At 46.3% G+C, this 72,089-nt stretch overlaps 1 protein-coding gene across 2 annotated transcripts; it reads right to left on the reverse strand.

Moving 5' to 3' along the window:
* Positions 1–18,110: 18,110 nt before the first annotated feature.
* Positions 18,111–23,182, reverse strand: LOC136508793 (disease resistance protein RGA5-like). Of its 2 annotated transcripts, none has more exons than XM_066503567.1 (4): positions 22,925–23,182; positions 20,769–21,678; positions 18,637–20,676; positions 18,111–18,289 (listed from the first exon to the last, which is right to left on the reverse strand). In XM_066503567.1, the coding sequence occupies exons 2-4, from the start codon at positions 21,587–21,589 to the stop codon at positions 18,238–18,240; spliced, it is 2,913 nt and encodes a 970-aa protein (XP_066359664.1). In that variant the 5' UTR covers positions 21,590–21,678; positions 22,925–23,182; the 3' UTR covers positions 18,111–18,237. The 2 variants fall into 2 exon arrangements, with proteins under 2 accessions (XP_066359664.1, XP_066359663.1); XM_066503566.1 differs by having other exon boundaries at positions 22,876–23,182.
* Between the last annotated feature and the right edge of the window lie 48,907 nt (positions 23,183–72,089).

Raw genomic sequence — 72,089 nt, forward strand, 5'->3', positions numbered from 1 at the left:
TAGGTTCTTGAGGAGCAACGTGGATGTGTTCGCATGGAAACTTGCTGACATGCCCGGTGTACCTTGGAACTTGATCGAGCACTCCTTGAATGTCAACGGCAAGGCCAAACCTATCAAGCAGAAGCTACGACGGTTCACTCGCGACAAAAAGGAGGCGATTAGGGTAGAAGTTACACGGCTTTTGGCAGCCGGATTTATCAAAGAAGTGTATCATCCGGAATGGTTAGCCAACCCGGTTCTTGTACGCAAAAAGAATAATGAATGGAGAATGTGTGTTGATTACACTAATCTCAACAAACACTGCCCTAAGGACCCCTTTGGCTTACCTCGCATAGACGAGGTCGTAGATTCAACCGCCGGTTACGAGCTGCTTTCCTTTCTCGATTGCTACTCTGGTTATCACTAGATCGCTCTCAAAAAGGATGACCATATCAAGACATCTTTTATCACGCCCTTCGGCGCCTACTGCAACACGACCATGTCGTTCAGGCTCAAGAACGCTGGGGCTACCTACCAACATGCTATACAAGCTTGCCTCAAAGATGAGATAAAAGATGACCTCATTGAGGCTTATGTTGATGATATAGTTGTCAAAACCAAGGAAGCACATACCCTTGTTGACAACCTGGAACGCACCTTTGCAGCCCTTAACACATTCCAGTGGAAGTTAAACCCAAAGAAGTGCATCTTTGGTGTTCCTTCTGGCATACTACTTGGCAACGTCGTCAGTCACGATGGCATACGCCCTAACCCGAAGAAAGTCAAAGCTGTCTTGGACATGAAGCCACCCAAAAAGGTGAAGGATGTTCAGAAGCTTACTAGATGTATGGCCGCCCTCAGCCGTTTCATATCAAGATTAGGCGAAAAAGGATTACCGTTCTTTAAACTACTCAAAGCATCTGAAAAGTTTGAGTGGTCGGAGGAAGCAGACGCTGCCTTCACACAGCTGAAATAATACCTTACGTCACCTCTGGTCCTCACTACTCCAAGAGAAGACGAAACACTCTTGGTTTACATTGCGGCTACTAATCGAGTGGTCTCCATGGCCATGGTGGTCGAGCGCGATGAGCCCGGCCACGTCTACAAGGTACAGTGGCCAATCTATTTCATCAGTGAGGTACTCAATGATTCCAAGACCAGGTACCCACAGATTTAGAAGTTGATCTATGCCATACTGATAACATCCCAAAAGTTGAAACACTACTTCGATAGATATCATGTGGTGGTCATGACTGAGTACCCGCTGCGAGACATCATTAGCAACAAGGATGCGAACGGGCGCATCGTTAAATGGGCAATGGAGCTATGCCCCTTCTCCTTGGAATTTGCAAGCCATACTACAATCAAGTCTTAGGGACTCGTCGACTTCATCGTCGAGTGGACAGACTTAAGCATGCCTGCCTCTCTGGGATCCGATGAGTATTGGACGATGTACTTCGATGGCTCTCTCAACATTGACGGTGCAGGAGCAGGAGTCCTTTTCGTTTCACCATCCAAGGAGCAGCTCCGGTATATTCTTAGGATTTGTTTCCTAGCATCTAATAATGCCGCCGAGTATGAAGCATGCCTACATGGTCTGCGCATTGTGGTTGAGCTTGGCGTTAAACGTCTCTATGTCTACAGAGACTCGGCTCTGGTCATCAACCAACTTAATAAGGACTGGGACACGACCAACGAAAAGATGGATGCATATTGCAAGTCTATCAGAAAGCTAGAAGGCAGGTTCTATGGCATCGAGTACATACACGTGGTCTAGGACAAGAATCAAGCAGCGGATGCGCTGTCCAAGTTAGGATCATCCCGAGCCAAAATCCCACATGGCATATTCGTCCAAGACCTGCTCATGCCTTCCATCGAAGAGGAAGATTCCATGGCAGACAAGCCTCCAGACCAGCAATTGGTGGCTACGGTTTCGACGTTGAGCACCACCGAGCCACCTCTGACCACTCATGCTCCCGACTGGAGAATACCTTTCATCAAATACCTAACAGATGGCAGCGGTTACACTGATCGGACAGAAAACGAGCGCCTGATGCATCGCAGTAAGTAATACCTGCTCGTCGATGGCAAGCTATGGCGCAAGAACGCAAAGGAGGAAATCTTGATGAAATGTATAACCTAGGAGGATGGCGAACATCTCCTGGACCAAATCCACTCTGGCTCCTGCGGCAACCACGCGGCATCAAGAATGCTGGTCGGTAAGGCTTTTTGAGCAGGGTTCTATTGGCCGTCAGCAGTAGCCAACACAGAGAAGCTAGTCCGCCACTGTGAGGGTTGTCAGTTCTTCGCCAAGAGAATCCACGTACCAGCACATGAGATCCAGACAATACTAGCCTCCTAGCCCTTCGCATGCTAGGGACTGGATATGATCGGGCCCTTCAAATCGGCTCCAGGGAAATTTACATGTGTCTTTGTGCTGATCGACAAATTTTCTAAGTGGATAGAATACATGCCTTTGGTACATGCATCCTCAGAAAAGGCTGTCACGTTCCTCGACCAGGTCATCCACCGTTTCGGCATACCCAACAGTATCATCACTGATCTGGGTACTCAGTTCACCGGGAACACTTTATGGGACTTCTGCGAAGAAAGGAGCATAGTAATAAAATATGTCTCGGTGGTGCACCCTAGAGCTAATGGACAAGTTGAGCGAGCAAATGGCATGATCTTGGACGCATTGAAGAAGAGGATGTATCGAGAAAATGACAAAGCTCCCAGAAGATGGCTCAAAGAGTTACCAGCCGTGGTCTGGGGCCTCAGAACTCAGCCCAGTCGTAACACCAGCGTCTCACCATACTTTATGGTTTATGACGCTGAGGCAGTCCTCCTAGCAGATATAGCTTTAGATCAGCACGGGTAGAGAATTTCGACTGAAGGCAAGGTCAATGAAGTATGGGAGCTAGAAGTGAATAGCGTAGAAGAGAAGCGCCTCGATTCTTGTGTACTGTACTGGCCAAATACCTTGCTATTTTGCACTAGGTACTACAACAAGAACATTAAAGAGCGGTTCTTTGTGGTCGAGGGACCTGGTCCTGAAGTGGAAGACGAACTAGGCTGGCGTCCATAAACTCGCAACCCCATGGGAGGGGCCCTTCATGATCAAGGAAGTCACACGACCAACATCTTATAGGTTAGCTCACCTAGACGGTACGGACGTACCAAACTCATGGCACATCGACAAGCTTAGACATGTTTCTATGCTTAACTACTGAGATATGTACTCCTCTTGTACTTTCGATTTACTTCAATAAAGCTATTATGATTCCTCCGACAACTCTACTATGTCACTTTGAAATTTTATGGTTATTCTAACTTAGCTAGTAAAGGTCCGACCACCACTCCTTCTATGGTTTTCGGAGCAGGCCCTGTCTTCGGTTCCTCTCAACATGTGCATGTGATCCGCTCTCTATGTTACGGGTGATCGGCAGGTCCCCCTTGGTTTGACTTGTCCTGTGTCTACGTGTGCACAGGTCACGCACCTCACACTCCGACCACATGGCAAACTAGGGCCGCACAAACTTTTTGGGATGATGTGTCGAGCAAAATGGTACAACTAAACAGAACTGTTAACATGTTCTCACTTAGTTACACCAACATGAGTTTGCAAGCTTAAATATGTTTATACAAAGCAAACAAGCTTATGATGATATACAGTTATGTTATTACAAGCTTGCCTGAAGAGGTCCAAGTTTACAATAACACAACTATGTCCTCCTTCTATAGCTCTAAGCCTATTACATTAGCTGGTCGGGGCATGCGGCACCTACTACTCGCTGCTTCTGATATCCTACTCGAGTCTCGAGGACTCTTGTGCTGGTCGAGCTGAAGGGGATGGCCCCACCGATACCTGGCTGGTCGAGACTACAATCTTCATCGGTTGGCTTGCAACTGATGGCATTCCTAGCTGACTTGTCGATGGCGTACCCTGTACATGTGCTATCCCGCCTCTGCACAGGTTAATGTTGCCAATTATCTTTAATGACAGGTCCTAGCTAGGGCCATCCTGAAGTTCCTCAGCCTTGTCTGGGTCTACCTCCTTTGGGTATCCACCCTCCAGGCGCTTGAGATCGATCAGGGGGTAGTGGGCACGCACCATGCTTAGCACATGTGCACCTGTGTACTCACCCACCTCCTTCACGAACTCTTGGAACCATCCCCATGCTTTTCTACATCTCTCGACCAGCCCGAGCTGGGGCATCCTTGGCTCTTCCTCTATGAGCGCCGGGTCGATAAGGTCGAGGACGGGCAAAATGCCAATTGCCACTTCCTAGCACCGGTTCTTCCATGTGTCCCAATCCTCGGTGGTCTCTAGGCATCGTGCCTTCCAGCCATCATGCTCTTTCATCACGGCTTCTAGATGTTTCTTGGCATTGACTTTTAAAACTACAAACCGTACAAGACATCAAAATGTAATGGCATGACAAGGTAAGGTGGGCAACAGAATGAGAAAGGTGGTATGGAATACTCACTTTTCAGTTCCTCCTTCATCTTGGTTGTGTGGTCCTGAAGTTGAGACTAGTTGCATGCCAGTTTTTTGTTGTCCTCCTTCAGCTGACCACACTCGGCGGTCACACGGCTATTCTCCTCTTGGAGGTGGGTTACTTCGGCTTCTAAACCTACACTACAGCTGTCACTACCAACAATGCAACAACACGTGTCATGCAATTGCTATGATAAAATGAAAACTTACTTGTTTTTTCCTGCTCTTTATTACTGAGCTGACTGACCAGGTTCTGGTTCTGTGCCTCTTGCTCCATCCTCTCCTAGTTGGCGGCTTCAAGTTGGCGGCGCAAGCGTTCCACTTCGGCCGCCAGTTCTCTATTGTTGGCCGTAATTCTTTCAATCTGGTCGAAGCGCCCCTTTCGGTACTTTGCGGTCTTCATCAAGTCCTACATATAAACAAGCCAAGTCAGACAGTTCGACTACATATTAGAGTCAAGTGGTCAAGCCAAACATACTTGGACTTATGTCACCAGATGTTTTGCCGCTCGTTCAACTTTCAGGGTCGCTTCGACCTCTGGGATTTCCTTATGCATGACCCACTCGTTGTTCCGCCAGCGCAACACATATACATGTTGTCGCCTGTCTTGGGGACGGCCCAGGACCTCTTCTACTTCATCCTCTTTGGCCTCTTGTCTAGGAGGTGGTGATGGTCTGGAGTCTGTACTCTCTGCGACCACTATGGCCTTCCCATGAGCCATAGCATCTGCAAGCATGCTTTGTGCCACCTCCAGCTGCTGCTCCTTGGCTTGGTCTAGTCCCCTTGGCGCCAAAGTGTCCCCCTCAGCAAGGTTAGTGCTCGGAGCACTTGTACTTGGCTCGGCTCTCTTCTCGACCAACTGCTTGGGGACTATCGTCTGGCCACTCGTCTGCTAAGGTGCCGGTGGATTTTCTTCCATAGGTTCCTCCACGGCTGGCTGCTGGGTAGTTTTTTCTGCCATTGCTGGCGAAGTCATGCCGCACCCAGCTAGCTGGTCGGGATTTTTGGTGGACACCGACCTAATGTATCAGAGAAAAGTTCAGAAGACAGTATTATTCAATACAAATTATAAGCTTACATCAAGGTTACAGATACTTATAGCTTGGAAGCACGAAATGACGTGGCAAAGGAGCGTCTCTTCGACCGCGCCTGCTCCACGTGCTCGGTGGTTTCCACCGGGTCTTTTTCCATGCCCGGTACTGGTGCCGGGGTTTGCTCCTCGACACTTCCTCCGCTTGTCCTCTATGTTGTAGTGGTTGGTGATGCGATCACTGCTGGCATAGAGGAGCCACCCTACTCTGTCGCCTCCATTTGTCTCCTCCTTTTTTGAGGGACAAGTCGAAAGATGTCCGCATCTTCTGTTTCATTGTTTGAAAGGGGGAAGATGGCCTGACGACGTTTGTTGGCCGCTGGCCGCTTGCCAGCAGCCCTGGCCGTTGCCTCCTCCCCAACCCCGAGTATCGCCCATTCCACGTCTTCGGTCCTGGCACTAGTCTGGGTGGTTGGGCCAACAACTTGCGACCAATCCACACCAGGGGGTGGAGACACGTACACTGCTGCCCGGTCACGACCATTGCTCTAGGAAACATAAAGGCGACAACACAGTCAAATTTTGTTACAACATAACTCTACAGGTACAAGGAAGTATCATTTACCTTTGGGGGAGGTCAGGCTAGCTTGAAGGCGTGCTCGATGTCACTTAACCTGACATAATTGGGATCAGCTAAGTTGAATAGCTCCCCAATCTTGGCCTTGACTTCGATCTTGTCAAGCGCCTCTTTCCTAGTCCTCGTTGGATCTACGCTCCCCTGGTATTTGTATCCAGGATGCACCCTCTTCTGGTAGGGCTGGATCCTTCGGCTGATGAAGTTCCCAACCATGCTTGGACCGTCCAGCTTTCCCCACAGGATCATCCCGAGTAGTTCTGCGATCTATTCCAAGTTCTTAGGCTTCTCTAACCAGCTATTCTTCTTCTCCGGAATCAACCCCACGTCGCATAGGGTGATCGTGTTTGGCTCTTCACGGATGTAGAACCACTTCTTGTACCATTCATCAAGTGAGGTGTTCCAGGGGTAGTGCAAGTACTGGGCCTTCATACCATCACGCAGGTTGAGGTATACGCCTCCGGCTATCTTTGAGCCACTGCTCCCTTTCTTCCACAGACAGAACAGATGGTGAAAGAGGTTGAAATGGGGCTGGAAGCCACCATAGGCTTTGCAAAGATGGATGAAGGTGAAGACAAGAAGAATCGAGTTGGGATGCAGATTGCAAATCCCAATCTTGTAATACAAGCAGAGCCCCTGAAGGAAAAGGGTGCACTGGAACCCCAAAACCCCGCTTGAAGAAATCCTCGAAAACCACAATCTCACCTGGTTGTGGATCAGGGAAGCTTTCTCCTTCCGGCGCATGCCATCCCACGAGTGCCTTGTTGTGCAGCACTCCCATGGCGACGTGGTCTTCGATGGTCTGCTCATTGCTCCTTGACTTCCACCACTCCTTCGCCATGACTCCGCCTTTCTTCTGGGTGTTTCTCTTCGCCATTAATCTACCCTTGCTAAAGGGGTGGATGCGGTGGAGGGGGGATTGGTGATGATTTTCGGAGGTATAGGTTTTGGCAAGAGGAAGAAGAAGGGAGCAGCAGTGAATGACAATGGGGATCGATAAAAAGTAACTTACCAGTTCTATATTATAAATAACCAAGAGCTCCGTCATTTTGTCCACCCGAGATTCCTGGGAGACGTGTGCACATGCCGCAGACGGTTGTTTTCACAACCTCGAGATCTACGCCAATAAATGCGCCCCTTCGTTACCAGTGTACACGCCTCTTCGTTGATAATGTGAGAGGGCCCACACTGACGCACCTCCATACAGGTGCCAAGCGACTATTTGCCAGAAAGAGCAAGAAGACAGTGTGATGTGTTATATCCGTCTGCTTTTTTGACCAGACGTGTCAGATTGGACTTGACAGAGTAAGGAGATAAAATAAATAAACCAAATAATAATACAAGCGACATTCGTTTTTTTTTCGCTGCATGTTTTGTGCTCAAGGATGGACTAGACCACTGCCGTGCTCGGGGACTGCCTAGACCACTGTCGTGCTCGGGGACTACCCAGATCACTGTCGTACTCGGGGACTGCCTAGACCACTGTCGTGCTTGGGGACTGCTCCGACCACTGTCGTGTTCGGGAACTACTCCGACTACTATCGTGCTCGGGGACTATCCCGACCACTGCTCAAAGATCGTTCTCCTCGGCTACATGTGATTTGTACTCACATACAGTTGAGAGACTTTTATTTAGACCTTGCTACAAGACTCATACTTCGCCTTCCAGCAAGCTCGGGGACTACATCGGTACGATGCACCTGCCGGTGCATCTCGTATCGCCTGCACGACGATTGGATTCTTAACTTTAGTAGAAATTCTTTTTTAGACCCTAGCACCATGTGCCTGCGTCACCTACTACCAGGCTCGGGGACTAAGTGGGCACACTTCATCGTGCGGTGAATGTGTTTATTTAATCAACCCCTATGCTTTGACTGAATGTAAGGATTACTATCGTGCTTGGGGACTATCCCGACCACTGCTTGGAGATCGTTCTCCTCGGCTACATGTGATTTGTACTCACATACAGTTGAGAGACTTTTATTTAGACCTTGCTACAAGGCTCAAACTTTACCTTCCAGCAAGCTCGGGGACTACATCAGTACGATGCACCTGCCGGTGCATCTCGTATTGCTTGAATGACAATTGGGTTCTCAACTTAACTAGGAATTCTTTTTAGACCCTGGCACCACGTGCCTATGTCACCTACTACTAGGCTCGGGGACTAAGTGGGCACACTTCACCTTGTGGTGAATGTGTTTATTTTCTGACCCCTACGCCTCTACTAATCAAGGATGCTACGTTTCAAGATTCACTTACATTTCTTTTCAGAAATACAAGTGGGCACACTTCACAGGATGGAAATATTTTTCTTTTTTCTTAAGAGCACCACACATTATTCGAACAACCTACTTCTCTGGCGACAATAGTGGTCAGGGATGTCAAGACTCAAGCCTCATTATTCAGAGAAGGTTAAAGTGGCGTGTTACAGCATAATACATAGTGCTCGGGGACTAGCTGTGGGGGTATTAACCCCTATACCCTTATGGCTAGGCTTGGGCCGGCCCGGATCAGTGGGTCTAGTCCATCAAAAGACGATGCGCGGCCCGGCCAACCTGATCAGAGTCCCGTGCAAGGAGTCAAGGTAGATTTGGCAATCAAGCAAGATCCTGGTCGGTTAGAATAGGAATCCTTATCCGGCCACATATGGCAATTGTAACTAGCTAGGATTAGTTTCTAGATCTATAACCTTGCCCCTCGGATTATATAAGGCAGGCAGGGGACCCCTCTAAAAACACCTCTCATTGACATACAACAATACAAATCAGACGCAGGACGTAGGTATTACGCCTTCTTAGCGGCCGAACCTAGATAAAACCTCGTGTCTGTCTTGCGTCACCGTCTTGTTTATGGCTTGCGCATTTGTCTGCCGACAATATACTACCTTGGGCATACCCCTAGGTAGACTGCCGACCATATTTCATCGACAAGGGGTCACCGCAGGTGCTACCTCCTCCTCGGGATCAGCTCAAGACTGCTTGTCAGTCTGGGCGGGTGATTTTGGATCCTCCATGTGCCTTGCACTGCATCAGAACATTTGGTCAATCACCCAAAAAACTGAGATCAAATAGCAAGACAACAACAATGTGAGGTTACTTACTGTTTGGTCTGCCAATGTGCTTTTTTGAATCGGCGAGGCTTGTTCGAGCCCCCGGGTGCGGCTGTGGGGTCGACCTCCGTGTTATCGGGTGGAGGTCTGTCCTCCTCTACAGTTGGCCTCTGCTCCACCTATTGTTCCAGTGTTTGCTCTGCCTGTACCACCAGGTTTAGCACCGTCTGATGCTCGGGGACTCCTGTCGCTTGCTCCGCGGGGGTTTTGTTGCCTGCTGCTTGGGGATTTCGTTGCTTCCCCTTGGTTGCTCCTCCGCGCGTGTTCTACATGAAGTTGTTTGCACACTCGAGGGAGGGGGAACTGTATTTTTGTCGTCATCAGACCACTCCATCACCACGGCCCTCTGCGGACGGCTGGTCTAGTCGCCGCCTAGTGATATATCCCTCGGTTTGAGGGGAGCGACCGTCGCCGTTTTCCTCTTCTTTCGGGCCGGCTCGTATGCCGCTGCCCGTTTTCCCTGAGATTTCTCCGATAACAGGGGGGCGCCGTATGGTCAACATTGATTTTGATGAGATACTGACGAAACTTTCTTCAGGGTGTTCTGTTGGTCAGACGTCCACCGCTGGCGACCATTCAGCTCTTGACATGTCAGAAAAATATACTGCTCTGTCCTGTGAATGGATCTTTGCATAAGTAAGTCAGTTCCCTGCTCGGCAAATCGACATTTGAACAATGCAGGACAAGATTATTACCTAAGGAGGCGGGTTGGTATAGTTGAAGGCCTTTGTTTCTTTTGGCCAGCTAAATGAGGTGCTGGAGGTGAATAGTTCTATGGCGCGGCCTATTACTTCTTTCCTTGACAGCCGTTCAGGTCTCTCTCGGGTTTCGTCGTCGTCGCCCTTGTAGTCAAAAGTAGGGTAGGCCCTTTCCTTGCAAGGCTAGACACGGCGTACTATGAAACTTGCTGCCACAAGTTCACCTCTCAACTCCACACTTTGAATCAAGTCAAGAAGCTCCTTCACTTGCTCCATGTCGATACTTCTTGGTCTCTCCGACCAGCTTCTTTGGTTCTCTAGGATATGGTGGATGTCGCAGCGGACGGCTGCGTGGTTCTGTTTCATGTAAAACCACTTGGCATTCCACCCTTTCAAGGAAGTGTTCAGTGGTACGCTGATATAATCACTGGCCATTCTGTCCTGGAGCTGCAGATATACTCCGCCGACCACCTTGGAGCCACCGCCGCCTTTCTTCTTTAACCAAAATAAATGTCTAAAGAGGTTGAAGTGTGGCAAAATCCCAAGAAATGCCTCACAGAAGTGAATAAAGATCGAGATGTGTAATATAGTGTTGGGGTGGAGATTGCACAGACTAATCGACCAAAATACCAACATATCTCGCAAGAAAGGATGAACAGGAACCCCAATCTATGCCAAAAATAATCTTCAAAGCCTACAACTTCATCGGTGTTAGGCATTGGAAAGGGCTCACCAATGGCTGGACGCCATCCGCCGGTGATGAGGTCAGGAAGCACACCCGCCGTCACCATTCTTTCGAGCTCCGCTTCTCCAGTGCGCGACAGCGTCCACTCTTCATCGCGGCTGGCTTTGCTTCCTGCCTTCTTTGGGCTTGTTTTCTTTGGGTTCGTGGCTCTCCTCTTTGGCGCCATCACTCAGATCTGGATGCGGCCTGGCGTCAGCAGTGTGTGTGGCTGTGAATCTGGAGGTGTGGTGGCTGAGATGGAAGATAAAATGACGAAGTGGCAAAGGTGGGTGAATGGGGGCGGCGGTACTGTTATAAAGCATTTTCCCCACTTTTATGACTCAAGGGTTTTTGGGAAACCGTTCCCACGATCTGCGCCGCTGTGATTTCTCCGATGCAGCAAATGGGCCGTTACCTGGGCTTCCACGCAAACCGCAGCCCACGACGCTCATTTATCGCTGCCTTCAGTTGCTCCTCACCTAAATATCACCGACTTCTCCACCATTTATTGAGGCTCAGTAACTGACACTGTCCAACTGTTACTCCGGTTTTTCCTCCACGGTTGGATTACTCTGATAACTTTGCCTATAGCTCAGGGACTGGTGGTTTTTTCTGTTGGTTCTTGGTTGTTTCTCTATTTCTAACCCTAGCACCACGTGACTGCATCACCTACTATCAGGCTCGGGGACTAAGTGGGCACACTTCACCTTGCGGTGAATGTGTTGTGTCTCTTTTTGGGCCACGCCCAGGGACTGGCTGCCTGCTCGGCTGGTTTTCTACTTTTCTTCTAGTTTATGACCCTGGCACCACATGACTACATCATCTGCTATTAGGCTCGGGGACTAAGTGGGCACACTTCACCTTGTGGTGAGTGTGCGGGATTTTTTTCTCGAAGACTGCATGCCTATAGAGGAAGATTGACTCCTACAATTATGTTCGGACTCTAAGTGGGCACACTTGGTTCATTGCGGAGAAATTTTCGATTCTGAACTTGAGCTCCTTACACCCTTATGGCAAGTCGTACTTGGGTCACTCTGCTCGGCGGCAGTTCACGCTGCTCGGCGACAGGTCGTGCTGCTCGGCAATGGTTCACACTGCTCAGCAACGGTTCACACTGCTCGGCGATGGTTCACGCTGCTTGACAGTTTAGCATGGTGGTTGGACCATGAGTTTGACTGCTCGGCGTCATTTGCAACTGCTCGGACAAGCTCAAGGCGGCATTGCACAACGGGTACAAGGTGCTCGAGGACTAGCTATGGGGTGTATGACCCTGGATACCCATGGCAGACCACATGGGCTACGCCCCTAGGGGTGGCCTAGCCCACAAGAAGAAGCCTTGTGGAGCATGACTCTGCTCGGCACCTTCCACAAGACATCAGGAAGATATCCTGAAGATACTACGAGATCTGTTAGGATATGTATAATCCCAAGATTCCTATAATCAGTTATTACTTTTCGATTATCTCTCAGATCTAACCGACTTGTAACCCTACCCCCCGGACTATATAAGGTGGGCAGGGACCCCCTCTAAAATCACGACATATCATACGATAGCTAATACAAACCAACAGACTACAGGAGTAGGGTATTACATCATACTGACGGCCTGAACCTGTCTAACTTATGTGTCTCTGTTGCCTTCTTGTTCTTGATCTCGCGCTCCTCTACTGATCAATCTACCTTCATAGGATACCCCTTGGAGGATTGCCAACGATATTTTGTCGATAGTCATGCCACCCACCTCGGCAAATTCTAAGCCTTTGGCTCCCTGTGCGAAGGATCACCCTCTGTATACCTCATTGTCGGGCCATGTCGTGCGGCCGTCGTCTCCATCGTCCAAGTCTCGGGTGGATTGTAGCCTTTGCTTACAAGTCATGGGCTGGTGGTAGATGCTATCGATGTCTCTCCCACGATCATCAGGTTAGCTCTTGTCAAGACTAGGCATAAGGAGCGTAAGTGCCACCTCCAGTCTTCCTTGGCTTCGCTGTGCTCCAACTCTTCTTCCTAGCATCACTGTCTTCACAAATGCTCGAAGTTGGGCTAATGTTGTGGTTACATCCCCTCCAAATATGCATTGTGAACCACTACCAACTTCAACTAACCACGGTCCTCGTTGTGCTGCTTGTGGTTGTAAATGGCGCATCGCGCCTGGGTCATCCACCCCGGATCTTTGTTCAGTGCTTGGGCATATGATGGAGTCAATTCGCTCAGATCTCCAGAAGTTCTTTGTATCTCAGCTTGAAGAGGTGGTGCGGCACCTTCGTTCTAGATCTGGTAAGTCTTTTTGGCCCTTGTTCCCTAGTTCGGTATTCTTCAACTCCAACACTCTTGTTTGCTTGGATGCCTATCCAGGATTCCATGATTCATGGTGAGAAGTTGATGGCCGTAGTGGTGCCAATCAATGTGATATAGAATCTAAAGGAGCAGTGGCAAGAGTGCCGAGAGCAATCATGGGAGGAAAACTTGTGCCAAGTTGTCATCAACGCTGAAGAACTCACCACTACAAGTGTTGTTGGACAATCAATCAATGAGAGCTGTGACCTTCCCACCTTCGTTGAGCCATCTTCAGGGCCTCCAACAGGACCTATTTTGATGCACACGGTGGCTCCATTAGACTTGCCCATGGAGCATGACACATCTTTTGAAGATTGTTTTGGTCGAAGATGTGTCCGATGAGGAAGAAACTAACAATTGAGGACCCTATTGATATCATCATTGTAGGGTCGAGATGGCGGACTAGAGGGGGGGTGAATAATCCTTTCTAAAATTAATCGCGTCGGCTAACCGTAACAAATGCAGAATTAAAATTATTGGTCTAGCCAAGACTACACCCATCTATCTAAGTTATCAAGCACCCTGAAAAGATCCTAAACAAACAACTAAGGTGCCGGGCTAGCTAGAGCTCACCTAACCAATTCTAGGAGCAAGGTCACACAAACCTATACCACTAGTACTTCAAGCACGGGGAGCTCCTACACAATTAGTAAGCAAAAAGCACAATGCTCCTAAGCTCACTAGCAATGCTCAATAACAAGGCAACTAATGCCAAATTAGATAGCGCAAATTACTTAGCTATATAAAGTAAGCAATATGACTAACAAGGTTACTAAAACCAAATTAGCCACGCAAGAGAGCTACTTCTATGCTACACAAGCAAGAAGGTAACTAGCAAGCTACACAAGCAAACTAATTACAAGAGCCACTACACAAGTGCAATGTATCTGAAAGTAAATATAAGCTTGTGTAACGGGGATGTAAACCAATGGGAAGACAAGGATGACATGGCAATTTTTCTCCTGAGGTTCACGTGCTTGCCAACACGCTAGTCCCCATTGTGTCGACCGCTCACTTGGTGGTTCGGCGGCTAATTGGCATCACCCGCCAAGCCCGCACATCGGGCACCACAAGAACCTACCCACAAGTGAGGGTAGCTCAATGACACGCTCTACTAGTGTTGCTCTTCGCGGCTCCCACAGGGTGAGCATAATCCCCCTCACAATCACTTCTCCGGAGCACCGCACAATCTTCTTTGTGTGCTTCAACGGAGACCATGACCAACCGTCTAGGAGGTGGCAACCTCTAAGAGTAACAAGCATCACCGGCTTACAACTCGATCACCTAGTGCTACTCGATACAACCTCACAATGCAATCGCACTAGAATCATACTCACTCATAATCGGATGCAACCACTATGTGCACAAGTGAGTTAGAGGCTCTCCTAGCACTCCCCAAGCATGGACACTAAGTCCCAAGGGTGCTAAGCAAGTGCCAGGGCCGACCACAAACTCCTTTTATAGCTCCAAGCTCTAAAGTAGTTGTTACCCCTTCATCCTGATTTCTGTGCACTGACCGGACTCGCTGATCGGACTCACCCCAAAGTCCGGTCTAGAGTCCGGCCTAGAGTCTGATCGGTCCTCATGCACCACGTGTACTAGCCGTTCAAAGATGACCGTTGCTCGCCAACGGCTAGCTCCTGCATGCGCATACTCCTGACCGGACGCGCCTAGGTCCAGCGACCGGGCACGCCGAGGCTGAGTCCGGTCACCAATGCGCCTCTACACAACTGACCAGACGCGTCCGATTACAGAGTCTGGTCATAAACCTTTCAACACTAAAACAGCTATAACTCTTAGCTCTGAACTCCAATTTCGATGATCTTGGACATTTTGGAAAGCTTATTCAAAGGGTTACACAACCCACTTGCATATTTGATCCAAAGCACAATGGATCAATCCAGAATTCCAAATCAAGAGCCATCCTATAGTTCGGAGTACACCAAAAAACCTCTCTCTCTTCTCCAAGTTGATCCAATTCAACTCCAACAACTTCTCCTTTGTAAATGTGCCAACATCACCAAGTGTACACCACCAAGTGCAAGTGTGTTAGCATTTTCACAAATATTTTTCAAAGGATTAGTCACTCAATTCACCACGCCACTCGATCCTAGCAACATCGCAAAGTTAGATTGCTCAAGTGGCACTAGATGACCGATATGCAAACAAGTTTGCTCTTCTTAGTAGTACGACCATCTATCCTAAACCCGGCCTTTGACCGGTGAAATGAAATGCCCTACAAATATACCTTTGCCTTGCGCATTCCATTCTATCACCTCGGATGTCACTGCACCACATGCACCAACCGAACACCAATTGATATGATCTACTTGATATCATCACGTGTGTAACACCCCAGTGTTAAGCATTGCATTTGGCACTTGCATTTCATGAGCACAAGCATCATCCAAGCATTCATGAACATGAGCATATGAAATTTCATCTCGTTCTTATACCTTATCACATGAAATGTTGATTATATATATATATGCTTATGCTTGCAATCATGTATGACCAATGTATGAAATGGTGGTAAGGTCACAACAATACCTTAGACACATCTAGAATGGTTGATGGAACAACTTTTGTATTCATGACATGAACCAATTTTGTTTCTAAGTGTTGGTGTACTTTGAAATGTCATTTTTATGATGCTAGTTTGACCAAAGTTGAACAATAGCTTAGCATGTTTGCATGGCTATGTGACCTAAATAAAAGTTGTAGTTTACATCAAGGGTAACAAACTTTATTTAAGGGTCATGAGCTGAATCAGTGTTTAACATGGTCAAATGGAGCTCACATGTATCAACAAAATGTTGTTTGGTGACTTAAGAATTTTTGTAAGTGTTGAAGTTGTTTTCAGTTTCAAAGTACCTTGCTTTGGAGCACTGTAGCTTGAAACCCATTGGGAATTAGGCCAAACTCCTTTAAGAATTTTTGTAGTGTTCATGTAGCTCTACAAATTTTATTAATGAAGCTTGCACTGATTCGCCACGAATTAGGAGTACTAATCGCTTGAAGATGGCCGACCGGTGTCGGGCCGCGGCCATCGCGTGGTGGCCGTACGTCGGTGTCAGCCCCACCCATCAGGCTGGCGCGGGGAGATAAGCGCGTCACTCCCTCTCACTCTCTCATGCGCTCGCTCGCCTCTGCCTTGCCTCCCTCTTTCGCTCTCGTGCTCGCCGAGTGAACCACAGCACTGCGCCGTCGCCGCCATAACCCTACCCCACTCGCACACCACCACCACCGCGCCATTGTGTGATTGCTCGTGCACACTGCTCGGTCATCACCTCCTCCACCTCGCTGACCTGTTATCCATGCCAATCGAGCCACCGGTGTCGGGCCACGGCCGCCGCATAGTAGCCATTCGCCATCGCCGTGCCCTCGTTGGAGCACCACCGAGCTTGCGCTCGTCATGGCCGTGCTCCACCGGGCCATCTCGCTCCTGTGTTCCTCTCGTTAGGGTGAGCCTAGGGTTAGGTCTAGGTCACACCGTTAGCCGTTGAGCCAACGCCGGCACACCAGCGTCGGAACGCGGCTGCGCACCACCGTGCCACCTTGCACGCGGCCAAGCTTCGTCGCCGCCCCACCTTGACCTAATCCACGCTGTAGAGCTTCGCTAGGGTTTGTAGATGCCATAGCCGTGCTCGCCTATCCATGCCATCGCCGGGGATGGCCGGAGCACCACCGCACACTGTGGCCAAGCCGCCATGCTCATCGACGAGCTAGCTCCGGTGATCCTCCGAGCAAACCGAGGGTACCTGTAGGTGCAGAATAGGATGGGGAACACGTTGGTGCCGACCTCGTCGCCGGTGACCTCGCCGACCGTGAGTTCTCGCCAGTCAAAGCCGGTGCTTTGCTCGGATTCACTGACATATGGGGTCAGTTGACCCGCAGGGCCTAGTCGTTAACGCCTCTGTGGTGTATAGACCAGGTGCACCTAGCAGTTAGGGTTTAGTTGTTTTTGAATTATTTTCACAGATTTGAATACAAACTTCAAAAATCCATATCTAGAGCTAGGAGTATCCAAATGGGGTGAACCAAATTTTGTTAGATTCATATTTAAGTGTACTATTTGATAAAAATATGAAATCAACTTCTTAGGGTATTTTTCTAGGAGAATTAAAGTGAGCAAGTGCTTTTAAAGTAGTTTATATCTTGTAAAATACATAACTTGAGCTAGGAAAGTGATAAAATTGTGATTCCAATTTTGCTGGTCTTCTGTTGACATGCTATAGCTAGAAAAAAATACTAAACCTACAATAGAAATACTTATAATATGGTCTTCCTATTTAATCTTAATTAATTGCTAGATTCTAGTGAAATTAATTAGGGTAAAAATACATAACATATGATTATACAAATTTTTACACATAATTCTCATGCTAGGAGAAAAGTAAGAAAAATATTAAATCTGTTGCTTGACACTTTTCACTAGGCTAAACTATTGTTGCATCTCCCTCCTCACCTTCTGTTGCCTCGTTTCGGGTGTCTTCTCCTCCTCCCGGTGTCGGCTGGGCATCCGAACCAGAGTGTGCCATTCAAGGGTGTTCTGAGCGGCGCGGGCCCCCGTGTGGGGCATTTTTTGTGTGTGTAAAGAGCCGGAGAGGAATCGTTCATCATTTCGAACACAGAAGATTCATGTGATGTTTTTTTACGGAGCACAAGTTCTTATTAGAAGCTCGAGTTCTCTGAGTTTACTTGTTCATTTCATCGTGTTCCTAGTAGCTACTCCTAAAATTCGGTTTATGCATGTATAAACCGTGAATTGACGAATGTCCAGCGCATCTTGCGTTGGCAGAAAGTGATTTGACTTTTACTCGTTCTTAACACAAGGACACATATGTGGTTCTCCTACATACGTACGTATTCTAAGAAAATGTATGTGGGAGCAGACAGTTCTTGATCGAATGTGTAGCAGCATTGAGAATGATTGGTCAGATGGTTTGAGGGGCAATTGCCTTTTTTTTTTTGAGAAAGACACTCAAGAGAGTGCCTCATATCTGATATATATATATATATATATATATATATATATATATATATATATATATATATATATATATATATATATATATATCAAAGAAAACAATAGCTTGTACAAAAGGACAACTTGACACAAAATGACCTCTAAACAATAAAAGTACATTGAAGTTCAAAACGGTCATCTTCTTCTTTTGGTGGTCCGTTGCCTGTCGAAGGTCGAAGAACGTAAAGAAAAGACAGTATCAACCTTTTGTTTCCTCGTCTCCTGCCATGCTGCACCTGCCGCTGCTGTTTCTGCAAAGGACATTGTAAGGATTACAGAAAATCTTCAAATTTGAGCGCCCCCCCCTCGCGGTAACCAGCTGTTAGAAAGCTTCAAATTTGAAGGGCAGAGCAGTTAGAGAAGAATTAAGCTAGGATTTAAGGGCCAAGTAATCAGAGGAGCAGGGTTCCAAAATGCTTGCAGTTGCATCTAGTATATTTAACTTCAAATTTGAAAATGGGAAAACAAATTATTATTTCACTGAATAAAATGGACCACTAATTTGTTTGCATGATTGTGCAGCAGCTCTTCATAAGCGCTAGTAAGTAGAAAGACAGAAATACATGCGGATACTTGTGATTAAGAGAAGAAATCAAACCTCAACAATGAGTTATGCTTTGAATCATAAGAACTGAACTCCTCTTCCTCCAGTTTATGCTCCCCGTCCTTCAAAATCTCTTCTTCATCCCATCTTCTTACATCAAGGAAGAGCTCATCAGAAAGGTTGCTGGCTGCATTCTTGACAGATTCCTCAACGGCCTCCACCTCCTTAAGCCACGCACCATGACAAATAATCTCAACTTGGATATGCCTTAGGGAAGAGAGGTGCCAGATTCCAAAATCCAGAACACCGTGCAAAGAGCACACACCATGTGCGTTGAATGGAATCCGGAGTTTTTCAAGCATTGGCATGGCTCCTGGTTCAAAAGTCAGCCCTGTACCAATTTCCCAACAGGTGAAGTAGAACTCCTTCAGACAACGGAAACCATTGCTGCTGACAATAACCCCTTCTTTAGGCTTTGCTTCTCTTGAGGATATCCAGAGAAATAACAGAGAGGGCAAATCCCCCACGGTTCGAAATGATTCCTCATCCACTGGTGCAAGATATATGTCTAGGTAACTGAGGTACTCCAGTGAGATCATCCAGTTTGGGATTCTAGGAAAATAGTAGTCTATGGACATATCAAATTTTTGGAGGCGACGGGGCGGAGGAAACCAAGAATCCTGTAAGAAATCAAGGGAACAACTATGATAACTTTGAATCTGTATCGATCGAAGATTGAGCATGCCTAATTTGCAGAGGGACATAACCAAACTATCTGCATGTATTTTTGTTACATAATTTGTATCGATGATGCACCAATTTAGCCCAAGAATTCTTATATTAGTCAATTTGCCCAGTTCCAGCAAAGAAGACACTGATGTATGACAATTAATTTCAATCTCTGATAATTCCTGTAGAGCTTGCATGTTTCCAATTCCTTCAGGCAATTCTAAACTGTTAACCAACAGGCATGTCAATCGTCGTAGGAGAACAATACTCTGTGGCAACCTTTTAATCCTTGTCCACCTCAAATCTAAGGTCTGCAAATTTTGTAGATCTCCTATTTGTTCAGGAAGTGCAGTTATTCTTCTTGAACTGAGTCGGAGGTACCTCAACTGAGAAAGCCTACCTGTGTGTCTAAGGTAATTGTATTCCAGCACCACTCTATTTTCTAGATCCAGAACTCGCAAGAGTAGAAAGTTGGAAAGACCAGGCATATTCTCAGCATACCCAAAGATAGTGAGGGATCGAACATTAGAAACAATCATATTTGTTGGCACTATAATATCATCTCGGGCATGATAGTTGATGGATAGCCGACGAACCTTATCTTGTTGCACCAGCTTGTGATTTTCGTCACCACATAAGGTTAGAAAGTTTTCTTCAACTGATTTGGATATGATGAGATCAAGAATCATATCATGGACACGGCAAGCATCAGCCCGACCATCATACTGAGTTCCAACTGGCTGAATCATGCTCCTGTTGATAAGCTCATTGAAATAGCATTCTCCTATTTCCTCCATCCCTTTTCCACCTTCTGTAGTGATAAAACCTTCAGCAATCCATCTTCTTATCAATCGATCCCTCTTAATCTCATAATCTTCAGGAAACACACCTAGATATAACAAGCATGTCTTCAAGTGGTAGGGGAGATCATTGTAACTAAGCAAAAGAATCTTCTTCATCTCTTCCATATCTGTATATTTTTCAAGTGCTGAACCAATAGACTTCAGCATCTTCTCCCATTCTTCTTTTGTAATAACTTTAGTGACCAATAAACTAGCTACTGTAATGATTGCCAATGGTAAGCCACCACATTTTTTCAATATTCCATTGGAAACTTCTTTCAGATGAAGAGGACATCTATCTTCAGAACCAAAAATTCTATTAAAAAATAAGCTCTTAGAGTGAGCTGCATCAAGAGGCTTCAGTTCATACACATGGTCATGGTGAGGAGAGCAACAATACTTAGCAACTGTGATGATGCGAGTAGTTGTCAATATTCTACTGGAACAATTATTTTCAGGAAAAGCACATCTGATAGTTCTCCATGCTGATGTGCTCCATATATCATCAATTACAATAAAGTACCTAACACGAATTTGCACAAATAAATAAATAGGCACACGTATATTCCTTCAAAGCAAGATTGTCATGAAAAGAATCAAATATATGATGCATACCTCTTATCCTTAAGGAACTGCCTTATTGTGTTGATGAGTTGCCGCTCATCCCATACTTCATTGCTGCCACACTCTCGGCAACGATACTGGCAGAGTATATGCCACAATATCTTCTTAATGTCAGGTTTTTGTGCCACCGACACAAAAGCTCTATAGTCAAATTGCCCTTCAAGCTTCCGGTACACTTCATTGGCAAGAGTAGTCTTCCCAAGCCCACCAAATCCAACAATGGAGAGCACACTCAGCTGTGTCGTTTTGCCCTCTGTTTCTGTTAGCAACTTGATAAGTTTGTCCCTTGGGCCATCAACGCCAACAAGCCTTGTTGTCTCAGTGTACAATGCCGGCAAGCGAGGGTCTATGCTTGTTCTACTCAATCTGGGGACAGCATCATCAACCCTGTACCTCCCATGCCGATTGCTAGCCTCTATAACATGGCATTTGAGACGTTTGATCTTCTTGGCAATCCAATGACGTGTCTTAACATCTGCAAACAAGTTCAAGCACCTACCAACAAACCCCTTGAAGCCTCTAGGTTCGCTGTTGGACTCACAACCAAGAGAGAACATGAAACTGTCGATGCTGTCCTCAATGTCGTAGGACAGCTCCCGCACCTCCTTCATCCAGCACTTGGACTGCTCGTCAGGGTCCTCCACCTCTGACATCTTCTTTAGGAAAGCATGAATGACCTCAAGCTCAGTTTTAAGGAACATCATATCCACCTTCACACTACTAAGAAGCTTGTACTCATCAGAGAGCAAGGCACCCAGCTTCCACAGCAAGGAGCCCATTGCTCCATGTGATGCACACACAATAGCTTCCATCCCCTCCCCTCACTGCATCTGGTGTCAGTGTTTGTGTCTGTGCAACTTTCATGTTTGAAGGCTCTTCTTATACATGCTCAATAAGTCAACTACACATGTACAAGAAAAGGAAACGACTAAAGTATAAGAACAGAATAAAAGGAGTAAGCAGGTAAGCCAGGTAAGGAAATATTCAGGGAAAGGACATGGAACCTTAAGATAAACAAATAGATAAATAAGGTGACAGGTTTAGAGCAAAGTTGTAAAGTTTTTCTTAAGGGCATCTATGATTACCACTAACTTAGGATCTGTCCAGTGTCTACTAACGCCCTGTTCGTTTGGGCTGGTTTGGCTTATAAGCCATGGCTGAAAGTAACTGTTGGCTAGTTCAGTATGAGAGAAAAATATTGTTCGTTGGCTGATAAGCCATGGCTTATAAGCCAAATACGACAAAGCGAAAGATGACTACTACGTATGCACACATATGACAATATGGACGCCCGTGACCTGAAAAATTATAATTCAACATGGGACAGCGGGAGTTGTTTGAGCAGTACCTAGAATATTATGTCACATTGTTTATACTTCATACCAATCAGCCTCGGTTTCCAACAAGCTAAGCAATGCTAAACAAATTAGCAAATATAATGCCGGCCAAAGGAGCAGGTTTAGGAAGTTTTCTTTGAGCACACCAGGAGCAAGGGAAATTTCCAGTTTGAAAACCCAAGACCAGTGACCACAGGTGACTGGGTGAGGCTCATCTTTCGACATCATGGCATCACCCCTTCACAATGGTGAGAAGATTTTACATAAATTCTGAGCTTCTATTGGGGGAAGCACGCATCCACGAAGTATCCTAGCCTCTTACAGATGCTAACTGCCAAGCACACATGAGCAAGGAAAAGGAGATGACTAGGTGCATAATAAAAGGGGAGGAAAACAACTAGCTAGTAGTAATAATGTGACCTCTAAGCAGCAGTCCCTGTCTAACTAGTGTGCGGTCATGCCGAAAGAAAACGGGTTCCCGAATTGCACAGAGCAGATTTGAAAGATCACTGAATCTGTCAAGATTAAAGGCATGAAGCACTTATGGAATCATATGAAAGAAGTGCGCAATTGCAGGCACTACTGTACTGCAAACTTCAAGGTTACTCAAGTCGTCAACAAGAAAGCAAGAAAAGGGCCTCGATTAGCCATGTTTCGCTCTCACCGAGCAGTTGAGCCACTACCTGAGGACAAATCACTATCAAATATCAAGCTGCAACAGTCAACTGCCGAATCAATCAAAGATAAGTCAAAGAACTCGCCTGTGACTTAATGATAATTTGAGCCCGAAAACAGGGACTGCGTGGAAACCTGCGATTTCTTGAACCGCCCAGCGCGAGAAAGAAGTGGCCGGTCGTCGGTCCAGCCCGCCAGGCACCCAACGAGATCTCCCTGTCGGACGGTTGACGGACCATCGCTGACGGTATCACATCACATTCCCCCAATGCCAGCCTAGGAGAATAGGAAGACAGCGCGGCCAGCAGGAGGAGAGACGGATGCGAGTAGCATCCACGCCCCGGCCTCTGTGCGGCGGCGCACCGACGACCGTGGACGGAGGGAGGGAGAGAGGGAGGGAATTGGAGGCCTTGCGGGGCCATTTCTTAACTTGCGCTCTTGGCTGGGCTAATTTGTACTAAACCTGGACCTGTTTTCACTTTCAAATGGCCCTTTTTCAATAGTACTATATGGACTTAAATTGTGACAGTGGGGGAGCATAGGGCCGCCTGGTTGGCATCGAGCCCATCAAGCACATGGGACACTAGCAACTTGATGTCTTGATGGATTCGGTTAGCCTCAACAAAAAGTTGAGCTAAAATCCATAAGGGCACGTTTAATCCTAGTGTTAGCCACAGCAAAAAGTTGAGTTCCATATATACATAAATGGAATGAAGACACAATACTCACAATGCAAGACACTTTGTCATATACCTATTCCTTTCAACATCCTCTCTCATCTTCTCCCACTCTCTATTCACTCATCCGTCGGCCGACACCAGTACATCGCCGATTTCCACAACTCCGCTCCAAGCGTTCGCCGCTGATATGTGAAGAGTCATGCCACCCACCTCGGCAAACTCTGAGCCTTTGGCTCCCTGTGTGGAGGATCGCCCTCCGCATACCTCGTCGTCGGGCCATGTCGTGCGGCCGTCATCTCCGTCATCCAAGTCTCGGGTGGATTGTAGCCTTTGCTTACTAAAAGCATCTAGGCCCCTAGTTGGGTTTCAGTGATTAATGACAATACGTGATTACTATGACTAACGTGTGTTTTGTAGAGGCAATTAAGTTAGGTCATGGTAATGGAGATCGATTGGGCTATCATGGTGGTCATGCCCCTACGATGGAAATCATTTCAGTTTTCAGAGGATGGACGACAAGGTTAAGGATGGACTAGTTCTAAGTGTCGTTTGGTGTTGAAGAGACACTTAGAGTAGTTTAGGACTTTGTTTTTCCTTTGGCCGTACTATTGAGGGGGGTATGGACGGGTAGCTTGACCTAGGTGAGTCTAGTGGGTTAGGTGTGGTGTACACTTACTAAACATAGCACTAGTTAACTCCTAAAAAGCCCTTAGATCTATTGGAGCAAATTTCATTCACGTACGTTCGAAAGTTGGAAGTGAATGCAGGGTCAAATACTGACCGAACGCTGGCTTCGGTGTGACCGGACGCTGGTGCAGAGTCCGGTCAGTTCATTTGATCAAGGTGAAGTCATCTGGAAGTGACCGGACGCTGAGAGGTGAAGTGACTGGACGCTGAGGGCCAGCGTCCGGTCGACTCCAGTAAGGTTCCAGAGAGGGAAAATCATGACCGGACGCGTCCGGTCAGTGTTGATTAAACGTTGGCCAGCGTTCGGTCACACTTTAAACACTAGAGTTTGGGGTGAACTGACCGACGCGTCCGGTCAACATGATCGAAGCGTCCGGTCACCCCGTATAGGTAGATAATGGTTTGTTTTTCAGCCCATGTTATAAATACTTCCTTCATTCGTGTGTGGGGGTACTTTTGCTCATTTCATCAGCTGAGATACACCTTTGAGAGTGCCCAGAAGAGCAAGGTCCTAGTGAGGTGATTGAGATTTGAGAATCCTAAAGAGAGCCCTCATTAGTGAGAACAAGAGTAGCAAAGTGTGCATCCACCCTTCTCATTAGGGTTGTTGTGGTCAAGTGAGAGTTTGTACTTGTTACTCTTGGTGATCACCATCACCTAGATGGCTTGGTGGTGATTGGGAGCTTGGTGATCATCCGGCGGAGCTTGTGGATGACCCAACTCGAGTTGTGAGCGGTTGTGGGTGATTCACCGCGATAGAGTGTCAAAAAATCAACCTGTAGAGAGCACTTGATCCTTGCACGGATCAAGGGGGCTACACCCTTGCGTGGGTGCTCCAACGAGGACTAGTGGGGAGTGGCGACTCTCTGATACCTCGGCAAAACATCGCCGCGTTCCTCCTTCTCTCTTTAATTTGAGCATTTACTTTGAGCATTTATTTTGAGCAATTCAATACTTGTCTTTACATTCATAGAATTACCATGCTAGAGTAGGATTGGAACTTAGGTTGCAAGTCTTTTTGTGCGGTAGAACATTAGAAACACTTTCTAGGCACAAGGGGTAAATTGGGCTAACCGTAGGGTTTAATTATTGCAAATAAATTTAGAATTAGCCCAATTCACCCTCCCTCTTGAGCATCTTGATCCATTCAATTGGTATCGGAGCCTCGTGCTCATGTTTTTAGGCTTAACCGCCTAGAGAAAGATGTCTTATGGGGATGGACCTCCTATCTTTGAGGGGGATGATTTTCCATATTAGAAAATTCGTATGGAGGCGTACTTAGAAGCTCTAGATGTTGGAATACTTAGAGCCACCTGTCGATGAAATATGGTCGGCAGTCTACCTAGGGGTATGCCCAAGATAGTAGATTATCGGCAGACAGATGCGCAAGCCCCAAACAAGACGGTGACACAAGACAGACACGAGTTTTTATCCAGGTTTGGCCGCCAAGAAGGCGTAATACCTACGTCCTGCGTCTAATTTGTATTGCTGTATGTTAATGAAAGATGTCTTTTTAGAGGGGTCCCCTGCCCGCCTTATATAGTCCAGGGGGCAGGGTTACAGATCTGGAAACTAATCCTAGTCAGTTACAATTGCCATATATGGCCGGATAAGGATTCCTATTCTAACCGACCAGGATCCTGCTTGGTCGCCAAATCCGTCTTGATTCCTTGTGCGGGACTCCGATCAGGCTAACTAGGCCACACATCATCTTTCGAGTGAACTGAAACCATCGATTCGGGCCAGCCCAAGCTTAGCCATAAGGGTATAGGGGTTAATACCCCCACAGCTAGTCCCCGAGCATCATGTATTATGCTGTGACACGCCATTTTAACCTTCTCCGACAAGCGAGGCTTGAATCCTTGACGCCTCCGACCACCGTCATCACCGGAGAAGTAGGTTGTCCGAAGAATGTATGGTGCTCTTAAGAAAAAAGAAAAAGATTTCTGTCCTGAGAAGTGTGCCCACTTGTATTTCTGAAAAGAAATGTAAGTGGTCTTGAAGCATAGCGTCCTTAAACATCAGAAGCGTAGGGGTCAAAAAACAAACACATTCACCGCAAGGTGAAGTGTGCCCACTTAGTCCCCGAGCCTGGTAGTAGGTGACGTAGGCACGTGGTGCCAGGGTCTAAAAAGAAATTCCGCTGAAGTTAAGAATCCAATTGCCGTACAGGCAAAACAAAATACACCGGCAGGTGCATCGTACCGACGTAGTCCCCGAGCTTGCTGGAAGGCGAAGTATGAGCCTTGTAGCAAGGTCCAAATAAATGTCTCTCATCTGTATGTGAGTACAAATCACATGTAGCCGAGGAGAGCAAAACTATAAGAAGTTATCGGGAGAGTCCCCGAGCACAGCGGTGGTCATAGTAGTTCCTGACTATGGTAATGGTCGGAGCAGTCCCCGGGCACGGCCGTGGTCATAGTAGTTCCTGACTATGGTAATGGTCGGAGCAGTCCCCGGGCATGGCCGTGGTCGGAGCAGTCCCCGAGCACAAAAGTGGTCTGGGTAGTATCCAAGCACAGTAGTGGTCTGGGCAGTCCCCGAGCACAGTAGTGGTCTGGGCAGTCCCTGAGCATAGTAGTGGTCTGGGCAGTCCCCGAGCACAGTAGTGGTCTGGGCAGTCCACGATCACTTGCGCTGCTTATACTATTATTTGGAGTACTTATTTTTCTCTATGCTCTGCCAAGTCCAGTCTGACACGTCTGGTCAAAAAAGTAAATAGGTATAGTTCGTCATTCTGTCTTCTTCTTTTTTTTTGGCAAACAGTCGGTTGACACCTGTATTGAGGTGTGTCAGTGTGGGCCCTCTAACACCATCAACAAAGAGGCGCGTACACTGTTAACGAAGGAGCGCATTTATTGGCGCAGATTTTGAGGTTGTGTGAACAACCGTCTGCGGCGCGTGCGCATGACTCCCAATATTCTCGGGCGAACGAAATGATGGTGCTCTTTGTTTTATATAATGTAGATCTGGTAAGTTACTCATACCGTTCCCCATTGTCATCCGCCGCCGCAACCTTCTTCTTCCTCCTGCCGAACCCTATTCCCCCAAAAATCATCTCCAAATCCCTTCAGTCTCCCGCATCCACCCACTTAGTAAGGACGAACTAATGGCGAAGAGAGACGCCCAGAAGAAAGGCGGGGTCATAGCGAAGGAATGGTGGAAGTCGCGGAGCAATGAGCAGACCATTGAGGACCTCGTCGCCATGGGGGTGCTCCACAACAAGGCACTTGCGGGATGGCGTGCGCCGGAAGGAGAAAGCTTCCCCGATCCACAACCAGGTGAGATTGTGGTCTTTGAAGACTTTTTCAAACGGGGTTTTGGGATTCCAGTGCACCCTTTCCTTCAGGGTCTCTACTTGTACTATGAGATTGGGATTTGCAATCTGCATCCCAACTCGATTCTTCTTGTCTCCACCTTCATCCATCTCTGCGAGGCTTATGGTGGCTTCCAGCCCCATTTCGACCTCTTTCGCCACCTGTTCTGTCTTCGGAAGAAAGGGAGCGGTGGCTCGAAGATCGCCGGAGGCGTCTACCTGAACCTGCGTGACGGCATGAAAGCTCAATACCTGCACTGCCCCTAGAACACCTCATTGGACGAGTGGTACAAGAAGTGGTTCTACATCCGTGAAGAACCGAACACCATCACTCTGTGTGATGTGGGGCTGATTCCAGAGAAGAAGAGTAGCTGGTCGGAGAAGCCTGAGAACTTGGATCAGATCGCCGAACTGCTCGGGATGATCCTGTGGGGAAGGCTTGATGGCCCGAGCGTTGTCGGCAACTTCATCAGCCGAAGAATTCAGCCCTGCCAGAAAAGGATTCATCCTGGCTTCGAGTACCAAGGAGGCGCTGATCCAACGAGGACCAGGAAGGAGCCACTCGACAAGATGGAAATCAAGGCCAGGATTGGAGAGCTGTTCAACCTGGCCGATCCCAATTATGTCGCGCTACCCGCCATCGAGCACGCCTTCAAGTTGGCACGACCTCCCCCAAAGGTAAATGACACCTCCTTTTAACTGTAGAGTCATGTTGTAGCAAAAAAAATAACTGTTTGTCTCCATTTTGTGTCTCAGTGTAATGGTCGTGACCGGGCAGCAGTGTTCGTGTCAGCCCCTCCTGGTGTAGAATTGCCGCAAGCTACCGGCCCAGCCGCCCAGACCAGCGCCAGGACGGACGACGTCCACTGGGCGGTACTCGAGAATGTGGACGACGCATCAACTAGAGCCGCTGGCAAGCGTCCGGCTGCTGGCAAACGACGCCAATCCATCTTCCCTCTGTCAGACGACGAAGCAGAGGATGCGGACATCTTCCGGCTCGTCCCTTGAAAGAGGAGAAGGGAGGTGGGACCCACGGAGCAGGGTGGCTCTTCTGGGTCAGCAGTGGTCACAGCACCGACCACTGCAACCTAGAGGACAGACGAAGGAAACGTCAAGCATCATACCCCATCGCCTGTGCCGAAGGTGGAAAGAGTCCCGTCGGAAACTGCCGAGCAAGCAGAGCAGGGGCGGTCGAGAAGACGTTCTTTCGCCACATCATTCCGCAAGTCGAAGCTGTAAGTATCCATACTTTTGATGTAAGCTTGCATTTTGCATTGTATACTATTATCTTCTGAGTATGTCTCCGATGCATTAGATCGGCATCCATCGAGAGCCCCAACCAGCTAGCTAGGTGCGGCACGTCTTCGCCAACAACGGCGGGTCAAACTGCCCAGCAGCCAGCCGTGGAGGAGCCCATAGTAGAGACTCCGCTTGGGCCTCAGCAGGCGGATGACCAGACGCCCGTCCCCGAGCAGCTGGTCAAGGGAACAACCGAGCAGAGTACAAGTGCTCCGAGCACGAACCCTGCTGAGGCGGATACCATGGCGCCAAGGGAGCTGGATCTAACCGAGAAGCAGCAGCCAGAAGTGGCCCAGAACGCTTTTTCCGACGCGATGGCTCGTGAAAAAGCCCTAGTGGTCGTGGAGTCTGCAAACTCCAGACCAACACCGCCTCCTGAACAGGAGGCTGAAGAAGAAGAAGTGGAAGAGGTCCTGGGCCGCCCCCAAGATAGGCGACAACATGTATATGTGTCGCGCTATTGGAACAACGAATGGGTCATGCACGAGGAAATCCCAGAGGTCGAAGAGACCTTAAGAGTCGAACGGGTAGCCAAGCATCTGGTGACAGAAGTCCAGGTACATTTTGGCTTGAGTCCTTGACCCTGTTTTGTAGTCGAACTGTCTGACGTAGCTTGTCTGTATGCAGGATTTGATGAAAACTGCAAGATACCAAAAAAGGTGCTTCGACCAGATAGAAGGAATCACAACGACCAATAAGGAGCTGACGGCTGAAGTGGAACACGTACGGCGCCAACTTGAAGCCGCCGACCAGGAGAGGACAGACCGAGAAACACAGAACCAAAACCTGGTCGGCCAGCTCAATAACAAAGAGCGGGAGAGAACAAGTAAGTTTTCATCGTATCATAGCAAGTGCGGGACTTGTGTTATTGTGTTCTTGGCAGTAATAGCTGTAATGCAGGTTTAGAAGCCGAAGTGACCCGCCTCCAGGGGGAGAACAGCCGTGTGCTTGCAGAATGTGGTCGCCTAAAGGAGGACAACGAGAAACTGGCGCGCAGCTAGTCGGAACTCCAAGACCACACTACCAGAATGAAGGATGACCTGAAAAGTAAGCACTCTAGACCACCTTTCTCATCCTATTGCCCACCTTGCCTTGTCGTGTCATCATGTTTGATGTCTTGTACTGTTTTCAGTTTTGAAAGTAAATGCCAAGAGGCACCTGGAGGCCGTGATCAAGGAACGTGATGACTGGAAAGCACAATGCCTTAAGGCCAGCGAGGAGTGGGATACGTGGAACAAGCGGTGCCAAGAAATGGCAACTGGCATTGTGCCCGTCCTTGACCTTATCGACCCGGCGCTCACAGAGGAAGAGCTAAGGACACCCCAGCTCGGACTGGTCGAGAGATGCAAGCAAGCATGGGGATGGTTCCAAGACTTTGTGAAGGAGGCGGGTGAGTACACGGGTGCCCATGTGCTAAGCATGGTGCGTGCTCACTATCCCCTGATCGATCTCAAACGCTTGGAGGCTGGGTACCCGAAGGAGATAGACCTAGACAAGGCCGAAGAGCTTCGGACGGCCCAGCTGGACTTGTCATCAAAGATAATTGGCGATATTAACCTGTGCGGAGGTGTGACAGCACCTGTGCAGGGTATGCCATCGACAAGCCAGCTGGAAATGCCATCAGCTGCAAGCCAACCAACGAAGCCTGCGGTCTCGACTAGCCAGGCACCGGCGGGGCCATCCCCTTCAGCTTGACTAGCTCAAGAGTCCCCGAGACTCGAGTAGGTTATCAGAGGCGGCGAGCAGTAAATGCCATGCGCCCCGATCAGCCAATGTAATAGGCTTAGAGCTGTAGAAGGAGGACATAGTTGTGTTATTGTAAACTTGAGCCTCTTCAGGCAAGCTTGTAATAACGTAACTGTATATCATTATAAGCTTGTTTGTTTTATACAAAACACACTTTAAGCTTAAAATTTTTTGTTGGTGTAACTAAGTGGGAACGTGTTAACGTTCTGTTTAGTTGTACCGTTTTGCTCGACACGTCATCCTGAAAAGTTTGTGCGGCCCTAGTCTGGCATGTGGTCGGAGTGTGAGGTACTATGACCTGTGCACATGTGGACGCAGACAAGTCAGACCAGGGGGGATCTGCCGATCACCCGCAACATAGAGAGCGGATCCCGTGCACGTGTTGGGAGGAACCGGAGACAGGGCCTGCTCCGAAAAACCGTAGAAGGAGTGGTGGTCGGCTTGTACTGGCTTAAGTTGGAATAACCATAAAATTCGGAGTGACACATTGGAGTGGTCGGAGAAATCATAGTTGCTTTAGTAAAGTAAATCGAAAATACAAGTAGAGTACATATCTCAGTAGTTAAGCATAGAAACGTCTAAGCTTGTCGATGTGCCATGAGTTCGGTACGTCCGTGCCGTCCAGATGAGCTAACCTGTAAGACGTTGGACGTGTGACTTCCTTGATCATGAAGGGTCCCTCCCATGGGGTTGCGAGTTTGTGGACACCAGCCTGGTTTGACTTCCACTTCAGGACTAAGTCCCCGACCATGAAGAAATGCTCTTTAACGTTCTTGTTGTAGTACCTATGCAAAATAGCAAGGTATTTGGCCGTGCGTACGCAAGAATCTAGCCTTTTCTCCTCTGCGCTGTTGACTTCTAGCTCCCGTACTTCATTGACCTTGCCTTCATCGAAGTTCTCTACCCGTGCTGATCTGAAAGCTATATCTGGTGGGAGGACTGCCTCAGCGCCGTAAACCATAAAGTATGGCGAGACGCCGGTGTTACGACTGGGCTGAGTTCGGAGGCCCCAGACCACGACTGGTAACTCCTTGAGCCATCTTCCAGGAGCTTTATCGTTTTCTCTGTACATCCTCTTCCTCAATGCGTCCAAGATCATGCCATTTGCCCGCTCGACTTGTCCATTAGCTCTAGGATGCGCCACCGAGACGTATTTTACAACTATGCTCCTTTCATCGCAGAAGTCCCAAAAAGCGTTCCCGGTGAATTGAGTACCCAGATCAGTAATGATGCTGTTGGGCACGCCGAAACGGTGGATGACCTGGTCGAGGAATGTGACAGCTTTCTCTGAGGATGCCTGTACCAGAGGCATGTATTCTATCCACTTAGAAAACTTATCAATTAGCACGAAGACGCATGTAAATTTCCCAGGAGCTGGTTTGAAAGGCCCGATCATGTCCAGTCCCCAGCATGCGAAGGGCCAAGAGGCTGGAATCGTCTGGATCTCATGTGCTGGTACATGGATTCTCTTGGAGAAGAACTGACAACCCTCACAACGGCGGACTAGCTTCTCTACATCGGCCACTGCTGACGGCCAATAGAACCCTGCTCGGAAAGCCTTACCGACCAGTGTTCTTGAGGCCGCGTGGTTGCCGCAGGAGCCAGAGTGGATTTGGTCTAGGAGATGCTCGCCTTCCTCCTGGGTTATACACTTCATCAAGATTTCCTCCTTAGCGTTTTTGCGCCACAACTTGCCGTCGACGAGCAGATACTGCTTACTACGACGCATCAGGCGCTCATTTTCTGTTCGATCGATATAACTGCTACCATTTGTTAAGTACTTGATGAAAGGTGTTCTCCAGTCTGGTTCATGAGTGGTCGGAAGCGGCTCGGTTGTGCTCAACGCTGGAACCGTAGCCACTAATTGCTGGTCTAAAACTTTGTCGGTCGTTGAATCTTCGTCTTCAATGGAAGGCGTGAGTAGGTCTTGGATGAATACGCCATGTGGGATTTTGGCGCGGGATGATCCTAACTTTGACAATGCATCCGCTGCCTGGTTCTTGTCCCGGACCACGTGTATGTACTCGATGCCATAGAACCTGCCTTCCAGCTTTCTTATCGATTTGCAATATGCGTCCATCTTTTCACTGGTCGTGTCCCAGTCCTTGTTGAGTTGGTTGATGACCAGAGCCGAATCTCCATAGACATAGAGACGTTTAACTCCAAGTTCAACCGCAATGCGTAGACCATGCAGGCATGCTTCATACTCGGCGGCATTATTAGATGCTGGGAAATAAATCTTGAGGACGTACCGGAGCTGCTCCTTGGATAGTGACACGAAAAGAACTCCTGCTCCCACACCGTTGATGTTGAGAGAACCGTCAAAGTACATCGTCCAATATTCGTCGGATCCCGGAGAGGCAGGCATGCTTAAGTCTGTCCACTCGACGATGAAATCGACGAGTGCCTGAAACTTGATTGTAGTACGGCTTGCAAATTCCAAGGAAAGGGGGCATAGCTCCATTGCCCATTTGACGATGCGCCCGTTCGCATCCTTATTGCGAATGATGTCCGCCAAAGGAGACTCGGTTATCACCACCACACGATATCCGTCGAAGTAATGTCTCAACTTTCGGGATGTTATCAGTATGGCGTAGAGCAATTTCTGAATCTGTGGGTACCTGGTCTTGGATTCGCTGAGTACCTCACTAATGAAATAAATTGGCCGCTGTACCTTGTAGGCGTGGCCCGGCTCATCGCGCTCGACCACCATTGTAGTGGAAACCACCCGGTCGGTCGCCGCAATGTAAAGTAGGAGAGTTTCGTCTTCTCTGGGAGCAGTGAGTACTGGAGGTGATGTGAGGTATTGTTTTAGCTGCGTGAAGGCGACATCCGCTTCCTCCGACCACTCAAACTTCTCGAATGCTTTGAGTAGTTTGAAGAACGGTAGTCCTTTTTCTCCTAATCTTGATATGAAACGGCTTAGAGCAGCCATGCAGCCGGTAAGCTTCTGGACATCCTTCACCTTTTTTGGGGGCTTCATGTCTAAGACAGCTTTGACTTTCTTCAGGTTAGGGCGTATGCCATCATAACTGATGACGTTGCCGAGCAATATGCCAGAAGGGACACCAAAGATGCACTTCTTTGGGTTTAATTTCCATTGGAACGTTTTAAGGGCTGCGAAGGTGCGTTCCAGATTGTCAACAAGGGTATGTGCTTCCTTGGTTTTGACAACTACATCGTCGACATAAGCCTCGACAAGGCCATCTCTTATCTCATCATTGAGGCAGGCCTGTATAGCGCGTTGGTAGGTAGCCCCGACGTTTTTTAGCCCGAACAACATAGTCGTGTAGCAGTAGGCGCCGAAAGGTGTGATGAAAGATGTCTTGATCTAGTCGTCCTTTTTGAGAGCGATCTGGTGATAACCAGAGTAGCAATCGAGAAAGGAAAGCAGTTCGCAACCGGCGGTTGAATCTACAACCTCGTCTATGCGAGGTAAGCCGAAGGGGTCCTTAGGGCAGTGTTTGTTGAGATCAGTGTAATCAACGCACATTCTCCATTCATTATTCTTTTTGCGTACAAGAACCGGGTTGGCTAACCATTCCAGATGATACACTTCTTTGATAAATCCGGCTGCCAAAAGCCATGTAACTTCTACCCTAATCGCCTCCTTTTTGTCGCGAGTGAACCATCGTAGCTTCTGCTTGATTGGTTTGGCCTTGCTATTGACATTTAAGGAGTGCTCAATCAAGTTCCGAGGTACACCGGGCATGTTGGAAGGTTTCCATGCAAACACATCCACGTTGCCCCTCAAGAACCTGACGAGTGCGTCTTCCTATTTGGGATCCAGGTCGGCCCCGATGAGGGCCGTTTTGCTGGGATCGCCCTCGACCAGCTGGATCGTCTTGTGATCCTTGGACCTAATGTTCTTGCGCGGAGCCTCGAGCTCTGGGATCTCCAGGTGGTCAGCCGAGGTCTTCTTAGCATCGAGCATGGTCTCGGCCATGCGAATAGAGAGGTCGTGGGCCTCTGCTATTTTGAAGCTATCGTCCTCGCAGGTATAAGCTATGTATACGTTGCCCCTAAGGGTTAAAACTCCTTTCTCAGTAGGCATCTTGAGCACCAGATACCTGTAATGAGGTATGGCCATGAACTTGGTGAGCGATGGTCGACCAAGAATAGCATGGTAGGTGCCGTTGAAATCAGCGACCACGAAGTTGACGTAGTCGGTGCGGAAGTGGTCCAGAGTCTCGAATTGCACAGGTAGCGTGATTTACCCGAGAGGTGTGGAGCTCTGTCCAGGGAGAACGCCCCAGAACTGTGCCTCGTACGGCTTTAGGTCCGCCTGGGCTATTTTCAGAGCGGGCAGGCTGTTCTTGAACAGTATATCAATGGAGCTGCCGCCGTCGATCAGTACCCTGTCGAATTGAACCTTGTTGATACAAGGATCGAGGACCAAGGGAAAACGCCCTGGCTCGGGTATGGCGGCCCATTGGTCCTTCCTGCTGAAGTAGATTTCACGGTGAGACCACGGAGGAAGCCGCAGATCGGTGAGAAGGTTGTCGGTGTTTGCCACGTTCAAGCAAGCACGGGCGAGCAGCTTGCGTTCTCATTTGGTCTCGATGGACACCTTGCCGCCAATGATGGTGTGCACGCGATCAGTCGGCTTGACGTATTTATGACGAGGATCTGCATCGTCGTCGTCGTTGTCCTCATTGCGCTGTTCCCCGCGTCGTTAGGCTTGTTGGACGTATCCGGAGCCTGTTGACGCGTGTAGATAGTCTTGAGGACGCGGCAATTCTCCATGGTGTGGTTCGACTTAGGATGGAGCTGGCAGGGCCCCTTCAATGCTTTGGCGTAGTCGTCCTCATAGTTACGACGTCCGCCGCCCTTTTTCACAGTATTGACCTCGCCATCGTCTTTTCGAGCGTGCTTGCTCCTATAATCGTCATGGCGGTTGCGCCGCTGATTACGTTGATCACGGTGGTCGCGGGAGTCGTTGCGCTGGTTGCGGCGGTCAAAATTGTTGTTCCGACCACGATTGCCACGGTAATCGTCGCGGTGTGGGGGGTGGTCGGAGCATGGAACCCTTGCTGCTTCTTCAACGATTATCTTTTTAGCGTTGTCAGCGTCCGCGTATTTCTTAGCGATGGCCAAAAGCGCTGTGACCGATTCGGGTCTCTTCCGGAGGAGCTTTTCTCTCAGGGCGTCGTGGAAACAGAGGCCGGTGATGAAAGCCTCGATTGCTTTGTTGTCGGAGATTGATGGGACCTTGATGTGCATCTCCAAAAAACGCCGAACGTACTCACGTAGTGGTTCATCCTTCCGATCTCGGATCTGTTGCAGATCGTACTTGTTGCCGGGTTGTTCACAAGTAGCGATGAAATTGTCGATGAAGGCCTGCTTGAGCTCCTGCCAAGAGTCAAAATAGTTCGCTGGCAAGCTAACCAGCCATTGGTGACCTGCATGACCAACAGCGACTGGGAAGTAGTTAGACATGACGTGCTCGTCAGCCATGGCTGAGCGGCACGCAGTTTCGTAGAGCATGACCCATAATTCGGGGTTTTCCTTGCCGTCGTACTTCTGAAGTTTCTCGAGTTTGAAATTCTTGGGTCATATGACTTGGCGAAGGTGTGGAGTGAACTGCTTTAAACCCGGCGGGCCGTGGGCAGTGTCATATTCCATATGACGATAGCTTTCATGGGATGCACGATCGTTGGCTCTTTGGTTGATGCGAGCGCGCAGATCACGTCCGACGAGGTAATGGCGGAGATCGTTATTGCCATCGCAGCGATCTCGATTGCCATCTGGATTAGCCCTGCGACCGTGGTTATCACGGCGATTGTTGCGGTTATCTCGGGGGTTGTCACCTCGAACGTTGTGGCGGTTATCCTCCCGGTGGCGGTTGTCGTCCCGACCACCATCATGACCACCGTTTCCGCCTTGACGGTTGTCCGATGGGTCGTTATTGCACGAGCCACGTCGGTTGAGTGGCTGTGAGCGACTGGAGTATTAGCGGCTGTGGCTTGATTTGACAGAAATGGATGGAGCCCGAGCTTGATTCATCTCTGCGGTCTAAGCCATAGCAGCCGTCAGATAAGCTTGTATGTCATCACGGATTGCTTGGGTTTTGGGAGTGTTGGGCAGCCGCTGCATTGTCGCCATGGCGATGGCTACATTGGTGCTTGGGGTCTTGAAGACTTGTTTGTCCCCCACCCTGTCGAAAGCATTGTTGAGGTCATGTGGTTGGACCCTTATGCGTCGTGCCTCCTGGTCTGCTTTAGCTTCGATTTGTCGGCGATTAAACCGGTCAATATTGCGTGCTTCGCGTGCAGTCTTTTCTTGTTCTGTTTCGCCAACTGCTGGCGGCTCGTCGTTGCTGACAACATGGACCAAATCCCCTCGTCTTGGCGGGAAAGACGGAAATTGGGGGAAACCCGGGGCGTGGTCTGGTAGATCCAAATCGTATTTGACGCCTTCATCTTCGTGACGCTGAAGCTCGGTGTGGACAGATGCATTGGATGCGATGCCAGATGAGGAGCTGGAGTCACCCTCCCGGACTATGTGGACGGATCCTTCTTGATAATCTTCAATCCAGACCATGTTGACGATGTTGCATGGCTTCAGCCGAGATCGGTGTATAGGACACAGATCTGAGCGGCGTCGCAGGTTGTACGCGTAGCTGGAGGCAGCGTTTTGCAGGCCATAGGGCTAGACCTGGTGGTTCTCCATTGGGACTTCGTACTCGTAGAGTCGGAGACCCATCGCGATGGCTAGCCGGCGACGAGCGAAACGCCCCTCAGGAGTTGATACGACCACAAGATCTGTTCCAAGTCGCGCAAGACGACTGGTCCGAGCTGGTCGGATAGATCTGTTGTGGGGAGCTGTTACCTGCTCGTTAGGTTGGCTTTGAATCATACTTACCAGAGCCAGGGTTTCAGCGAGTTGGATGCCGACCCGATCAACGGAGTCGAGCAGGTCAGTGTTGTCGATCTGCTTTCCTCTGTAGCAGGGAAGCGGATGACGAGTTGTCGGCGTGGCTATAGGCATGGTCGGAGCCAGATGTCCCATGGTCGGAGCCAGGTCCATCGTGGTTGGAGCCGTATTCACCGTGGTCGGAGCCGTGTTCACCGTGGTTGGAGCCGTTTTCACCGTGGTCGGAGCCGTAGCCGATGCAGGTGAAGTAGTCATCGGCGCAGGCTGAACCCACGCCTCCTCCGTGGTCATGGCGATGGAGTCTTCGGAGCCGGTGGTCCAGGTGATCTGGCCGACGGTGAACGTGAGGCCGTTGGGCGTAGCCATGGAGCCGGAGATGATGACCATCTTGTTTGCTTGGAGAGCAGTACGCACACCCCCTACCTGGCGTGCCACTGTCGACGAAATATGGTCGGCAGTCTACCTAGGGTATGCCCAAGGTAGTAGATTATCGGCAGACAGATGCGCAAGCCCCAAACAAGACGGAGACACAAGACAGACATGAGTTTTTATCCAGGTTCGACCGCCAAGAAGGCGTAATACCTACATCCTGCGTCTGATTTGTATTGCTGTATGTTAATGAAAGATGTCTTTTTAGAGGGGTCCCCTGCCCGCCTTATATAGTCCGGGGGGCAGGGTTACAGATCTGGAAACTAATCCTAGTCAGTTACAATTGCCATATGTGGCCGGATAAGGATTCCTATTCTAACCGACCAGGATCCTGCTTGGTCGCCAAATCCGTCTTGATTCCTTGTGTGGGACTCTGATCAGGCTAACTGGGTCGCACATCATCTTTCGAGTGAACTGAAACCATCGATCCAGGCCAGCCCAAGCTTAGCCGTAAGGGTATAGGGGTTAATACCCCCACACCGCCTCACAAGGCTTCCCAAAACCTCGGGATGCTACTAACCTATATGGCAATGAGGTGAATTATGAGAAATGGAATGCAAAGGCTCGAAACACCATCTTTAGAGGTCTTTGCAAAGATGTGTTCAACCGGGTGAGGAACCACAAAGACGCCCATGCACTATGGTCAGACGTTTGTGCGCTCCATGAGGGAACAAAGAGTGAGCGTGAGGAACACTATCATCTTGTCATGAAAAAGCTTAACTCTTTTGAGATGCTTCCTAAAGAATGTGCTAATGAGATGTACTCACGTTTGAATATTCTTGTAGAGGAAGTCAATGGGCTTGGACTCACTCAAATGCAACCATCCGATGTTGTAAGAAAGATTTTGAGTGTCCTCCCTATTGATAAATATGGGCATATTGTGACCGTGCTTCATCAAGATGATCTTTCCACCGCTACACCGACACAAATCTTGGGAAAGATCAATGCTCATGAGATGTACATGCACATAACACCTCAAGATGGCTCATCCTCTACAAAGAAGAAAGAAAATGACTTAGCATTCAAAGCTAGCCAAGAGAAGGGCAAAGCAAGACTTAAGTATGAGAGCTCAAGTGACGATGAAGTTGATGATGCAAGTCTTGCTCTCATGGTGAAAAGAACTGCCAAGATGTTAAAGAAGCTCAACAAGAGTGGCATCATTAGAAAGAGTAGAGCTAAAAATGAAAAGCTTGATGCTAAAAATGATTCACTCTTAGCAAAATACGATACATTGGAAAAGGCTAATGTTGAGCTTAGAGAAACAAATGATGCTATATCATCCAAACTCAAGGAGCTCAAATCTTCTAAGAAAGAGCTTAGAGAAAAATATGATAAACTTGAGAGGATACACAATGAGCTCATCACTAGCCATAACAAGCTAAAAGAAGAATATACAACTCTAAAGATCAATCATGATAATCTTGTTATTGCTCAAGAATTCTTATTCAATGAGCCACATGATGCTACTAACGATGTTGTTAAGATTGATATAGCTACATCGCCCAGATGCTGGGTGGCAGCGTTCGGTCACTGCCGCCAGAGCGTCCAGTCAGTTGAAAATGTGCGGGATTCAATCTCTTTTCTCTGTTTCCTTTCCTGTCATGTTGGGGGCCACTATTTAATCACAGCGCAGTTTGACCTAAGGCCGCAACCGCGCTGACATTGCTGCCTTGCTCCCATGCCCTAGCAGCCGCAACGCCACTATGACCTTCAGTGCCCAAGCACCGCCGCACGTCGCCCATGTCACAGAACTGACCAATTTATAAGAGCACAAGTACAAAAACAATCGCCGAAACGATCAAATTCTCGCACTTGAGCCCATATAAACCCGGTAGTCAACTGAAACCACGAAGGATTTCAAACCAACTTGCATACAACCAAGATCACAGTAATTCAACATAACATATCGTATGTTACAACATTTCACAGACGGTTTGCAAATAGATTACATCACCTCAGAGTCATCGTTATTACAAAACAAGTGTTGTAAAGTATGAAGAAGCAAATAGTTTAACTTACACGCCCGAGTTCAAATACAAATACTGGTTTGCTGATCACAACCCACAAAAGCATTCGGATAAGAGAAACAGAGATCATGCCCATGATCTAGTCTTCGTCACCCACCGGGTGGAGACAATACTTACATAAGCCCTGATATAGAAGGTCATTTGCAACAAGAGGGAATAAACCCTGAGTACGAGAATGTACTTAGCTAGACTTACCCATCGGAAACCAAAACAAATGACACCAAGGATTATGCATAGCTCAATTTAGTGGATCTAGCTGACACTTTCTCTTTGCGGAAAAAGCATAAGTATTAATGATCAACTCTTAACCTAAACTAGCAGTGACTTTTAATCATTAACCTGTCATCTATATTAGCACCTGTACTAAGCAACCATTTGATTAAGATGCAAACATTAATAACCATAACAGGTATAAATCGTGGCAATATTACCATCATCATCCATTTAACCATATCGTTAAATTAATTGAATCTACGTTGCCGCTGCTAAGTCAAGTTCTCACTATCCGGGAGCGATAGCGATACGAATCGATTCCTATCCAGCTAGAGGGGTATTCCTAACACAAACCTTGCTTCCCCCGTCAGGGTCGCAAACAAGACACCTTTGGTACAATTCAGGAGTCGTGAGTCCAATCAGTGCCACAAAATCAGAGAACCACTCTGCCATGAGTGCTCGGTGACTTAACCCGCCCTTAGGCTTACGCCAATGGCTGTCTGCACATCCTTACTTCCATCCAGATTACGACCACTGCTTGCGTCCCCGGCCTAAATCGAGCTAGTAGGCTTCGTGGTCGGAATGAGTTATCCGACCAGCTAAATGTTAGGCTGCGTTCAACATGACATAAGGACATACAGCGTATCAGTCCTTAAACGACACAGACGGAGTCACTATGTCCAAACCTACACAAGACTCCGCCCGGTCTTAATTCATTATTAACATGGTTCTTTTCTACGATAGCAAATATAGCCAACCATGATCCACCTCATCCTAAAGCTCGCAGGTGATAGGAAATCACCTAACTTCTACCGCACTAAGCATGGCTAAGCATTTAACCCATTCCTAAACTTAAATAGGATTCAAGTGCGATATCTGGACAAGGATGGATATATATAATGCAACAATTGGTTCCAACCAATTCCTATACTTAATGCATCATCAACAATAAGAGATACTCCAGATATTTGTAAAAACATGGGAGACTTAATATGCTCTGGGGCTTGCCTTTCAGGAAAGAGGATGGTTGGTGGTCAGAGTACTCGGGCAATTCCTTCTCGGCGGCTGCTTTGTCGATTTCCTGCACCTCAAGCTCCTCCTCCTGGCTCGCTCCCTCGAATTCCAGCAGCGTCACTCCCTCTGGCACACCTATTGCATGTATGTGCACGATAAATATCATGGATGCACATGAACGAAGTTAGAAATGCTCGGGTAATGCACATGCTTACTGCAGTCTGCATTTTCCGACTTAAGCTCTATTCAAATCACTTTAACTTACCAAGTTTATACAATCTAATGTACAATTGCTCATCCTCAGTTAAGGACCTAACACCTGCACCTAAGCATGTTCTCAAGTTAGGCTAGCACCTAAACAATCAACAAGAACATCGCAACTGATCACACACAATCATTCGTATTTCAGCAAAACATGAACTTATATAGCGATATAGTAAACTGACCAAAACTAGAGATCTACAAATCGAAATGATAGGCAACAACACAATTTGGAAAGCTTATGAAATTTCCCACAATTCATTTTTAGACTGCAAGGCATGATTCTAAACTTTACCAGGTTGAATTTATAGAACCACATAATCAGGTCCAACAAGACAGAGAGCAAGCAAAACTGTGATCTAACTTTGAACAGCTGTAGCTCCTAAACTACTGGGCCAATGGCCACCAAATTTTGACAGGAGCTAGATACATAAGTTATCTACAACTTTTGTATTCACCACATTCCCAGCAAACCAAAATATCATGGGGAACTTTATAAAGTCTCGAGAGCTATCCAGAAAGACATAATGTCAGCAAACAAATAATTGGACAAAACCAACTCTACTCACTTATCACACATGTCACAAGAACACTAGAAAGTAAAGTGTTCACCACCAATTCATTTCTTTTAATGCCTTTCTTAATTTATTTAATTAATTAGGGGAAATAGTAAACATATACAAAAACTACACCATTTAATCTACAAAAATTATAGTAGGTACCACATACTCCAAGTAGACTACTATAAAAATTTCACATCATTTGAGCAAGTATAACATCCTATACAAAAATGACAAGACCTAAAGGCTTAAAATGACATAATTAGGAAACCCTAGTGAAAAGTGTCAAGCAACAGATTTTATATTTTTCCTAGCATCCTTAAGGTACTAGGACATTCCCCACCAAATTTCATGGTCATTGGATTCATAGATAAATTAAAAAAATTCACACAAGGATCATTCAATGATAAAAGGAAAATCTATAACTCAAAAACCATACATGCAATGACTCTCAAATTTTTGCTAGAGCTTTTACTAAGCAAGAATAGCTTACCAACAAAATTTCATAATTTTTGGATCACAAGAACTCAAGATATAAGTTAAACAAATTTACATGCATTTGAAAACACATTTCAAGTTTCAATTTAATTCATCCAAAACTTCCACTACAAGTGTTCATGTTATATTTTTGCTAAATACTACACTTCACTATGATCCTAACAAAATTAGAACCACCCAATTTGGAGCTACCAAACTCTAGATGTAGATTTTACAAAATAGCATGAAAACTGGAATTAATGAGCTGTCCTTTCACTCAATAGACGCTGACAGCTGGGGCCCTTCGGTCAGTGGGACCCAAGTGTCAGTGAAATCAAACAGAGGAGGCAGCTTGGGACGGCACGGAACCGGTGAAGCTCACCGATGACGGCATCTCCGGCGACGACGACGGCACCAACGTGACCGCCTTGACCTCCCGCGTTGATTGGTGCCCTAATCTCGCTCTCTACTGACCTCTAAGCACTCCGGCCACGGAGCTCGGTGGCTCGGCCATGGCGCACGGCGGTGCGCGGCCATGTTCTGGCCTGACCGTACCGGCAGGGATGGTAACATCATCACACAAGCAACTGTGAGTGACGGTGAAGCCAAGACGGAGGCTAGGGAAGGAAAAGGAGAGCCGTGCAGTGCTATCCACGGCGAGCGCCACTCCGGCGAGGTTCGGATGGCGGCGGAAAGTGAAATGCGGCCACTACCTTGGTTTACCAGCCCAACGGCGTGCGGGACGAGCTAGGTGAGGTGACGGCGGAGCTGCGGGCTAACTGGAGATGGCGATTACGTGGTGGCGAGCGAGCTAGGCGTCGGCGCTTGCTCAGCGTTGATGGCGGAGCCGGCGCGCTGTCGCTGCTGCTGCTGCTGTGTGCGAAGAAGGCGAAGGAGGGTGAATGAGAGTGAGCAGAGAGGGTAGGAGGACATAGCTTCAAGCGAAGGACACCAGGCAATGGCGTCAGGCAGGCCACGGCGCATGGCGGCCACACGGTGGCAGGGCTTTGTTGCCTGTCGGCACTGTAGTGCCTGAAATTTCTGATTTAGTTACCGATCATGCCGACTGATAGGTGATCTTTGACAATGCATAACTCCTAATCAGCTCAGCCAAATTATAATCCAGTTGAACTACGTGATAGAGCTCAGTGAGTACTCCAAATGACTCAACATGAGCTCGAGCTAATTCGCCATGGATCTCAATCTACAAGGCTCCAAAGTCGTCTTCATGAAACTGGAAAACAGCTCCAACACTTAGAAAATTTCTAAGTGTTGAAACAACACTGATTCCTGGCTTGTGGGCCCAAATTGAATATGTTCTGCACATTTTCATGACTTGGCTCCTAAACAAAGTTTATTCCTAAAATTTGCTACAACTTTGCTTTAGGTTGCTCAGACATACACACACTCTAAGCTATACTTTTTAAACAGTCAAACCCAGGAGCTCTAGGGGTCCACAATAGTCAAACCATGACTTGGAAACCTAATTAGGCAAAATGATCAACATGAACATTGTTCCTAATGACCTTCTAAGTGTAACTAAGTTGCTTAAGAGGATAATTAGCCACACCACACATTGGTCACACCAAAATCAAGCATCACATGTATTGAAACAAGGAAAACAAGTGACTTTGTTACTTCTGTTTCAAAACCATGTTTCATGTGTTTCATGAGTTTGTGGCATTGTACTAGCTAACCATGTTTCACTAAAGTGTTGCACATGTTGCACTTGAGTGTTACATACTATTCATTTCCTAAAACAATCACACATAAAATGTACAATATGTTGCAATGTTTTAAAAGCATGTTTCAGACAATTCTAAACTCATGAATGGATGAATGATGCTCATGTTTATGAAATTCAAGTGCAAATGTGGAAGCCAAACACCTGGGGTGTTACAACCTTCCCCCTTATAAAAATCTCATCCCAAGATTTGACAAGCGTACCATTGTTGATAGAATTCCTTATAACCGTCCCTCAAATAATCTTCTCTTTCCCACGTTGCATCGTGTTCACTACCCTGATTACTCCACATGACCTTGTAAAACTCAACCACCCAACTCTGAGTCATGCGCTCCTGAGTGTCGATTACTTGGACCAGCTTTTCTTCAAAAGTCAAATCAGATTTTAACTCGATATCCCCCAGTGGAACTCTCTCTTTAGGGATGCGAAGACATTTCTTCAATTGGGATACATGAAAGTCATTGAAGATAGCACTCATCTCAGGAGGTAATTGGATCTTGTATGCTACCTTACCACTTTGTCCAATGATTTCAAATGGACCGACATATCTCGGCGCAAGCTTTCACTTCACACCAAAGCATTGGACACTCTTCATGGGTGAGACTTTCAGATAAACGAAGTCTCCAACTCCAAACTCAATAGGTTTTCTACAACAATCAGCATAGCTTTTTTGCCTAGCTTGAGTTGCGGCCATATGGGTTTGGATAGTACGGACTTGTTCTTCAGCTTCTTAAACAAAATCAATTCCATAATATCTCCTTTCACCGGCTTCAACCCAATTCATCGGGGTTCTACACTTTTGGCCGTACAACGCTTCAAACGGTGCCATCTTGATACTCTCTTGATAACTATTATTGTAAGAGAATTCAGCTAGGGGCAACCACTTTTCCCATGAACCCTTAGCCGAGATGACACATGCTCTCAACATATCTTCTAAGATTTGATTTACCCATTCAGTTTGCCCATTGGTTTGCGGATGATAGGCAGAGCTTCTTACTAACTTAGTTCCCAACAATCCATGTAAGTTCTCCCAAAAACGAGCAATGAACTGTGGTCCTCTATCAGAGACAATAGTGCGAGGTATCCCATAAAGCCGGACTATCTGATTAAAGTACAACTCCGCATAGTTAGTTGGATGGAAATCTATGCGGACAGGAATGAAGTGTGCAGACTTGGTCAGATGGTCTACAATCACCCAAATGGAGTTAAAATTCCTCTGAGTAGTAGGGAGTCCAACAATAAAATCCATACTTATCTCCTCCCATTTCCAACCTGGAATAGAGAGTGGCTAAAGCAATCTAGCCTTCATGTGCACCGCTTTGACTCGACAATAAGTGTCACACCTAGCCACATAAGCGGCTATCTCTTTCTTCATTTTGGTCCACCAAAAGCGAGGCTTCAAATCATGAGACATTTTGCTACTACTAGGATGAATAGACAACTTCGAGGAATGTGTTCGGATAGGATTTGATTTCTAAGCTCTCTATCTTTTGGAACCACTAACCTATACTTAAACCATAACACGTCATTCTTATCTACCCAAAAATGCTTGGTTTCTTGCTCTTTCATCTTGCGCTTGATGTGGAACACACCTAAATCTGTCTTCTATAGCTCGATAATTCAACTCTATAGAGTACAACTGATGGTGATGTTGTGAAGGACTGCAGGATGTAGGAGTTTTGACAAATGGAAGTCACATTCAATCAAAGAGTGGCAATGAGATTTCCTACTTAAGGCATCTGCAACGACGTTTGCCTTGCGAGGGTGATAGTGCACTTGGAGGTTATAATCCTTGATCAACTCGAGCCATCTTCTCTGATGCATATTTAGCTCAGGTTGAGTGAAGATGTACTTAAGACTTTTATGATCAGTGTAGATGTTGCATACATTGCCGAGCAAATAATGTCTCTAGGCCTTCAAAGCATGAACAACTACAGTGAGTTCTAAGTCATGCGTCGGATAGTTCACCTCATGCTTCTGAAGTTGGCGAGAGGTATAAGCAATGACTCTACCCTCTTGCATAAGAACACCTCCTAAACCTGTGCCTGATGCATCGCAGAACACATCAAAAGGTTTCTCGATATCCGGTTGAGCCAAAATCAGAGCCGAGGTTAGAAGAGTTCATAGGGTGTGAAAAGCCGCATCACACTTGAAAGTCCAGACAAACCTCATGTCTTTTTGCAGCAACCGAGTCATAGGCTTGGCTATTTTAGAGAAATTCGAGATGAAGTGACGATAATAGCCAGCCAATCCCAGAAAACTCCGAACCTCGTGCACCGAGATGGGAGCCTTCCAGTCCAACACTTCTTGCACTTTGGTGGGATCCACCATAATTCAACCATCGAACAACACGTGCCCGAGAAAAGGTACCTCACGAAGCCAGAATTCACACTTGCTGAACTTTGCATAAAGCTTGTGTTCCCGCAATCTAGTGAGAACCACTCGCAAATGTTCAACATGATCTTCTTCATTCTCAGAATAGACCAAGATATCATCTATAAATACCACCACACATTTGTCCAACTCAGGCATAAACACCGAATTCATCAAATACATGAAGTGTGCTGGGGCATTGGTCAATCCAAAAGACATAACAAGATACTCATACAGACCGTATCTTATAGAGAATGCAATTTTTGGAACATCCTCAGGCCAAATTTTGATTTGATGATAACCAGATCTCAAATCAATCTTGGAAAAGACTTTTGCTTTAGACAACTGATCAAATAAGATATCTATGCGTGGCAGAGGGTACTTATTCTTGATTGTGACTGCATTCAAAGACCTATAATCTACACACATGCGTAGGGATTGATCCTTCTTCTTCACAAAGATAGCTGGGCACCCCCACGGAGATGAACTAGGACGGATAAGGCCTTTCTTTAGAAGTTCATTCAACTAGGTCTTAAGTTCGGCTAGTTCATTGAGAGGCATCCTATAAGGCCTTCTAGAGATGGGAGATGTACCAGGTAGCAACTCTATCTTGAACTCCACATCCCGATCCGGGGGCAATCCGGGTAAATCATCGGGAAAAACATCCAGAAAATCACACACGACAGGGATGTCTGCCATAGCCTTTGCTTGCACCGCATTAGCCGCATAAGAAAGATTGATGTCCCTAGGTAGCTGTACTAGAAAACCTTCCTGATTACAAGGATCTCTGAGCATGACTACTCTAGTTGATGTATCAATAAGCACTCCATGACTGCTCATCCAGTTCATTCCCAATATCACGTCGATACCCAGCCATGATAAAACTACTAGATCAACCTAATAACTTTGCCCCTCTATTTCAAATTGCACATCCCCAACTACAAGCTTGGTTGGGATAGTACCACTGGCAGCCCTAATACAATAACCCTCACCCTCAAAAGTGTATGTTTTCTGGATAAACTTGGATGCAAATGCAGGACTAATAAAAGAATGCGAAGCACCCAAATCAAATAGTACAACTACAGGGTGTTGATCCACTAGAAACTTACCAGCCGTTACTACCTCTCCTGACAGGATATCAGCAATATTAGTGTGGTTCACCTATCCCTGACGGCCACCTTGGTAGTTATTCTTCTTAGGGTAAGGACACTTCCTCGCCTAGTGACATGGCTTGTTGCAGTTCCAGCACGACATGTTGCTTGGAGGAACATTGGAACTGCCTTGACTGGTAGTGCCCTTGGGAAGAGCAACTGTAAAAGCCTTGCGAAACCCAGTCTTGCCTGGATTCTTTTTCAGCAGTGGGTGGAACTTAGCAGCTGATGCTGGAGGGTGGAATGGAGCCCTTTGTGTGACTAGAGCCTTGGATTGTGAGGCACCCGCCTCATAGGCCCTCTTACGATTCTTCGAAGCAGCATATACAACATTGTTGTTCTCTTACGATAAAGCATCACTCACAAACTCATTAAAATGAGCACACTTGCAATTTCCCATGGTCTTCATCAATTTGGGGCTAAGTCCCCGCTTTAAACTAGCGATCTTCTTGGCATCAGTATCAACAAACTCAGTAGCATACCTTGCGAGGTTATTGAAAGCCTATAGGTATTCATTCAAGCTCTTGTTCCTCTAGGTCAGCTTCATAAACTCCGTATGCTTGATTGCCATGAGACCAGGAGGAATATAATTTCCCCTGAAAGTAGGCATAGTGGATCGATGATGACTCCACCAAATACTAGCTGGCCCATGCAGTTGGTGAGATGCATACTCAGTCTTCAGCACCTTAGTCAAGCGAAGCAGACGGAATTTCTGCTCGAGAGTGTTCAACCACTCATTAGCTTGGAGGGGCTCTTCAGCCTCCTTGAAGATCGGTGGTTTAGTGTTAAGGAAATCTTTGAAGTCGCTATACTGATTTGGTTCCGGTCCTTGGTGTGCACCACGACCATCATGATTTGCGATCATGCAGAGAGCCTCAGCCATAGTGCACTGTCCTTCAGCAAGAATTGCCATCAATTCCATTGGTGTGGTTGGTGGTGGTGGTGGGAGATCATCATCATCACCAGCCGCACCAGTGGAATGAGTGCGAGGCATCTGCAACAATGCGCAACCATCAATTATTGGTGATGTCAGCACATTGGAGAGGAACAATGTAATTACGCCAAACTAAATTTATTAGAGAGAATACAAAAATTATACAATAAACAGAGGCAATAATTCATTCTCCAATCACCACATCATCAATTAGATTACTAGCGCCATATGCAGTGCATTCCAACATGACAAGTTTTAAACTTAACCAACAAGATACGCATCCCGAAGGGAGCGGATTAGAGTACATTACATGCCAAGTTCGAATTAAAAGGTACATCCAACATCAGTCATCGTACTAAGTCCATTACACCAATGACTGCAAAAGCTTAAACTAGTGAGACTTGCTAACTAACTACTCATCGAAGTGATCACTGTCCACATCGGAGACGCCCTGGACTTCTTTAGGATCTTCCTCTTCTTCATTTGCAGGTTCAGCTGCATTGACATCCATCTACACGTCCTCTTCTTCATCATCGGCCTCAATAACTTGAGGTCCACCCATATTAGGATACCTTGGTATGGGGTGATGAATAGGAAACAGACGGTTGTTCAGTTGATGGTGCTCAACCTGAAGCTCGTCTCTCTCACGTGCAGTTTGCCCCCACTGCTGTAGGCGATAATTTGCAATACCTCGAATCTCATCTACTTCTTGCTGAGCTCGCCCACATGCATCCACCCTATGGTGATACTTGCGGGCACGCAACCTAAACTTGTGCTGGGCTACCATTGCCTTACCAGCTTCTTCTAACACACTCGAAAGGGTGTCCTGCCTGACTCGACAAAGCTTCAAGACGGCCATCATAGCACTCATTCCAGCATTGTCGCTTTGAACACGTTCACCACGACCTTGAACCAAGGCCTGGCCAACTTCTTGAGTCCATTCAGCCTCAGTAGGAGCCACTCGGGGAATGGATGAAGATGGTCCACCCACTAACTCATCCCCAAAGCTCTGTGCTATATCCATAAGCACATCAAGGGCAGCAACTTGAGCGGCTTCCCATGGGCTTTGCCCATCAGTCTTAATGCTCCACCCATGCCACAACGGTCTCATGGGGTTCTGCGGTACTATAAAGGTCACAACATACCATGGTACATCTCCCAATGGCACCGCCTACCTCCACATGTAGCGGGGTGCCTCTAGGTACCCAACTGAGCTTAGCACCCTCCAAAGCAAGGTGGGCGTACCGAACTGGTCCAAAAAGGTGCTGCTACTAGTAGGAAACACGGGCGTGGCCATCTGTATCAAAAAGGGATGCAACTCACGTGAGAGGATTAATTTGTTGAGATTGAACTTAATACTTGGGATAAGTAATTATAAGGGAGGGAGTAATGCAATATGAATGACATGAGTGAATATGATGCATGCTTGTTCCGTACGTCCTCACAAACCTAAGAAAATTTAAGTTTTAGTGGAATATACGGTGGCATACATACGTTCTCTCAATTAGTGGTAACTAGTCGATCTATACGGTGTGTTATTAGCGTACCTACAGAAAACTTCATTGCAGCCCAACCCAACAAGATAATGCTAATAACGAAAGTAGTAACTAAGATACTCTCCATATATACATCCCCAGATATATATACTTTGGTATCCAAACTAACCGACAAATGTACCCACACATGTAAATACTCCAGTAACCATAACTAACTCTCCCCTAGACCGACAGTTGGATGGTCATGCTCTCACAACTCACACTTACCTTAGCGTAGAGGCAATTGATCCATACATTACCATTCAAGCGAATGGCACCCATGCAATAGCACGCCGCATGGACGACGAAATAGAAACAATCAATTTCCCCTAAGTTAGTAATTATATATAAGCCACCTAGAAGTCCTTAAGTGGGCTACAAGGGATGTGATCATCAGTACACTATGAAATTTTTAATTTTTGAACACTTATATATAACTATAAGTTGGAAAACCATTTTCACAAAAAACTTTTGTTTTTAAATACCCGTATGACATGTTTAGTGTTGAATCTAGCTCTGATGCCAGCTGTCATAGAACCGACCAATTTATAAGAGCACAAGTACAAAAACAATCGCCGAAACGATCAAATTCTCGCACTTGAGCCCATATAAACTCGGTAGTCAACTGAAACCACGAAGGATTTCAAACCAACTTGCATACAACCAAGATCACAGTAATTCAACATAACATATCGTATGTTACAACATTTCATAGATGGTTTGCAAATAGATTACATCACCTCAGAGTCATCGTTATTACAAAACAAGTGTTGTAAAGTATGCGGAAGCAAATAGTTTAACTTACACACCCGAGTTCAAATACAAATACTGGTTTGCTGATCACAACCCGCAAAAGCATTCGGATAAGAGAAACAGAGATCATGCCCATGATCTAGTCTTCGTCACCCACCGGGTGGAGACAATACTTATAGAAACCCTGATATAGAAGGTCATCTGCAACAAGAGGGAATAAACCCTGAGTACGATAATGTACTCAGCTAGACTTACCCGTCAGAAATCAAAACAAATGACACCAAGGATCATGCATAGCTCAATTTAGTGGATCTGGCTGACACTTTCTCTTTGCGGAAAAAGCATAAGTATTAATGATCAACTCTTAACCTGAACTAGCAATGACTTTTAACCATTAACCTGTCATCTATATTAGCACCTATACTAAGAAACCATTTGATTAAGATGCAAACATTAATAACCATAGCAGGTATAAATCATGGCAACATTATCATCATCATCCATTTAACCATATCGTTAAATTAATTGACCGCTGCTCAGTCAAGTTCTCACTATCTGGGAGAGACGGCGATTCGAATTGATTCCTATCTAGCTGGAGGGGTATTCCTAACACAAACCTTGCTTCCCCCATCAGGGTCGCAAACAAGTCACCTTTGGTACAATTCAGGAGTCCCAAGTCTGATCAGTCCTGCAAAATTAGAGAACCACTCTACCATGAGTGCTTGGTGACTTAACCCACCCTTGGGCTTACGACAATGGCTCTCTACACATCCTTACTTCCATCTAGATTGCAACCCCTGCTCGCATCCCCGGCCTGAATCGAGCTACTAGGCTTCACGGTCAGAATGAGTTATCCGGCCAGCTAAATGTTAGGTTGCGTTCAACATGACATAAGGACGTACAGCATATCGGTCCTTAAACAACACAAACGGAGTCACTAAGTCCAAACCTACACAATACTCCGCCCGGTCTTAATTCATTATTAACATGGTTCTTTTCCACAATAGCAAATATAGCCAACCGTGATCCACCTCATCCTAAAGCTCGCAGGTGATAGGAAATCACCTGACTTCTACCGCACTAAGCATGGCTAAGCATTTAAATCATTCCTGAACTTAAATAGGATTCAAGTGCGATATCTGGACAAGGATGGATATATATAATGCAACAACTGTTCCAACCAATTCCTATACTTAATGCATCATCAACAATAAGAGATACTCCAGATATTTGTAAAAACATGGGAGACTTAATATGCACTGGGGCTTGCCTTTCAGGAAAGAGGATGGTTGGTGGTCAGGGCACTCGGGCAATTCCTCCTCGGCGGCTGCTTCATCGATTTTCTACACCTCGGGCTCCTCCTCCTGGCTTGCTCCCTCGAATTCCAGCAGCGTCACTCCCTTCAGCACACCTATTGCATGTATGCGCACGATAAATATCATGGATGCACATGAACGAAGTTAGAAATGCTCGGGGAATGCACATGCTTACTGCAGTCCGTATTTTCTGACTTAAGCTCTATTCAAATCACTTTAACTTACCAAGTTTATACAATCCTATGTACAATTGCTCATCTTCAGTTAAGGACCTAACACCTGCACCAAAGCATGTTCTCAAGTTAGGCTAGCACCAAAACAATCAACAAGAACATCGCAACTGATCACACACAATCATTCGTATTTCAGCAAAATAAGAACTTATATAGCGGTATAGTAAACTGACAAAAACTAGAGATCTACAAATCGAAATGATAGGCAACAAGACAATTTGGAAAGCTTATGAAATTTCCCACAATTCATTTTCATACCTCAAGGCATGATTCCAAACTTTACCAGGTCAAATTTATAGAACCACATAATCAGGTCCAACAAGATAGAGAGCAAGCAAAACTGTGATCTAACTTTGAACAGCTGTAGCTCCTAAACTACTAGGCCAATTGCCACCAAATTTTGACAGGAGCTAGATACATAAGTTATCTACAACTTTTGTATTCACCACATTCCCAGCAAACCAAAATATCATGGGAAACTTTGTAAAGTCCCGAGAGCTTTCCAGAAAGACATAATGCCAGGAAATATTTATGTTACAAACAAATAATTGGACAAAACTAACTCAATTCACTGATCACACATGTCACAAGAACACCAGAAAGTAAAGTGTTCACCACCAATTCATTTCTTTAAATGCCTTTCTTAATTTATTTAATTAATTAGGGGAAATGGTAAACATATATGAAAACTATACCATTTAATCTACAAAAATTGTAGTAGGTACCGCATACTCCAAGTAGACTACTATAGAAATTTCACATCATTTGAGTGAGTATAACATCCTATACAAAAATGACAAGACCTAAAGGCTTAAAATGACATAATTAGCAAACCCTAGTGAAAAGTGTCAAGCAACAGATTTTATATTTTTCCTAGCATCCTTAAGGTACTAGGACATTCCCCACCAAATTTCATGGTCATTGGATTCATAGATAAATTACAAAAATTCACACAAAGATCATTCAATGATAAAAGGAAAATCTATAACTCAAAAACCATACATGCAACGACTCTCAAATTTTGACCAAAGCTTCTACTAAGCAAGAATAGCTTAACAACAAAATTTCATAATTTTTGGAGCACATGAACTCAAGATATAATTTAAACAATTTTGCATGCATTTGAAAACACATTTCAAGTTTCAATTTAATTCATCCAAAACTTCCACTACAAGTGTTGATGTTATATTTTTAGTAAATACTACACTTCACTATGATCCTAACAAAATTAGAACCACCCAATTTGGAGCTACCAAACTATAGATATATATTTTACAAAATAGCATGAAAACTAGAATTAATGAGCTATCCTTTCACTCAATAGACGCTGACAGCTGGGGCCCTTCGGTCAGTGGGACCCAAGTGTCAGTGAAACGAAACTAAGGAGGCGGCTTGGGATGGCGTAGAACCGGCGAAGCTCGCCAACGGCGGCGTCTCCGGCGATGACGATGGCACCAACGTGACCGCCTCGACCTCCCGCGTTGATTGGTGCCCTAATCTCGCTCTCTACCGACCTCTAAGCACTCCGGCCACGGAGCTCGGCAGCTCGGCCATGGCGCACAGCAGTGCACGGCCATGTTCCGGTGTGTCTGGACCGGTGGGGATGGTAACATCATCACACAAGCAACGGTGAGTGACGGTGAAGCCAAGACAGAGGCTAGGGAAGGAAAAGGAGAGTCGTGTAGTGCTGGCCACGGTGAGCGCCACTCCGGCGAGGTCCGGATGGCGGCGGAAAGTGAAATGCGGCCACTACCTTGGTTTACCGGCCCAACGGCATGCGGGACGAGCTAGGTGAGGTGACGGTGGAGCTGTGGGCTAACTGGAGATGGTGATTATGTGGTGGCGAGCGAGCTAGGTGTCGGCGCTTGCTCGACGTCGATGGCGGAGCTAACGCGCTGTCGCTGCTGCTACTACTATGAGCGGAGAAGGCGAAGGAGGGTGAATGAGAGTGAGCAGAGAGGGCAGGAGGATGTAGCTTCAAGCGGAGGACACCAAGCAATGGCGTCAGGCTAGCCACGACATGTGGCAGCCACGCGGCGGTAGGGCTCTGTTGCCGGTCGGCGCTGTAGCGCCTGAAATTTCCGATTCAGTTACCGATCGTGCCGACTAACAGGTGATCTTTGATGATGCATAACTCCTAATCAGCTTGGCCAAATTCTAATCCAGTTGAACTATGTGATAGAGCTAAGTGAGTACTCCAAATGACTCAACATGAGCTCGAGCTAATTCACCATGGATCTCAATCTACAAGGCTCCAAAGTCGTCTTCATGAAACTGGAAAACAGCTCCAACACTTAGAAAATTTCTAAGTGTTGAAACAGCACTGATTCCTGGCTTGTGGGCCCAAATTGAAAATGTTCTGCACATTTTCATGACTTGGCTCCTAAACAAAGTTTGTTCCTTATAAACTTTGCTACAACTTTACTTTAGGTTGCTGAGACATGCAAACACTCTAAGCTATACTTTTTAAACAGTCAAACCCAGGAGCTCTAGGGGTCCACAATAGTCAAACCATGACTTGGAAACCTAATTAGGCAAATTGACCAACATGAACATTGTTCCTAATGACCTTCTAAGTGTAACTAAGTTGCTTAAGAGGATAATTAGCCACACCACACATTGGTCACACCAAAATCAAGCATCACATGTATTGAAACAAGGAAAATAAGTGACTTTGTTACTTCTATTTCAAAACCATGTTTCATGTGTTTCATGAGTTTGTGGCATTGTACTAGCTAACCATGTTTCACTAAAGTGTTGCACATGTTGCACTTGAGTGTTACACACTATTCATTTCCTAAAACAATCACACATAAAATGTACAATATGTTGCAATGTTTCAAAAGCATGTTTCAGACAATTCTAAACTCATGAATGGATGAATGATGCTCATGTTTATGAAATACAAGTGCAAATGTGGAAGCCAAACACCTGGGGTGTTATAGCCCATGCACCACCACATCTTGCGCTGCTGTATCCGCCCTGCACCCATGCCAGCATCGCCCGTGCACCTCCCTACTACACCGCCATGCGCCAGAGCCGCCCGCACCGCCGCAACCCGAGCCGACGCGCTGCCACATGACCTACGGCGTGCCCTAGCTACCATGTTTGCCAGTGCCACTCCTGCCTATGCCCTCTACTCCACCAAATCAAGCCGCATTGCAACCCTAATCTCCAGTTGCCTACCCAGTGGTTCCCCAATCCATTTCTCTTCTCGTCGCTTCGTCGGTTCATCAGTGAGTCAGTGTCGTTGTGGTCCTATTTGTAGTTGTCAGTCAACTCAGGGCCAAGCTCGTAAGTACGGATCGAGGCCAAGCCTCGGAAGTGATAGTTGACAGTTGTTTCTTGTCAGCGGCAGTTGTTCTTTTCAGATCCATCTGATGGTTCGTGTCAAGAATGTTGGTGGTGGTCCCGGTGATGAGGATCCAAGACATCCACCTTAGCTGCCTGCAGATCCAAAAGGCAAGGCGACAAAGAAGCTTGCAACAAAGAAGTGGAAGTATCTAGATGCAGATACAGCTAGAGCAGCTATAGTTGTAGTAGCAGCAGAGCATGCAGAGGCAGGAGGTGCTAGGAGTGGAGTCTAGATCATTGATCAGCTCTCTCCATCTATGAGGGCTGCACTAGAGTAGGTTGAGCGTCATCATGGTGGTCCAACTGGGACTGTCATGGTTGCGTGATGGCGAGTTGTCTTGGATGAGAGTTTGGCTCAAGGAGGGTCATAGCAGGAGCCACAGCTAGTAGCACAGACTTAGGAGGGAGAGCAGGCCATGGAGATAGAGCATGCACCTCAGCCATAGCTTCGTCGCTTTAGACGTACCCGTGTGCTAGTCACTCTGAGGTCTAAGACTTAGCGGAGGGGTTCTCGTCCACCGCCTAGACCACAGGGTCCACCCCTAGTGACCCACTTGGATTTGAGGGTCGCCATGGCCAAGCAGGTTTAGCAGCTTAGATTCGTGGACTTTGAGTAGTGGTTTCCACCGAGACGGGATGAGCGTGCTTTAGAGGGTTTCTACACACCTCTAGAGGAAGATTTCTATAATGCATATCTTAATAGTGGGGCTGTATTTAGATCTCAGAGGGTGTGCAACATTGAGACTATTATTGTAGCAGCTGGAGAGCACATTTGCCCCTACCTATCTTATCTGCCAAGACTGACAGATTTACTTGGACAGATAGGCTTATATGTTCCATCTTGGGTCCATCAGTTCTATGCTTCTCTCTGGATTGACCCACAACACAGATTCATACACTTTGCATTCAGTGGCAGAGATTATAGGCTGACGAGCACTAGGGTCAGAGAGATACTTAGGCTTCAAGAGCAGCCTGTCTGGCTACATGAGGTTTGCTATGGACAGACAACACCCCTAGATGCCCTCATGGCAGTATGGTGCCCCCTACAGATCTAGTCCACCACTGCTTCACACAGCCATTCGGCGAAGGGTCTAGTAGGACACCCAGTGATCTCACTCCCACTACTAGAGTGCTTGATGCCATTATAAGGAGGACACTGCTTTTGAGGATGGGTTATCATGAGGGCTTGACTCGCATATAGTTGTGGCAATTGAATTGTCTGATGCAGCAGACAGTGTTTGATATTTGGGATCTCCTTCTATCAGAGATAGAGGATACTATTGCAGAGGGGTCAGGGGTCATCGTCAGTTGCCCTATGCTTACTGGATCACATTTCTTATTCATAGGGCAGTTATAGTGAGGCCGCCTGAGATGCTAGCTGAGTACAGTGGTGGTACTACAGAGTTTCCTACATATAACCTGACTCAGATGATCCGCCATAGTACACCGAGTGCACCTAGCCAGCCGCATCATCGTCCAGAGGTGCTAGAGACTACAACCTAGTAGGATGATACTATCAGGGGCATAGCAACTATAGAGGAGGAGGAGCTTGATGCTCAGCAGGAGGGGATGGTCGAGAGCGACCCTAGTGACAGCTTCGATGAGGACTACCAGGATATTCCTCATATGCCTCTATGTCGACATGACCATGAGGTCAGTAGCTCTAGTTTAGCTCCACCTGCACCGTAGACGGACCTCGCTCTACTTGCCATACTTGAGCAGATGAGGCAGGCTCAGGCTCGCTAGGCTCAGGAGACCGCCGCTACGTTTGCATAGTTTCAGACTCGGCCAGATGAGTTTCAGTGACAGCAGCAGGCCATACAACAGCAGCAGCAGGCCATGCATCAGCAACAACTTCTCATGCAGTAGTAGCTCCTTGGATTTATGCAACATGTAGTGACAGCTATTGGGGTTCTACCACCATAGCCTTCACCCTAGCTTGGTTAGCCTGCCACCACTTCTATGACTCCAGCTTTATAGCCTAGTGGGCTTCAGAGTTAGGGACAATCACCAGCACAGTTTGCTTCACCTATAGAGCAGGTGTCCCAATGGTTTGCTTCGCCTATGTTAGCCCCATAGTTTACACCTCTCCAGACGGGTTTCACACTGGCTTAGACTTCCTCGCTACTAGTGCCAGATACTTCAGTCTCCATGAGTCTTGGATCGACCTTCAGTGAGTTGATAGGGCAGCCTACTCCGCCATATTTGCATGTCCTAGGTCCTTCTATAGTTGCACCTATTTCCGGGATTATAGAGACGCTCCCTTCCTCAGTGGCATCATCAGAGCCGGCAGCTCTAGTCATACCTACATAGTCTACAGCAGCTCTAGTTGTTGATCCGACCCAGACCGCTTCAGCATCGCTTCTAGCTATAGAGGGTCAGACAGCTCAGAGCTCTGGGTTAGATGATGATGGCACTTAGTTCCAGCTTGCTCCACGTACTTCAGCGCCCGACTCGTCCGCTGCAGCCCTGCCGATCGACCCTTAGATTTTGGTGTTTGACGCCAAAGGGGGAGAGGGATCGAGTATGTTAGTCTTAGGGGGAGTGACATATCTAGGGGGAGCTTAGTTTACCTATTAGACTATCTATTATATTTGGTTTTTATGTGTGATACACTATTATGCATTCATGTGTTTACTTTTATGCATCAAACTATATCTATGTGATAGTGATATCTATGTAATCAAGCTATATGACATGTGTGCTCTCTACTTTGAATTATTTATATGTCATATCACTTGTGCTAGGCTCATTTGCTTTGCTTTCGTGTTTCACTCTGATGCAAATGAGCTTTATTACTTGTACTCATACTTATTTCATATCTTTTGAGTACATCATGTTGGCTTGGGTCATATAAGCTTGCCTAACTCTTTTGTTCTTATTGTCAAAAGCTTATATGAACTAAGCATGTCAAAAACCTCAACTCTTTCACATACTCGAGGTAGTATTGTCATTAATCACCAAAAAGAGGGAGATTGAAAGTATCTAGGCCCCTAGTTGGGTTTCAGTGATTAATGACAATACGTGATTTCTATGACTAACGTGTGTTTTGTAGAGGTAATTAAGTTAGGTCATGGTAATAGAGATCGATTGGGCTATCATGGTGGTCATGCCCCTACGATGGAAATCATTTCGGTTTTCAAAGGATGGACGACAAGGTTAAGGATGGACTAGTTCTAAGTATTGTTTGATGTTGAAGAGACACTTAGAGTAGTTTAGGACTTTGTTTTTCCTTTGGCCATACTATTAAGGGGGGTATGGATGGGTAGCTTGACCTATGTGAGTCTAGTGGGTTAGGTGTGGTGCACACTTGCTAAACCTAGCACTAGGTAGCTCCTAAAAAGCCCTTAGATCCATTGGAGCAAACTTCATTCACGTACGTTCAAAAGTTGGAAGTGAATGGAGGGTCAAATACTAACCGGACGCTGGCTTCGGTGTGACTGGACGCTAGCATAGAGTCCGGTCAGTTCATTTGATCAAGGTGAAGTCATCTAGAAGTGACCGGACGCTGAGAGGTGAAGTGACCAAACGCTGAGGGCCAGCGTCCGGTCGACTCCAGTAAGGTTCTAGAGAGGGAAAATCATGATGGGACATGTCTGGTCAGTGTTGACCGGACGTTGGCCAAAGTCCGGTCACACTTTAAACACTGGAGTTTAGGGTGAACTGATCGGCGTGTCCAGTCAACATGACCGGAGCGTCTGGTCACCCCGCAGAGGCACATAACGGTTTGTTTTTCAGCCCATGTTATAAATACTTCCTCCATTTGTGTGTGGGGGTACTTTTGCTCATTTCATCCACTGAGAAAGACCTTTGAGAGTGCCAAGAAGAGCAAGGTCCTAGTGAGGTGATTGAGATTTGAGAATCCCAAAGAGAGCCCTCATTAGTGAGAACAAGAGTAGCAAAGTGTGCATCCACCCTTCTCATTAGGCTTGTTGTGGTCAAGTGAGAGTTCGTGCTTGTTACTTTTGGTGATCGCCATCACCTAGATGGCTTGGTGGTGATTGGGAGCTTGGTGATCATCTGGCGGAGCATGTGGATGACCCAACTCGAGTTGTGAGCGGTTGTGGGTGATTCACCGTGATGGAGTGTCAAAGAATCAACTCGTAGAGAGCACTTGATCCTTGCGTGGATCAAGGGGGAGCTACACCCTTGCGTGGGTGCTCCAACAAGGACTAGTGGAGAGTGGTGACTCTCCGATACCTCAGCAAAACATCGCTGCATTCCTCCTTATCTCTGTAATTTGAGCATTTACTTTGAGCATTTATTTTGAGCTATTCAATACTTGTCTTTACATTCATAGAATTGCCATGCTAGAGTAGGATTGGAACTTAGGTTGCAAGTCTTTTTGTGCGGTAGAACATTAGAAACACTTTCTAGGCATAAGGGGTTAATTGGGCTAACCGTAGGGTTTAATTATTGCAAAGAAATTTAGAATTAGCCCAATTCACCCCCCTCTTCAGCATCTTGATCCTTTCACTTTCGAGTCATGGGCTGGTGGTAGATGCTACCGATGTCTCTCCCATGATCACCTGGTTAGCTCTTGTCAAGACTAGGCATAAGGAGCGTAAGTGCCGCCTCTTGTCTTCCTTGGCTTCGCCGCGCTCCAACTCTTCTTCCTAGCATCACTGTCTTCACAAATGCTCGAAGTTGGGCCAATGTTGTGGTTACATCCCCTCCAAATATGCATTGTGAACCACTACCAGCTTCGACTAACCATGGTCCTCATTGTGCTACTTGTGGTTGTAAATGGCGCATCACGCCTGGGTCATCCACCCTGGATCTTTGTTCAGTGCTTGGGCATATGATGGATTCACTTCGCTCAGATCTCTAGAAGTTCTTTGTATCTCAGCTTGAAGAGGTGGTGTGGTACCTTCATTCTAGATCTAGTCAGTCTTTTTGGCCCTTGATCCCCAGTTTGGTATTCTTCGACTCCAACACTCTTGTTTGCTTGGATGCCTATCCGGGATTCCATGATTCATGGTGAGAAGTTGATGGCCGTAGTGGTGCCAATCAATGTGATGCAAAATCTAAAGGAGCAGTGGCAAGAGTGCCGAGAGCAATCATGGGAGGAAAACTTGTGCCAAGTTGTCATCAACGCTGAAGAACTCACCACCACAAGTGTTGTTGGACAATCAATCAATGAGAGCTGTGACCTTCCCACCATCGTTGAGCCATCTTTAGGGCCTCCAACAGGCCCTATTTTGTTGCACACAGTGGCTCCATTAGACTTTCCCATGGAGCATGACACATCTTTTGAAGATTGTTTTGGTCAAAGATGTGTCCAATGAGGAAGAAACTGACAATTGAGGACCCTATTGATATCATTGTTCTAGGGTTAAGATGGCAGACTAGAGGGGGTGAATAGTCCTTTCTAAAATTAATTATGTCAGCTAACCGTAACAAATGTAGAATTAAAATTTTCGGTCTAGCTAAGACTACACACCTCTATCTAAGTTATCAAGCACCTTGAAAAGATCCTAAATAAGCAACTAAGGTGCCGGGCTAGCTAGAGCTCACCTAACCAATTCTAGGAGCAAGGTCACACAAACCTATGCCACTAGTACTTCAAGCACGGGGAGCTCCTACACAATTAGTAAGTAAAAAGCACAAAGCTCCTAAGCTCACTAGCAATGCTCAATAACAAGGCAACTAATGCCAAATTAGAGAGCATAAATTACTTAGCTACATAAAGTAAGCAATATGACTAACAAGGTTACTAAAACCAAATTAGCCACGCAAGAGAGCTACTTCTATGCTACACAAGCAAGAAGGTAACTAGCAAGCTACACAAGCAAACTAATTACAAGAGCCACTACACAAGCGCAATGTATATGAAAGTAAATACAAGCTTGTGTAACGGGGATGCAAACCAACAGGAAGACAAGGATGACACGGCGATTTTTCTCCTAGGGTTCACGTGCTTGCCAACACGCTAGTCCCCATTGTGTCGACCGCTCACTTGGTGGTTCGGTGGCTAATTGGCATCACCCGCCAAGCCCGCATGTCGGGCACCACAAGAACCTACCCACAAGTGAGGGTAGCTCAATAACACACTCTACTAGTGTTGCTCTTCCCCGCTCCCACGGGGTGAGCACAATCCTCCTCACAATCACTTCTCTGGAGCACCACACAATCTTCTTTGCGTGCTTCAACGGAGACCATGACCAACCATCTAGGAGGTGGCAACCTCCAAGAGTAACAAGCACCACCGGCTTATAACTCGATCACCTAGTGCCACTCGATGCAACCTCATGATGCAATCGCACTAGAATCACACTCACTCGCAATCGGATGCAACCACTATGTGCACAAGTGTGTTAGAGGCTCTCCTAGCACTCCCTAAGCATGGACACTAAGTCCCAAGGGTGCTAAGCAAGTGCTAGGGCCAGCCACAAACTCCTTTTATAGCTCCAAGCTCTAAAGTAGTTGTTACCCCTTCATCCCGATTTCTGTGCACTGACCGGACTCGCTGACCGGACTCACCCTAGAGTCCGGTCTAGAGTCTGATTGGTCCTCATGCACCACGTGTACTAGCCGTTCAAAGATGACCGTTGCTCGCCAATGGCTAGCTCCTGCATGCGCATACTCCTGACCGGACGTGCCTAGGTCCAATGACCGGGTGCGCCGAGGCTGAGTCCGGTCACCAACACGCCTCTACACAACTGATCAGACGCGTCCGGTTACAGAGTCTGGTCACAAACCTTTCAACGCTAAAACAGCTATAACTCTTAGCTCCCAACTCCAATTTCGATGATCTTGGACATTTTGGAAAGCTTATTCAAAGGGTTACACAACCCACTTGCATATTTGATCCAAAGCACAATGGATCAATGCAGAATTCCAAATCAAGAGCCATCCTATAGTTCAGAGTACACCAAAAATCCTCTATCTCTTCTCCAAGTTGATCCAATTCAACTCCAACAACTTCTCCTTTGCAAATGTGCCAACACCACCAAGTGTACACCACCAAGTGCAAGTGTGTTAGCATTTTCACAAATATTTTTCAAAGGATTAGTCACTCAATTCACCACGCCACTCGATCCTAGCAACATCGCAAAGTTAGATTGCTCAAGTGGCACTAGATGACCGATATGCAAACAAGTTTGCTCCTCTTAGTAGTACAGCCATCTATCCTAAACCCGGCCTTTGACCGGTGAAATGAAATGCCCTACAAATATACCTTTGCCTTGCGCATTCCATTCCATCACCTCCGATGTCGATGCAACACATGCACCAATCGAACACCAATTGATATGATCCACTTGATATCATCACGTGTGTAACACCCCAGTGTTAAGCATTGCATTTGGCACTTGCATTTCATGAGCACAAGCATCATCCAACCATTCATGAACATGAGCATATGAAATTTCATCTCGTTCTTATACCTTATCACATGAAATGTTGATTATATATATATATGCTTATGCTTGCAATCATGTATGACCAATGTATTAAATGGTGGTAAGGTCACAACAATACCTTAGACACATCTAGAATAGTTGATGGAACAACTTTTGTATTCATGACATGAACCAATTTTGCTTCTAAGTGTTGGTGTACATTGAAATGTCATTTTCATGATGCTAGTTTGACCAAAGTTGAACAATAGCTTAGCGTGTTTGCATGGTTGTGTGACCTAAATAAAAGTTGTAGTTTACATCAAGGGTAACAAACTTTATTTAAGTGTCATGAGCTAAATCAGTGTCTAACATGGTCAAATGGAGCTCACATGTATCAACAAAATGTTGTTTGGTGACTTAAGAATTTTTCTAAGTGTTGAAGCTGTTTTCAGTTTCAAAGTACCTTGCTTTGGAGCACTGTAGTTTGAAACCCGTTGGGAATTAGGCCAAACTCCTTTAAGAATTTTTGTAGTGTTCATGTAGCTCTACAAATTTTATTAATGAAGCTTGCACTTATTCGCCATGAATTGGGAGTACTAATCGCTTGAAGATGCGATGTCAGTCGGGTTTAGGGTGGACTGAATCCGCGCCGCACGCGCGCGTCATGGCCGACCGGTGTCGGGCCACGGCCACCGTGTGGTGGCCGTACGCCAGTGTCGGCCCCACCTGTTAGGCCAACACTGGGAGATAAGCGCGCCACTCCCTCTCTCTCTCTCTCACGCTTGCTCGCCTCTGCATAGTGGCCATTTGCCATCGCCATGCCTTCGTCGGAGCACCACCGAGCTTGCGCTCGTCATGGCCGTGCTCCACCGGGCCATCTCGCTCCTATGTTCCTCTCGTTAGGGTGAGCCTAGGGTTAGGTCTAGGTCACACTGCTGGCCGTTGAGCCAACATCGGCACACCGGCGCCAGAACACAGCTGCGCACCGCCATGCCACCATGCACGCGGCCAAGCTTCGTTGTCACCCCACCTTGACCTAATCCACGTTGTAGAGCTTCGCTAGGGTTTGTAGATGCCATAGCCATGCTCGCCTGTCCATGCCATCACCGGGGATGGCCGAAGCACCACCGCGCACTATGGCTGAGCTGCCATGCTCATCGACGAGCTAGCTCTGGTGATCCTCCGAGCAAACCGAGGGTACCTGTAGGTGTGGAATAGGATGGGGAACACGTTGGTGCCAACCTCGTCGCCGGTGACCTCACCGACCATGAGTTCTCGCTAGTCAAAGCCAGTGCTTTGCACAAATTCACTGACATGTGGGGTTAGTTGACCCACGGGGCCCAGTCATCAGCGCCTCTGTGGTGTATAGACCAGGTGGACCTAGCAGTTAGGGTTTAGTTGTTTTTGAATTATTTTCATAGATTTGAATACAAACTTCAAAAATCCATATCTAGAGCTAGGAGTATCCAAATGGGGTGAACCAAATTTTGTTAGATTCATATTTAAGTGTACTATTTGATAAAAATATGAAATCAACTTCTTAGGGTATTTTTTAGGGAGAATTAAATTGAGCAAGATAAGTGCTTTTAAAGTAGTTTATATCTTATAAAATACATAACTTGAGCTAGGAAAGTGATAAAATTGTGATTCCAATTTTGCTGGCCTTCTGTTGACATGCTATAGCTAGAAAAAATACTAAACCTACAATAGAAATACTTATAATATGGTCTTCCTATTTAATCTTAATTAATTGCTTGATTCTAGTGAAATTAATTAGGGTAAAAATACATAACATATGATTATACAAATTTTTACATAGAATTCTCATGCTAGGAGAAAAGTAAGAAAAATATTAACTCTGTTGCTTGACACTTTTCACTAGGCTAAACTATTTTTGCTAAAATAAGTATATGTAACTTGTCATTTTATTAGAGGTGGCTATACTTATCTAAATGATATGAAATTTATATAGTAGACTATTGGGGTCATTTGTAGACTACTGTAATTTCCTATGAAATTATTGAGCAATAGAAATATTTATCCTGTAAATCACCTTATTATCTAAGGAAATTAATAAAGGAATATAAATAAAATAGTTAGGCTTAACAATGATGTTTTCTGGGGTGTTTGTGATACATATAACCTGTTGATGTTATTAGTTAGGCTTAGAAGTATTTGTTTGTAGGCAACTAGTTAATTATTGCTTTATAATTCAACTAGATGGCTGCATGCGTAGTTTCTGTTGTGGTGGTAAATTCTTGATTATAATGATCTTTACTGTGGAACTTGTTAATAACAAAGTTGTAGATAACTTACTCATCTACCTTGTGTTAAATTTTTATATTTATTGGCCTAATGGTTTAAGAATTATAGTTGTTAGAAGTCTACTATCAGAAATGACTTGTTCTCTAGACAAATATGAAAGATTTAATTGTTTGGCCTAGATAAACACTGAATCACCTTAAGATGATTAAAATAAAGTTGTAGGCAATTTCATAAGCTTTCCAGAATGTCCACAACCATATTATTTAGATATGTATAACTCTAGCTATGGTCAAAATAAGTGGCTATTGTCTTGCAGTCCAGAAAATTGCTTAGGTGAGAATTTGTTTAATTACTAGAGAAGAGATATAGCCTACTCAGTAAAAGAAAATGTAACTTGTTATCACCTTAATGCATTGCTGCTGAGAACACTTATGAGGATGCATTCATCCCATCATATCATATTATACATGTCATTATATATGTATCCATGATATCTTATTTTCTGCTCATGCATATAGGATTGTCCGAGGGGATAACTCTATTGGAATTCGACGAAAAGCCGGAGGAACAATAGGAGGCACCTTAGCCCATAGCTCCAGAAGGAGAGGAGCAAACTCTTGAAGACTTACCCGAGTGCCTAGACCATAGGCCAACTTCTTTTATCAAAGGTAAGCCCCGGAGCATTTTAAGCCTCCCATGTTTTATAAAATATCACTTGAGTCTTTTATGTTTGATGCATTAGGTTATAAGAGTTGGTTGAAAACACTTGATGTATAGAACTACCTTGTCCAGATATATACCTTTAACCCTTTGTAGGTCTAGAATCGAATATATGCTTAGCCATGCTTAGACCGGTAGAAGTCAGGTGATTTCCTATCACCTGTGAGATATAGGTGGATACCGAAGCACGGTTGGCTATATTTGCTATCATGAAACAGAACCATGGGGTAATGTAACTAGAGGCCGGGTGGAGTCTATGTGTAGGTTGACTTATATGATTTTGTCTATGCCAATTAAGGACTGTACCATTATTGACACTTTTGTCGAGATTGAACGCATGCCTCTCACTTAGCTAGCCGGATAACTCATTCCGACCATGAAGCTGAGTAGCTCAACTCAAGCCAGGCCCTATTCTACTAGAGTGCATACTCTAGATGGTAGTAAGGATATGCGGGAAGCTAGGCGTGAGCCCAAGGGTAGGGTAGTCCTGATCGTCCTGGTAGCTAGTTGTTCCTGATTATACGGCGCTGGTCAAACCCACAAAATATGTACCTGAGTTGTACCAAAGGTGACCTAAGGTGACCGTTGATCTGGTCTGCCTGGGTTTATGTTAGAAATAAATTTCTAGCTAGTTGAAATCGATTCGAATCGTCGTCTCTCCCGGACAATGAGAAACTTGGCTAGCCCCAACATTGTAGTAACTGTATTATGGAATCATGGTTATGATGAACATGGAATTACTACACCGACTATGGTTACTATTGTACGCTACTAAATGATATACCATATGTTTGGCATAGGTTAGTTGCTAATCTAGAGATGAATAGCTATAATTAACTTGATGACCAAATTATAAATGTACAACTGAATTAGTTGTTTTTATGCAAAATATTGTCAAGCTAGCTCTACTTATATAGCCTTGCATGATCCTTGAAGTCACTTTATTTTTTGTTTATGACAGGTAAGTCTAGCTGAGTATCTTCTTGTACTCAGGGTTTATGTCCCATTGTTGCAGATAATACGATATGCCATGGCTACTGTAAGAACTGCTTCTGTCCTATAACACCCTTGGTGTTACATTATACACTTCTTGCTAAAACAATGCATGAGCATCATACTTGTTTGTACATGGGTGTAATATAGGGTATAAATCAGCGTACGACACTTGAAACATTCATCTGAAACAAGAAACAAATGTTACATTTTATGTCGCTTTATATCGTTTAGTATTCTAAGTGAATTTTTATCAAACAAAAATGCTATAGAACGCTTATGCAAAACTTTGATAAAGTTCGTAGTATGAACTTCATAGGCGACGATAAAATATGTGCGGTTAAAGACGGGATTCGCTAGCTAGTGTATCAAGTAGCTTGGAAAAGGAATTCGACATGAAACCGTTTGAAGCTTAGTCGTTTCACGTAAGTTTGAAAATGGGTCGATGAAGCCATGTTCGGCAATTTTTGTAGAGCAATCGGGTTAAGAAGTGGCAAGATGTCTTGGCCTAGTTCGATTGCCCTATGTACCCTCTTGAGGGTAGAATGGCTGGTTTGGTTTTTCGATCATAGAATTGGGTGTTGTTGTAGCTTTAAAATGCATGCACGACACATTTTGCACCTCTGGGCGCGGTCATCGCCTCTGTTTGGCCTAGCATTGCTGCTCTGGCTTGACCCGAGCGCGCTGCCGCACCAACCGTGTCGCCACCGTCATGCCTGTGCAAGCATGTCCGCGCATGTGGTCCCTACACTGCAGGCCACAGCCTTCTACCGCCATGCTCTGGCGCAGCTCGTGCACGCCGCATGTGCCCAATCGCACTGCCCGCTGTCGTCGCTGTGCGCTGGCTATTCAACCTTCACTGCCGCTTGGTCCACACCATAGTTGCGCGCTTGGCTCATGACTCATGCACACACGCGCGCACTGGGGTTAGCGAGCCTAGATGCTCTGCCCCTCCATCACGTCCGCTTGTGCCACTACTCACTGTCGCATCTGCCAGCGTGTTCGGCTCATCCGAACCGGTGTCGCCACTCGCCCAAGCATGCTCATGCGTGCCGCCTGCATAGCCACTGCTACCGTTGATGTTGCGACTACACACGCATGGGTTGGCCCCGCCAGCCCTCGTCTTCATGGTTGCGCGTGTGGACATGCCACATTGCCCCATCATGTTGTCTGGACGATTGCCGACCATGCCACGCCAAGGCCTACTTAATGAGTCGGTCCCCTCTTGCATTTGCCCATGTTTGAAGGACAAGTGGGGGTACAGCGTCATGCCTAACTCGCCACGGGCGGTACTAAGATGTTGGGCACCAATTTAAGCTTTCGCCGTCACCATTGTCACCATTAAGCCGAGTGTCGTCGCCCTCAAATTGGCTGTGTGCAGTCCATCCCTTTCTAATTCATCGTGCGCCCAAATAGCTAGAGTAGTTAGCTTTCGATTGGAGTCATTTCAACGGGCTTCCTTCCTTTTGGTGAGGTAATGGGGAGAGTTTTCCCCTTGGTGGTCTGCCATGGCCGGCATGATGAGTTCTCGGCCTAGGGCGCTGCTCCTTGCTCTTGTGTCTAATTCGAGCAGGGTTGTTGCCTCCCCTTGACTTATTTGCCTCGCCCATGCAGTGGCTCCATTGATGGAGCAGCGGGGCGCTGGGAACGTCTTCACTGTGGCCGGCGTGAACCAGGCAACCTCGCGTACATGGCTAGTCGCCTTGTCGTGCCTCGCGACCACATCCAAGCCATCCTACGTGTCGCTGGTAAGGCCCTCCTACTCCTAGGGAAGCTAGGTATGTCAATTTGGGCCGAGGCTCACCGGAGCGTGGGGGCGGCCACCGGCGAGCTGGCTTTGATGCCGCTCCTATGGCCAGCTCGGTTTAGCGTAGCAATTATTCAATTAGGGCTTCAAGGTGGTTACTTTTAGCCAATAGATGGTCACCGACTAGCAGTAGAGGTGTTCAGTTAGGTGGTTTCACCGGCATCGGGCTACCATGGCCAGACCCCGCAGCGACACATGGCCACGCCTGCGTGGTGTGCCATTCTTGGCGTTTGTTACCTCAATCCATTATGCATGGCACATAGAAGCTCATGGGGGTGCTGGTGTGTGCCAGAGAGGTCTGTGCTCGTCGGTGTTTGGCCGGCGAGGCCACGACCCTGTTAGTTCAGCCAGGGGCTTCGTAAAACATGAATTCGAATAGAAGTAGGGTCCTATATGCAAACTCTATGACTCAATGAAATAGTACTCGAGTAGGTTGTGCGAATAGGGTACAGAACAGGGGCTTTTTTGCTAAAGAGTCAGCCACGCGTGGCTCCGCTGTGGGCCGCGTCGTGCGTCGCCGAGTGGGCCACACCGGCTGCTGTGCATGCGCACGGGTGGGCAGCCAGGGTGGGTTGAGCCGTCGCTTGCGGGCCGTGTGGTGATTTCGTTTTTCAATTCTCTAGTAAATTACCAACATTTATTCAATATAATTTCTAGCTGAATTTTGATAAATTATAGTAAATTGTGTAGTTTTCCAAAAATAGTAAAACCAATTTTGTTAAGTTCACAAAAACACCATCTATTTGTTAGTATAGTTAGATTATAGTTAGCTATGACAATGGTGGGGTTATAAATTCAAACTACAGAGCTTAGCATTATGTAGATTAATAATTGTAGGAATTTTTGTGGTAAATTGGTGATAGCTATAGCTATGAAAATTTTACAGTAGGGTCACTAGATTATTATGTACTTGCCAAAAATTTTTGTAGCCTTAGAGTAGGTTGATAAATAGAGTAGCTATTACCCTTGCTTTATCGTATATAGTGTAAATCAGTATTAGGAGTAAGAATACATGTAGTTGCTATAATAAGGTATACCATACTTCATACTTGTTATTGAAAATAATAGATAACTTAGTACCGTGGTCGGTAGCACTAGCTTAGTAGTTAGACAGATGTACTTTATTTTAAGAGTTGCTGAGTATTGCATCATCATTTCATGCATGTAGATCACGAGTTGGTAGAGTTCGTGCTTGTCGATGAACAGGAGTACGACGAAGTCATTGAGGAGTACGAGGAGGAGATCCTCGTGCAGGAGGGAGCACTAGAGCCTTTTGGTGCTGACCTTACTGACTCGTCGCCTGCCTAAGGCAAGCCCCGGTGTATAACCCTTATTTTATGATCACTGAATATATATATATGATGTGCATTTAAGTTACAGGCATTTTATGAAAACTACATGCATAAATATATCCACCCATGAGTCCTACTAGTATAGGTCAAGTAGTTGCTATGCTCAGGATGTTGGTAGTGTGGGTAGCCTATCGTACTCATAAATAGGTGATAAATATAATCACTCATGATAAAATGGTGGAAAGGAAAAATGGTGATCGAGCAGGGATATGGTTTGGGTACTGGTGGGTGTAAGAGGTTGTGTCCTACGGCCAATGGGGCATAGCTTGGTTACACTTTTTCCCTGTCTGGTCAGTTAAGGACTAGTCGTTGTAATGGACGCGAGGCAAGTCATAGATCTATTGTCCCGAGCACATACTTGGGTATGGGCACAGGGAAGACTTGTTGCTCTCTTGTCGTGGATCCAGCTCTTTCCGGATCAACTAATTGGAGGTGGAGATGGTGGAGGTCCTTACACTACACTGAGTCTAGGACTCAGGAGTGGGGGCTTGGAGTCCAAGTTTGCATGGGGACCTAGACACCTAGGACAGGAGACTGATGGGTTAGTCCTGCTTGTACCTAGGGTACAAGCAGGGCATGTGTTTTCGGGGCACCTAGCTGGGCACATTGGTTCGTGAATCACCATCGAGTTGGTATGACTTGTCTTACCTCTAGCATCATAGTAAGAACTGAAAGTTGAAAGAAGAAGAAATGGAACTAGTTGCTCAACTCTTGCTTGAAAGTAGAACATGTGCTTATATAGACTGGATAAATAATAACTTAATATGGTTGATAATAACAACATAAATAAGGACTCACTATTAGTATTGCTTTCTGCTAAAAGAAAACCAGCAAACCATAAACCTTATCATATTCCTTAGAGTCGGGAAATTATTCCCACTAGTCGGATAAGTCTTGCGAGTACAATATGTACTCAGGGTTTATTTACCCTTGTTGCAGATGATGCATGAGAAGTACCTTTGTGTGGAGGATTCTTCGGGTGGGCTCAGACAGATCCTTGTTCTTATTGCTAGATGTTTATTTTAAATTCTACTATTTATCATTCCGTACTCTGACATTTGGTAATGTAATAATGTAATTTTTAAGAAACTCTGATGTATGAACTGGACCTATATTGAACTCGTTCTCATTACTGGATCCTTGGAAAAAATGTGGATCTTTTAGGTTCTCCCTTGGGGTGTGCCCTACGGATACCACCCGCTGTAGCTTGCTTTTGGGGTGCTTAGTGTCTGGTGGAAGGCGAGCACCTCCGTAAGTGTGTTATTTCTGGCGGTTTCGCCATAGTTGGTACCAGAGCCAATAATGGTTATGAGTTTCATCACTCTTTTTCAATACTAAAAATTTGACCAACAAAAGCTTTGTGAAAAGTAGGATGCTATTACATTATGTAAGTAAGTATAAGCCCTAGCAATATGGTCTATCTAGGATAGCGACACTGGTTTTGTCTAATCAGTTTTCTGCAGGTACACTGACTTACGTTGCGTAAGAAATCGATTAGAATATGGAGAGTGAGTGTGCGATGTGCCAAAAAATTTATGAATACCGCAGTATTCTGGCTTGAGTGAACATATAGGACGATGCATGCATCATGATAATTGCATTTTGCTTAAACTAAAATCCCCCCTACATGTATAATTGGATTAGTAAAGCAATAGGATTAATTAAAAGAATGCTTTAATTAAATATGTTGTCATTTCTCTAATCCCTTGCTTCTGATCGGGAAGGTTGTTCTAAATGGATGGTTCCTATCTCTTATAGATGAATCTAAGGTCTGGACGTGGGAGCACCAGTGCTAGGGTGACTCACGGTCTTGGCGAGGGCCAAGGCAAGAGTGGCCAGGCC

This window comes from Miscanthus floridulus, chromosome 15, assembly GCF_019320115.1.
Source record: "Miscanthus floridulus cultivar M001 chromosome 15, ASM1932011v1, whole genome shotgun sequence".
In the NCBI taxonomy this organism is placed as follows: domain Eukaryota; kingdom Viridiplantae; phylum Streptophyta; class Magnoliopsida; order Poales; family Poaceae; genus Miscanthus; species Miscanthus floridulus.

What these genes read in the sequence shown, in the direction of transcription:
- LOC136508793 (XM_066503567.1), bottom strand. Translation starts at nt 21,589, where the DNA reads ATGGAAGCTATTGTGTGTGCATCACATGGAGCAATGGGCTCCTTGCTG. An exon ending in CAGTTCCTTAAGGATAAGAG is followed by an intron (nt 20,677 to 20,768) that starts GTATGCATCATA and finishes AATTCGTGTTAG; the next exon opens with GTACTTTATTGTAATTGATG. An exon ending in AAGCATAACTCATTGTTGAG is followed by an intron (nt 18,290 to 18,636) that starts GTTTGATTTCTT and finishes TGTCCTTTGCAG; the next exon opens with AAACAGCAGCGGCAGGTGCA.